The sequence below is a fragment of the Watersipora subatra genome, chromosome 4 (assembly GCF_963576615.1).
Source record: "Watersipora subatra chromosome 4, tzWatSuba1.1, whole genome shotgun sequence".
NCBI lineage: Eukaryota > Metazoa > Bryozoa > Gymnolaemata > Cheilostomatida > Watersiporidae > Watersipora > Watersipora subatra.
In genome coordinates, this window is record NC_088711.1 from 38,431,582 (window position 1) to 38,503,670 (window position 72,089).

The 72,089-nt window shown below is 32.7% G+C and overlaps 6 protein-coding genes across 7 annotated transcripts; 3 read left to right on the forward strand and 3 right to left on the reverse strand.

The window, feature by feature from the left end:
* The first annotated feature begins 2,443 nt into the window (after positions 1-2,443).
* Positions 2,444-4,456, forward strand: LOC137393675 (uncharacterized). The gene is made up of 4 exons (XM_068080316.1): positions 2,444-2,460; positions 3,054-3,187; positions 3,461-3,816; positions 4,262-4,456. Exons 2-4 carry the CDS (start codon positions 3,093-3,095, stop codon positions 4,264-4,266), a joined length of 456 nt encoding a protein of 151 aa, XP_067936417.1. The 5' UTR covers positions 2,444-2,460; positions 3,054-3,092; the 3' UTR covers positions 4,267-4,456.
* A 5,634-nt stretch (positions 4,457-10,090) lies between these two features.
* Positions 10,091-12,129, reverse strand: LOC137393672 (uncharacterized protein DDB_G0282077-like). The gene is made up of 4 exons (XM_068080311.1): positions 12,113-12,129; positions 11,732-11,865; positions 10,805-11,502; positions 10,091-10,284 (listed from the first exon to the last, which is right to left on the reverse strand). Exons 2-4 carry the CDS (start codon positions 11,827-11,829, stop codon positions 10,280-10,282), a joined length of 801 nt encoding a protein of 266 aa, XP_067936412.1. The 5' UTR covers positions 11,830-11,865; positions 12,113-12,129; the 3' UTR covers positions 10,091-10,279.
* Positions 12,130-19,569: 7,440 nt separating this feature from the next.
* On the reverse strand, positions 19,570-53,168 carry LOC137393673 (uncharacterized protein DDB_G0282077-like). Of its 2 annotated transcripts, none has more exons than XM_068080314.1 (4): positions 53,152-53,168; positions 52,767-52,900; positions 51,935-52,536; positions 19,570-19,650 (listed from the first exon to the last, which is right to left on the reverse strand). In XM_068080314.1, exons 2-4 carry the CDS (start codon positions 52,862-52,864, stop codon positions 19,646-19,648), a joined length of 705 nt encoding a protein of 234 aa, XP_067936415.1. In that variant the 5' UTR covers positions 52,865-52,900; positions 53,152-53,168; the 3' UTR covers positions 19,570-19,645. The 2 variants fall into 2 exon arrangements, with proteins under 2 accessions (XP_067936415.1, XP_067936414.1); XM_068080313.1 differs by lacking the exon at positions 19,570-19,650 and adding an exon at positions 51,219-51,407.
* LOC137393677 (uncharacterized) lies at positions 27,745-29,768 on the forward strand. The gene is made up of 4 exons (XM_068080319.1): positions 27,745-27,754; positions 28,348-28,481; positions 28,751-29,076; positions 29,573-29,768. Exons 2-4 carry the CDS (start codon positions 28,387-28,389, stop codon positions 29,575-29,577), a joined length of 426 nt encoding a protein of 141 aa, XP_067936420.1. The 5' UTR covers positions 27,745-27,754; positions 28,348-28,386; the 3' UTR covers positions 29,578-29,768.
* LOC137392985 (uncharacterized) lies at positions 42,157-44,270 on the forward strand. The gene is made up of 4 exons (XM_068079363.1): positions 42,157-42,300; positions 42,948-43,026; positions 43,309-43,640; positions 44,076-44,270. Exons 1-4 carry the CDS (start codon positions 42,157-42,159, stop codon positions 44,133-44,135), a joined length of 615 nt encoding a protein of 204 aa, XP_067935464.1. The 3' UTR covers positions 44,136-44,270.
* A 9,664-nt stretch (positions 53,169-62,832) lies between the features above and the next one.
* On the reverse strand, positions 62,833-65,087 carry LOC137394919 (uncharacterized). The gene is made up of 4 exons (XM_068081699.1): positions 65,067-65,087; positions 64,594-64,727; positions 64,044-64,354; positions 62,833-63,028 (listed from the first exon to the last, which is right to left on the reverse strand). Exons 3-4 carry the CDS (start codon positions 64,287-64,289, stop codon positions 62,954-62,956), a joined length of 321 nt encoding a protein of 106 aa, XP_067937800.1. The 5' UTR covers positions 64,290-64,354; positions 64,594-64,727; positions 65,067-65,087; the 3' UTR covers positions 62,833-62,953.
* Between the last annotated feature and the right edge of the window lie 7,002 nt (positions 65,088-72,089).

Sequence of the window (72,089 nt, forward strand, 5' to 3'; positions counted from 1 at the left end):
GTTAACATTAGCACTTGCTAAAGCTAGAAGTTGTTAACACAAGCCCTATTTGTTATACCCTAACTTAAGTTTTCGCAACTTTTTATTTATACCATGGTACTCTTCAGTTAACATTTACATATGGCTAAAAATAAGTTTGAACATTATATAGATATTGATGCCTTTAATAAACTTATTTGTTTCAAAAATCTACTTGGTACTTTACCTGATCAAATTGAAATACTTACAAAGCTTTCAAAGATGTACAATTGTTTTGTAACTAGTAGATTGATAGTTGGTTTAGTCAAAAGGAACATTTTGTGATCTGGTAAGGCTTACCCAGGGTCCTCATAGAACAGTCATTGACATTCCGAGTCAAAGTGTAGTTGCACAGAGGAATGTATTATATTCATTCTATTCACAGTTTACTCCTTAAACTTATAGTGAAAAAGTAACATAGCCTTGCAATTAGGCCAAGTTGGATTGCAACATAGGTTATCACTCTAGTCATAAAAGGACATCTCCATAAAAACCATCCAGATTCAATCTAAGGTTGTTCTTAAATCCATGTTATTTATACCAACAACAAGGCATTATCAGGCTATATTACGTTGTCCATTTACCAGTGTTCACGACAATTAGCTTTTAAATCTTAAATTTCAAATGTTGCAGAAGAATTCAGAATTTTTCCAAAGAATGAATTATATAGATGGACCTGCTGAGCTGGAGATCCTTGACTGTCAACTACAGCTCGATTCTCATTGGCCCACTTAAATATAGATCCCTCCAAATTGTACTTCAGCCTCTGAAGATTCCCTGTAACAATATATTAATACTGTAATCCGTAATTATTGTGAGACTACAATAAGCAATTCAAGATGTCAAATAGATGTACAACGGGTACATTGCAATACAAAAGGCATAGCCTAATTTCCTATAAAACAGTAGTAAGATGCTTTTTAGGCAAGTATAACAGATAAATAGACAACCTCTAGAGTATCACTGATCTGTATCTGGTGAATATCAAGAGGAATACTATAAACTATTGTGAAAATGGCAGACTGTAAAGTTCAGTTGTCTAGCAAACAAGTTATATTCTAACAAAATATTTGTTAGTAAACAAGGAAAGTAACTCCAAAACTCCTTTAACGCTGTGCAGTTCAGCCTATCAGATTAGAGAGTACAAACGCACAGAGGATTTACTTCATACATGTATAATAGTAGATATATTCAATTGTATGCTTATGAGGAAACAATGGTACTTTAAAGAATGCGTAAGTAATCTGAAGGAAGGTGCTCTAGGAAAGATTGGAAGTTGGTGGCTGTAGACTACTACCAAATCCAGATTTCTGACTAAAGCCATGAAGACATAGTGATTAGCTTAAATAGTCAGTAGTGGCTGAGACATACTATCACATTGTAAATTAACAGCTAGCAAGATCCATGTAATGGATTCTATTTTTCTTGAATCTTTGGGAGTCTTTATTTATTGAGTGACTTTTATTCTGTATATCCATTATAACATTTATGCATACTAGGAATTTATGCGATATAAATATACATTTGTACAATTAAAATCATATTTCTCATGATATTTTTACAACAAATTGCTAATTCATATCTTATAGAAGTCTTCACTCGGCTCACCTGTTCAATCATGTCGACTTTGGTTGCCTTACTTCTTGTCACCTTTTATTTAACTTACAATTTTGAACATCCATTTTACTTTCTATGTCATTTTTTAAACAGCTCACCTGTTTAGTCTTGTCTATACTGGTTGTCTTACTTTTCGTCATCTATTATCTAGCACACCTGCTCGGTCATGTCTCAACCATCTACTACACTTTCTGTCATTGTTCACTGCAGAAAGGGTGGCTGATCTGTAGCTGACGCTTACTATTGACTGTGATTGACCCAGACAAAGGAAAGCTTCATGTTTATGGTTGTAGTGCTGACAGAAGCCTTTTTATCCCCAGTGTCCTATAACAATACCATAATACTAAATGAAATGTGATTAAACGATTACATGTATATACGTCATTCTTGCTGAAAGCGAGGTACTGACTTTCAAAAGAATTTTTGAGAATCGTCTCGTGTAGTTCTACAGGAGGTGTTAACAGAATGGACCCAAAGTAAACATAGAGCTAACATGTAGTTGACTTACAATAAACGTAGATTGAACACGGGAGTCAGCATAGATTGAACATCCAGTAAACATAGAGTGAGCATAATTGAGAACGACCGGCAATTTGCCAGAATGTGGAGATACAAATTTACATAGTCATTTTATTTAGCAGCGCTGAGAATTAGGAAGTCCCAATCAGTCTTTATCAAAATATGGTATTAAAAGAAAATAAACTGCTTAGAAATGCCAAGTCATGTTCTCACTTCCAAGTGTTGATGATTGATGAGTATAGAAAACTATATAAGGCTAACTACTTTACTCAGACATCAGATCAAGTGCAAGCACAGAGGAAACAGGTAAATGTTTACTATTTACTCATATATAATAATAATGCTGATTTCTTTAAGCTAGTAAAATAGAAGATAGTTTAATAGTAAGTTAGAGTAACACTCTTGGGATTATAGACCAGCTGTTATGTACATCATTTTATTAGTTAGCATCTAAAAAATTAGCAATCAACATACAGTCAGCACCTTAGTAAATGCTAGCCTAACAATAAAGTAGAAGATGAACTACAAAAAGTTCTGGGTAACTTCTTAACTTTTAAATGTTGACCCTTAATAAAGATTGAAACATGCGAAAGACCAGTTATTCGAGGTAGGCATTAGTTCACCTGCAAATACTGAGAAAACAGGTATATGTTTAGTATCAAGTCATATATATATAATAGTAATGCGAGAGATTTCACTAAGTGAGAAATACACAAATTAGTTTGTTAGTGAGTTCAGTATACATCGCTGAGGTGGCAGGATAACATCTGTTTAATATATCCTTTTGTTTGTTGAAATTCATAAGAGATAGCAGCTAAAATATCAGCCTATAAATCTCTACTCTTCTAGTGCTATTACACTGGTTAATTGTATCCATAATACATCCCTGTATCTTGTAGATTTACAGATTCTCTTAGGTATACACATTTTCTACAATAATGAAGTTTATGGTAGTATTCATGGCTGTCTGCCTTGCTTTCCATCAAATCAGTGCAAGCGGCTATCAGAGCAGCAACAGTTTCGGCAACTTTAGGTATGTGTGCTTGTTGTTCTTTTTTTCGGTGTCTTATTTTCTGTTTTTTTTTGCTGATGAGAGAATATTATTCTTATTTTAAACAACGTAAAGGAGATTTTGTTAGTCACTTAAAATTAACAACTGTATACAACCCTGTCAACTATTAAAATATGAACGTATTTGTGTACTTTGAATCCTACACTTACGCTCATATCTGTTGAAATTTTCAACTAGTCTTATACTTCCCACAATGCAACATAAATATTTCATATTTTATATATTATGCTTCAGAGTTGGAGGAGCAAGATCTGGAGGATTACAGAGTGGGTTTGGAAGAGGGCTTGGACAAGGATTTAGTGGTGGATCCAGAGGAGGCTTTGGTGGATCGAGCAGAGGTTTTGGAGATGGATCCAGCAGAGGCTTTGGAGGTGGATCCAGCAGAGGCTTTGGAGGTGGATCCAGCAGAGGATTTGGAGGAGGATCTAGCAGAGGTTTTAGAGGAGGGTCTAGTCAAGACTTCGGCGGATCTAGACAAGGGTTTGGAGGCGGATCTAGCCGAGGATTTGGAGGCGGAGCTGGCCGTGGTGGTTTCAGCAGCGGAGGCAGAGGTGGATTTAGTGGAGGTTCTGGAAGATCATATGGAAGATGTAAGTAATAATATTTCTAACAGTATTTTACTTTCAGTTAGTGTACTAATGTATTTATATTTTGTCACAGAAAGATATGTACTCATTATAGCTTGTGAATATAAATATCTATTAAACCTTTTAATATTCTCATGAAAACCTGATGTAGTATTTACAAAAATTGCAGAGAAAAACCAAGATTGTAGCAAATGTCAACAAGAATTATTTTGGCGTCTTTTTCAATAATTTAATAATTTTTTAATTTAACTTTTCAAAATTAACAGAATTTTTTAATATTTTCTAAAGCTGGCTAAATCTGAACTTTTATTTCTGACGACCATCGCACAACATCTATGTCGATGCTTCTAATAAATGTTCATTTTTGTACAGCCTCTATGTTTATGGTTCTAAAGAGTGTTTGTTATTTGTTTCATTATTAACTGTCAATTTGATAATACTTTTACAGACTAAATCTATGGACACCATAGACAACCTGTCTACACTGACTTCCTGCTGTCATATCTGATTGATAGGATGAAGGTCACTTCATTTATATGTTAATGTAACATGTGAATACTAAATTATACCATTTTTAATGTTTGTAATCTGTTTTTACAATTTCTACCACTTGTTGATTTCAAAATAAATGTATTTGTTTTATAATCTTACTTTATTATAAGTTTACAACATTTAAAAACTAAAGTAATGCATCACAAGCAAATAATTAAAGTTTTTAACATAAACCACGAAATGAAATAAGTAACAGGTTGGCAGGTGAGCAATGCTTAGATAATAACAGTTACAGATATTAGTTAAGATGTTATTTAGTTGCTGTATTGGATAAAATCTTAGTAAACCTGATTTAAGATATTGTTTAAGATAACTGTTCTGAAATTGGATTAGATGGCATGAAAATGTATTTACAATATCAAAAGTGGGTATCAGGTTGGAAAATTTACACTTTAAAAGGCAGATTACGCCTCAAACACTAAAGTTGTGTGATTGCCTGTCAAACTTCAGACTGGTCTGCTTTGTCAGTTTGATTAGGAGAGTGCTTATAGGTTAGTGGCTGTTTTTGACATCCCTGTAGGGCGTAGGCCTTTATGAGAGCTGTACTATCACTCTATTGTCTACATGTTATGATATGAGGTTATGGCTGCTCATGAAATTATACCCACAAGTTAAGAATGTCTGATTTACTCATCTGTTTCACTGTTATAATTTCTTTCGTACAGACAAGAAGCACCATTAGTATTATATCTTAAATATAATGAGTGTCTATGCTTTCTATGGGGCTTCTTTAGAGGGATCCAAAGCAAATATATTGTCCACTCTAAATACATGTATCTGTACAGAAACAATTAATATTTGGCAAATCATGAGCTAATCTTTTATGTTGTGGTTGGGATAAAAGAACGAGAAAGTCATTCAATTATACATGCAATTGGATATCATATCAATTGTCTAGGGCCACATTATTATTATTTATTGAAGCTGTTTGCTTTAGAAAACATTATAAAGAAGAAGAAGATGAATCAATTGAATACTGTTTATTATATTTTTCCTGAGATGCTATCAGTAGCTAAAGTCAGTGCTGGTTTACTACTTACGGTTTTGCTACTACTATTTAAGTCAGCGAATAATTTAGAAATACTACATGAATGTTTATACGTTGATGGCTTGAAATAGATTAGACTTTGTTAGAACATTAAAATTAAACTGAGATACAAAACTACTGGCACGTACACAGGATAGATGGTTCTTTCAGACAAAATACACTCAACTTATTAGTCTAAAAAGTAATAGTAACCAATCCATTCAAACTATACTACTACAAAACAATTCTTTTTAAAAATGATTACAATATTGTTGCTGTAAATAGAAAGATACAAAGGTAAAAAGCGTACTTGGCATACTTTATACTACATAGTAGTAACATTAATATCTTCCATGTATAATAATAGTACATTTAAAAATGAACTCACACCAATTTTTACATTAATTTGATTAGAAAGCATCGCTATTTACTTATCATTTGTGATTGTTTTTGATGTTTGAAGCAATCTGACTGCCAGGATGTTTCAAGATTTAAATCGATAAAACTTGATTACAGTTATAGCGCACAGACCGAGTAAAAGTGCAATAATGTCTATACAGTAGTGATACAAATTATGGAACCGCCTCTAATTTTCGTTACATAGCAATGAATTCTGAGTTGTGTTTGTTTTTTCTACAATCAAAATTCTACATAACTATACAAAATTATATATCATTTGATTCGTCACAATGTTGGCTTTTTGATAAACTTAAACTAAAATCACATATTTTATTGTATAAAAATATTATTAAAGGTTTGCTGAAAGCTGTCAGAGAGTTACTGCACAGTTATCATTTCTATTAAATAGCGTCTGACCAAAAGTCATAAAATAACATGTTTTTTTTCTTTAAAATGGCTTTTATTGTGAATTAACTCAAAGACAAAGTATAGTAGCTTTAAAAAAAGCTGTTTTGGTCCTTAAGGTGATCAATACTTGGTTGGCCAGCCTTTGTTGTCAATCACTGCTCGGCAACGCCTGGACATACTATCTGTCAGCGTCTGAAGCTCTTCAGGTGTCACTATTCGATGCCAGGATTGCACAATAAGCTCCATCAATCATCTTTTATTTGTGGGTTTATCTTTAGTTACGAGATTGCCTATTCTGCTATACAAATTTTCAATTGAGTTAAGGTCTGGTGACTGAGCAGGCCAAGTCAGAGTGTAAACATTATTGTCAGCAAACCACTTCTTTACTCTTCCGGCTGTGTGGCATGGGGCATTGTCTTGCTGGAACAGCCACTCTCTATCAAACAGACTTCTAGCAGATGGTATCATCACACTTTGCAGTACTCCACAATATTTTTCTGCATTCATCATACCATCAACAAAATTTAATCTACCAGGACCAGCAGCGGAGAAACAATCCCAAACCATTACTGAGGTGGGATGCTTTATCGTAGGTAAAATACATTCTGGTTTAAACTCTTCACCAGGTCTCCTTCTTACATAATTGTTGCCAGAGTAATTTTGCACAGTAAATGTGCTCTCATCGCTGAATAATACTGCTCTCCAGTCTTCTGGTGACCAATTCACATGTTTTTTTGCCCATTGTAGACGAGCCTTTCTTTGTCGAGATGATAACAACGGTTTTCTACGAGCTTTACAGCCTCGTAAGCCATTATCTCTCAATGATTTGCGAACAGTTGATGGTGCTAACTCTGTACCTGTTGATTCTTTCAACTCTCTGGCTAGTAGAGGACTGGTTAGATGTCTATCAATCAAAGAAAGTCTCACTAGGCGTCTGGTCACTCGATCTGTTGCTAGTTTTTTCCGTCCCCTATCAGCCCTTTCTTCAACTTGACCGGTTTCCTTCCATCTGTAGATTGTTGTAAATACACCTTTCTTAGAGCAATCTACCTCCCTTGCAATTTCCCTCTGTGATTTCTCTTGCTGATGAAGGTGAATTATTACAGCACGCTTTTCTTTTGTTAGATGTTGAGGCATGATGATGAAGTTATTAGAATGACTTTTATTGAGAGCAAAAGGACTTTTCAATACTACTTGGGTTACGTTGCGTAATGCACAACGTCTCACTCAATGCAATTGTTGTCGTAGATGATTGTTAAACTGAGCAGATCAAAGAATTTAGAAATCCTAGGCATCATTCACCAGACTACTGTTTTTGAAAAAAGTGACTTGTTATGAGACACCCTGACTAGTTACACCTACAACTTCGCTAGCAATGGAATTATGTTTGGATGCAGACAAAAATTAAACAATGTGACAGCAGATAAAATTCCCTTTCTAATGATATATAATTTTCCATATCTGGACTGAATATAACTAATATGAGAGCCATTATAGTGAATTATGTATTAAAACTCAAAGGTGGTTCCATAATTTGTATCACCACTGTAGTTTTAAAGAGATCGACAAAATAGAGACGCGTAATGCTGCGACTTAAACACAATAGCTGGTATCAACTATTGCAATGATGACAACTAGTAATGTAATTTTGGACATATTTCCTTCTGAACGTTTTAACTGCGATCAAGTTATGTCAATTTTAATCTTGAAACATCCTCCCAGTCAGATCACCTCAAGCATCAAAAACAATTGCAAATGATAGTAAAACACCAACAACTTTTGATAAAATCTATTAAAATTTTGCATAAGTGTATTAACTACCAAAATATTATAAGTAAATACTGTCTCAAAAACATACTCATTGTTTCAACAGAAATAATTAACTATGAAAAAAATACACATGTTTACTATCAAGTAAAGTAACAAATGCAACATTGTTAGTCACGGAGCTGTCACAATCCATAAACAATACAATAATGAATCAGAATTACTTATTTTTCTGTCAAAGAATGTAGATGTGTATTGAAATTTTTACCAAAGAACAGTTCATAACGGCTGACTGCGTGACTGAAAAACAAAAACAAAGGTTTGCTGCCCATCATAACCTACTTTTTATGCACCAAATTAAAAGTATTACAGAACACCAGGAAAAATAAGGTTAAATTTAATTTGAATAAATAATTTTTAATAACACTTTATTATTTATTTCTATTAAATATACTAATATTATTTTAAAGTATAATACACACTACTCATATCCAAAGTCCTATGACACTATAAACTGAATACTGTACATAGAAATTATTCTAAGATACACTAACAGAAATAACTAACTTAACATAACTTTAATACTTCATTTAACAAAAATATATTTGTTTATCTTTATTTAAATTTAGCAGATTTACATTCTTATTTAGTTTATGCACTTTTTTTCACTACTACTACGCTTTTGTTTATATCAGTGTTAACGTATGACAGCCAGCAGCGAAGCAGACTGTCACAAAGTAGAAAAGAGAGTTTACAAAGTTATTGTATTTATTCAAACTCAACAATGAAGATATCTTTATCTTTCTTCATTATAAAACTCTTATATTAAAGTAAAAGATGAGTCACTGAGAAATGCCTAAAAATTACTTTTGAAATTTCAAAAAAGCAATCAGATGATTGTGACCCCATGTATACTTACAAGATATTATGTACTCATGGATCACTAAATGAGGCAAGCTAATATAAACAACTTATTTAATGATTTAAAGCTTAGAAACTATGGTCATTCCAAGTTTATAGCTGTTCATACATTTAGAGTTGGCTGAAAGTTAGTTTCTCTATATCCCCAAGAACTGGTAGTACCTTTAATTATTCATACTAACTAATAACTGTGTCAATCACTATTTATATCAAACCACGTTTAGCAACGGTTCAGGGATATACAGTTGTTTCTAGCCTTTAACCTCTTCATCTTGTTGTTTATGAACTGACAGCAATGACTTCAAAGACCCTGTTGAAAACAAGAAAGTTGCAATCGAACAAATATAAAGTTTACTGTAAGCAGCAAATACAAAGACAATATACAAAATCTCAAACATAAAATCGAAAATGTAATTAAGTAAACTTTATTTGAAGTTTACTTAGGTTAATCCATACAAGCTGTACCTCCGTCATCAGCTCAACCTGCATTTCATATATCCACTATATCAGCAAGTATATCCATATACAGCTATCAGCAAGTATATCCATATACAGCTATCAGCAAGGATGCATTTGTAAGACTTTACCATAGAAACAACTTGAAAATAAAAAATTATTTCTATTGACCTATTTTTGATGCTTTAAAATTTAAACGGTTCTAAATGAATTTAAGTTAATGCTAATCTAAGTTCTGAATTTAAGTAACTATTGGCTTTCTAATCAAAAATAGTAATTTAAAGGTTTTTATAACTGCTACTTGATTTTATGATATTCAACTTACAGCTCATTTATAGGTTCAGTGGAAACTGTGAATGTCAATGTGTAGCTGTAAGTATTCTCTAACAGTTTCTATCCATTTTGATTGTAAGATAGCTGTCTAACATTGTAATGAAGTGTTATAACTTTGTCTAAGCTGTTTCTATCAACATTAAGCCATAGTAAATGGGTCGAGTAGATGCTGAGCTGAATTGAACAATTCATATAATTTACCAATACTTTATTAAGCAAAAAGCTTAGCAAATTCTTGCAGAGAAATATTTTGAAATATTTGATCTTGACCTTTTGGAGATCATCAGAGTGTTGTACATTTCACCTTGTCACTTGTAGCTGTGATTTGCATTAATTATACTGCTAAACATTAGTGTTCATTGTGTTCAACTTTGCTAGTTGTTTACCTTGCGGCTTTAGTTTGTAAATAAAAACTATTAATTTAATGAATTATATTTAAATCAATAAATAATAAAAATAACAAAACAGATAAAAAAGATTAACAGCTGAAGAAATTCAGTTTAACATGATGCAGTAGAATGTTTCCATAGTGTCTACCATCCATTCCATCGGATGAGCCAGTCAAATGAAATTGTCTGAAAGTGGTGGTAAGTATCCATATATTTAGTCTGCAAAATAAAAATTCACTGATAAGTTCATTTACTACATGTACAGTGAGTTCAGTAGTTGACTTAGAAGTAAAACAAACAAGACTCAGGAATTTTCTACATAAATCAAAGTAGTATTAGTATTGATACCAGGAATGTATTCAAATATTCTTATTGTCCCATATGTTAAGAGAAGTATAATTGTTAACATATTATTGCTAAGCATGACAAAGGAAAGGTGATATACATAATGTGTAATGCAAATGAAAGTTTATGTGTTCAATTTACCAAGATATATAGTAATGGAATAATGAAAGTGTAAATTCAGCAAATCAATGTCTCACCTCTAACATGTCAGATGTAGGCAAAAAAACCAATGAAGTTGATTGTATTCATGCCAATACATTCACAAAATACTTGCCAAAATTATGACAAGAAGAAACCATTAATCATTAAATACTGTTCATCAAGCTATGCGACAATGGAAGATCTTAAGTAATTTAATTGTAAGAAAAGAACTTCATAAAATATTTATACTTACATCTTGATGAACCCTTTTCAGACTTTACTCTAAACCCTTGGCCAGATCTCTGTCCAACTCTTTGACCGGACTGAGATCTAAACCCTCCACTAGCTGCCCCATCAAACCCTTGGCTAGCTCTTCCTTCATGACCGTGGCTAGATCCCTGCCCAACTCTTTGACCAGACTGAGATCCAAACCCTCCACTAGCTCCTTCTTCAAACTTGGGGCTGCCTCTTCCCAAATGCCCTTGGCCAGATCCTTGCCCAACTCTTTGACCAGTCTGAGATCCAAACCCTCCATTAGCTCCTCCTTCAAACCTGGGGTTGACTCTTTCTTCATGCCCTTGGCTAGATCCTTGCCCAACTCTTTGACCAGACTGAGATCTAAACCCTGCGCTAGCTCCTCCACTAAACCCTTGGCTAGCGCTTCCTCTATGGCCTCGGCTAGACCCCTTTCCAACTCTTTGACTAAACCGAGATCCAAACCCTCCAGTAGCTTCTCTTGCAAACCTGGAGCTAGCTCTTTTCTCATGCCCTAGACTAGATTCCTGTCCAAGTCGTTGACCTGATTGAGATCCAGATTGAGATTGGCTAGCTCTTACTTCTACACCTTGACCAGCTCCTCCAATGCTTTGGTCAGCTCTTCTCACATATCCTTTTTCACCTTCTCTCTGTGACCTTCCAAATGTTGCTCCCATAGAGTTACTACCTCTGACTCTGAAGTATCATAAACAGACTATTAGATGTCTATGTTGCATTAGGAATAGAAAATGAATAAATACATAGATTACTGGTTAAACAGAAATCCATGTACATGTGAATTTGAATAACATGAATCGTTTCAGAAGGTTGGTGATGTTGTATTTTTACAAACAATAGCTGCAATTTTTCATAAGTAAAATAATACATGGTCAATAAGTTTGAAATCTAAAATGAACAACCTTACCCAGAGTTACTAAAGCTGTCGCTGCCATGAAAGCCATTTGCAGTGATCTGAAGGAAAGCGAGGCAGAAAGACATAAGCGCTACCAAAAATTTCATCATAGCAGAAGGTATCTAGGCTTTAGAGAATCTGTAAATCTACAAGATACAGGGTTGAGCTGGTAAGACTATGTACTGTAGATATAATCAGTCAACACCACAACAAATAGACAGAAGCAACTACTGAAATGCTGACTATATGTTGATTGCTGCCTTCTTTTGATGTTCAACTAAAAGAATGATGTGTTTAAAGACCAGATGTATATAACATCTGGTCTTTAAACACAAGAGTATTCTACTAAACTTACTGTAGTGTATGTTTCACTTAACTGGGTTTTTTACTTACTGTTTCCTATGTGTTTGTAGATGAACTAACCTCTTTCTCAAATAAATGGCCTTTTATACTTTTCAATATTCATCAATTGCCAATTTTGGGACTTAGGAAGTGATTCAGTACTTTTTGTGGTGACTCTCTGACTTTATTATAGCATTCTTATGATGAGAAAAAATTGAGACATATCTATTCTTATTATTGCCATGAATTCTTAAAAATCCTGCTTCATATACACTCTATGACACTCAACACTTTTTACATTGTTGTACAGGACACCTAATCTCTCAGTTTCATTGCAATTTTGTATTCACCAAAGTCAATTAAAAATATGAATTGATCAAAATCATCATAATTCTAAATGAACCATTTATAAGATTAAATTTTTTCTCTGTACAACTCAATCAGAAAAAAATTCTCCTTATTAAAAGCAATGGTACGAGCTGTTGGCCTATCGGGATATATCGTCAATATTGCTTCTCACTGTAGATCTTTACATTTAACAGACCCTAATGACTAAACGTGGTAAATTGTATGTCTTTTATCTACTCTGGGTGATCAACAAGCAGTAAGGCAAAGTGGTCTATATGTATGTCTTTCTCTTTTTATCTTCATCTTAAGAGTATCCGTGAATTGATAGGCTACAATAATTTGGAATGTTAACCTCTATTACCTAACAACAAAACTAGTAAACTATCGGTCTTGAGAACCTATTAGAAAAGATGTTAGTTCATGGTCATCAGCTAGTTCATGATCTCTGAATAGCAATTGCCAGAAGCTAGGTTTAACAAATTTATAGTGACAGTGAGTTTTAATCAAATTTTAAATAAATTATGATGATAGAAAATGGATGCCACAGTATAAAATTTAGATGCTTTGATTTAAGTTTAATACTTTTTTAACTCTAGCGACTGCATCAAATCTTTTATACAAACAGGCAAGTTGTCAAAGTAAAAACATTAGTGACAATTACTCCTACCATATTCCACAATTTCTTTTTTTAAGAATACTTTGACTGCGACGCATTGTTGATCAGCTTTGAGCTTGTTTTCGATTAAATGTTGTACTAATTCATCAGTAATAGAAACCAATGATGGTGCTATTGAAGCCCATGCCAAAAGAGAGCAAATCTGCTTGTCATATAAATAAAGTCCAAGAAAGTTTTTTGCCAGTGTGAAATACGCACATTAGCAAAAGCCTTTGTTAAGTAAAGCACTTATCTGAAGTTTTATAATTTTCTATTTTATCCCACCATTAGTAACAGATGAAAGCCATAAGAGTTTTGACTAAAAGCCTTTAGGAAACCCTCTAGAACTGTTTAACAGACAACATTCTGGAGAAAACAGGTTTGTATTTTTAGAACATCAGCCTTCCTTTCCTAAGATTTCAGTCCGGCTTATATGAGCTTCTAACATTGATTTCAATAGAAAAAATTCCCATTAGCTATGCAACCTGCATAAAGTATAAAAATATGAATCATTTAAACTTGGCAAATAGAAATTGCATCATCATATATTTTGCAAAGTTCATCCTGACTTGGAACTCTCATTAGAATTCAATATCCATTTCCATTACCATCCCCTTTCATGACAATCAGTAGTACAATTATGATTGATTACATATTAGTTTATGATCTGTCAATCAACAACATTTGGTAGAGGTAGCAGTATCCAGCCATCTACTACTGCTTCTTGTTAATTAATAGGAAACAAGGTCGTATACTGGGACACTTTGTGAGTCTATGAATTCTGTACAAATAATGAAAAACCGGACTTTAAAATAAGCCTTGAAGTAAGAGTTGTTAGACCTGTTATCTATGTCTTTATTTAGCTACATTTTAGACACAACAAAGCTGATCTTCGTCACCATTACCTATATGCTACTTTAACTTATTATTGGTTGTGTGGTATTCAGTGGTGCAATATAGTTTTACAGTAGCCCTTTGCACATATATTTTGCACTGCCTGTAGCTAGAAACAAATAAATAAGTGCTAGTCATCCACTAATGTACACAGTAAGTATAGAGTAGACTTAGGGTAGGTAGCTTACAACTTTCTAAATGATAAGAACAGTTTCCTATGTATTCAAAAAAATATAATAGTTTGACTGATAATTCAACCACTTTGACAAATAGTATAGATTGACTTGAGTCTTGTACTTTTAATCTTTTGTATAAAATTGCTTCAAAGTGTGTACTTCTTTTTCACTAAAACCAGCATTGAGCTTTCATAACATTAAAAGAGTTCTAATCAGATACAAATTTGTGTGATGCTTCAATCCGACAACACTGCTCAATAAAGTACAAGCAATATTGTTTATAAACAGCTAGCAAGTTCTCTCTATATCTACTTGCAAGCTTCAAACATGTGAACATATCCGAAGGCATAAATAATAGAAGAGAATAGTGATATTCACAGTTTAGGTGTAAATAACTAGTTTGTCTATATAGGTATGCGATCTCCTGTAACAGTGGTACTAAGCAAGTTGTGTACATATTAGCCATTGTCAGACCAGTCTAAATGACAGTAGTGAGTACAACCACCTAACTAACAAAACTAATGTACAATAATAAATCATAATAGTAACATACACATTTGGTAGCAAGTTGTATTTGAACTGTACATAAAAGCGCAATGAAATCAAATTATATGACCTTGTGATGTTGTGATCACAGAGAGCATCTCAGCGACCAGCATTTATAACTTCTGTAAGTTGAGAGAAGCCATCCATGAAAACTTCATCGTGTGCTATGAATGGTTATTTATAGACGTGATTCGCATTTAAACTTTTTTTACAACCCTACATTTTTTTACAACCATTGTGTAGTCTACATTAAACGCCATAACAGCTCTTAACTAAGAAATTATAAACCTGTTTATAATCTGGTACAACCATATTACTGTCGTATCAATCAACTTATGGTGGCTAGACAGCAATTCCAGTAATAATTTAGTCAAAATCTGTATTCATTCTTTTATCTGAACAACACACGGGACTCTATCATTTTAAATTCAGAACTTTGTCTAAAATACAAAATACTTTGAAAAGTTGAAATGCCAAGAAAATAAGCTTAAGGAGTGTTGAATTCTTTTTTCTTGTTTTGTATAGAAGAGCAATTGTAGAAAAATTTTAAAACCTTGTATGTACGGTTTGAATCTAAGCGAGTCGTAGTAAGTTTAGCTACTTTCTTCCTGATAGCAGCTGTTATTATGAACTACATATTGTATTTAGAGACTGTCGAAAATCACTACTACAACTTATTATAGTTTTAAAATTAAAAATAACTTGGAAACATCGCGTTACCTTCAACCACTTAAAATTTAGTAATTTTTTTAACTAAATCTTTTGTAGAAGTACTGGCTAAAACCTTTTTACAGTTTTTTGAAAAATATAAAAGACAGATCCAAACTCACAACAAAAATATTGAGTGACATTAATGATAATAATAATAATAATAATGAAGATCTGTCATGATCATGTCTGTTTATGATCTGTCAATCGAGGTAGCAGTATCCAGCCATCTACTACTGCTTCTTGGTAATTAATAGTGAACAAGGTCATACACTGGGACAATTTGTAGAGTCTAGGATTTCCATAAAAATAATGAAATACTGGAGTTTAAATTAAGCCATGAGGTAAAAGCTTTAGATCTCCTTTTCATGCTATTGGAAAATTAATTGCTAAACACAACGATGTTGGTCTTCTTCATCAATATCTATACTCTACTTAAAGTTGTTCTGTTTATGTAGTATTTGATAGGACAGTAGTTTCATACCAGCTGACGCATGTCAGAAAACCTTTTATAGAATAAACCTTATGATTGTATCATTATGTGCGTTTTAAATACCTTTTCACAAGTGTGTGCAACATAAGCGTATAATAGTTTGTACTTTGTACTGTGTATAATAATTTGTACTGCATTTTTGGCGCTGATTTAAGTTGTGTTCTCTCTTTGTGTCATTATAATACACTAGAAATTCCCCTGTCATACAGCCCACGACCAAAGTTATAATGGAAAAAGTAAGGGTACTGCCGGTTGAGAAATGCAATATGAGCAGTCAAATGGCACTGCAGTGCAATAGGAGAACTGCAATGGTAGCTGCAATGGTAGCTGTAATGTATACTGGGTGTTATTATGTGCAACAAACAGCAATAATGAAAGGAAAATATTATATGTTTATATCTGTTCCCTGCAACAGGAGAAATGCAATATTAGAAGTAAAATGGCAAGCTGCTGTGTAATATACACAGGCTGGGGGGGGGGCTGTATATCATTAGTCATAGCAACCAATATTAAGAAGTTGAGGTATTTATCTAGATTTCTGTATTTATATCTAAAAAGTTATGCTGAATTTAAAAATCTAACAGATTTTAGCTGGTTGTCATAAAAATAGATGTACATCTAAAAAGAATGTAGGCCTATTACTTAATTTTGCAGATATTAAAAACGGCTTAGCAGTACCGCGATATTGGGTACCGCGATACTGGGCACAGCCGCAGTATTATCAACAAAATCTTTAGAAAAATAATTACAGTAACATATTGCAATGTCACTATATACTTTGATCTTGTAAATTCAAATGATTATTCTTATAACTAAATATTATAATAATCTCATGAAATCTAATAATTATTCTTACAATTAAATATTGTAATAATCTTATAAGAATCGTTAGAAAAATATCATCATCATTTCCTTTACTTTCACTGCTTTGAACATCAGTCGGAATACCAAAGTACTCATTATAAGTGTCCAAAATGTTAGAGCCAAGTAGAATCGGCAAAAAAAGAAACGATTACTTTTCAATACTTCCACGTTAATTACATAAAACCTTCGGCAATTGGACAATGTCATAGACTGGTGAAATGTGCACGCTTTTCCTCGTGAAATGCGCACGATTTCATGGTTCCACTCTCTGTCACACGGCCTTATCGAAATTTTGTTGGCCGGTCTTAATTTTAATTAAAACAGGCTTGCCAAGTTTTTATTTCGATTTTAGGCCAAATTAATCTGTCTATTTATGTATATAATCCGATCAGATGGGTTAGTTTTAGGATAATGCAGAAACTTTTCAAAGACTTGGTAACATATTTAAATAGGTTTATATGTGTTTTGTATCATTATTATACCTAAACGACCCTACACAAAAATGGTTAAATTTGTTGATGAGATTTCGGTTCAAGGGTTTGGTCCCAGCCGTTAATGGATAATTTTTTGGGAGTTGTGTGCGCATTTGCATTTATTATAAATCTCCCAACCAATCGCTTCGCTCGTGTTTGGTGGTGGGATAAGTCATTGCTAATATAACAGGAATTAAAGAAAATTTAAGCTTACATTGAAGAAAGAGCATATTACTAATCTCGTGAATTATTAAGAATTGTGTTTCTAATTTTGGCAGTTTTTGAAGAAAATAAAAAACAGATGAAAAACTGAAAACAAAAGACTGTTGAATTAAAATTACTCATGTATATTTTACTGCCCTCTTCTTTATAAGGATAGTCTCACCGTAAGGCAATGTTTATTAGCTTTGACTTTGTACTTTGTTGAATCTTGCTCCATCATAAATGGAAATAATTGATGAGGTCATTAAAATTTTACAAAACTATCGAGAAGAAACTGAATAAATTTGCTTGTCAACTTTGAAAAAATTACTAATTTTGTCTGAAAAGTCCAAAAAAGTATATTAGCACATACATATGTTAAACGATGCACTTAGCTGCAGACTTTTAACCTTTCAGTGTTTCCAATCAACAACATTAAATGACAGTGGTAGGAGTTTTCATTAAAGGCCTTTAGGAATCTTTGAGAACTGTCTACCACAGTCTACACTGAATGATAAAAGTATGTATACCTACAACAGCTAGTCTAAACATCTCATTCATGTCTACATGAGCTTTTTAACCTATATTTCAGTAATAAATACACTTACTTTAACCATCAAACTTACATCAACTTTGATATATGAATCATTTAAACAGGGCAAAGAGAAAGACAGATTGCATCAGCATGTATTTTGCAAAGTTCACCCAGACTCGGAACTCTCATTAGAATTCAACATTAGTTTCCACTACCATCCCTTTCATGACAATCAGTAGTACAATTATGATTGATTACGTATTAGTTTATGACCTGTCAATTAACAATGGTTGGTAGGGGTAGCATTATCCTGCCATCTATCTTTGCTTCTTGGTATTTAATAGTGAACAAGGTCATACACTGGGACATTCTGTTAAGTGTAGGATTTCCATAAAAATAATGAAATACTAGAGTTTAAATTAAGCCATGAGGTAAGAATTGCTAAACCTGATTTAAGAGTTGTTGGATACTATAAAGAGAAAGTGACTATGTTGTAAAAAAGAAACTACTTATAGTCCTGAGACATAGCCAGCAGGTCTCCTTATGTTCACTTGCAGGCTTCAAAAATTTAAACTTATAAGACAAAAAGCACAAATGAATGGAAGAAACTGACTAATGTCACAGTTCAAGTGCAAATAACTAATTTCATTTATGAGTACGCAATTTCCTGATGGAGTGGTCCTTAGCAAATTGTGTAACTATTAGCCATTATTAGATCAGTCTAAATGACAATTCTAAGTACATATATTTAAGGAACAAATAAAACAGCCATTGTAGAGTAATTAAATGTTTTATCCACCTAACTAACAAAACTACCAAAATTAATAGCAATACTCAGCTTTAAGCAAGTTGTATTTAAACAGTATATAAAAGGAAAAAGAAAGCTGACCACATGGTCTTGTGATCTTTGCTAGGGTCTCAATAGCTAGCGCTATAATTTATGCAAACTAACTTTATGTGCTTCAAGGAGCTATTTCTAGAATTGTCTTCTATAATACTATTAATAAAGTATCCTTGCATCGTTGACAGTTCGAGTGCATCCTATAGCTGTGTTTCAGATCACAAGTCAACAGGTAGAAAAGGTTTATTAAACTTTATTGATTGTACGGACTGTCATAAAAATTATTTCCTTGACATTTTTAAGTGAAACCGGAAAGTAGATTGCTGAGTTCGGTCAATACCTAATATTTGCAATAAAAGAGTTGGCCTTCTCAAAACTAAATTTATTTAGTTTTATAAATAATTGCACTTGGTTTAAAATATTGCAAACAAATAGGTAAACTAAAATATGTTTCAATACATTCTTTTTTATCGACGGCAAGGGTGGGTAACACTGACTGCCTTTTCACTCTTGTAATTTGCCCTCGACCTTTTTCAGATCAATAGAGTATTGCACATTTCACCCTGTTACTTTTAGCCTTGATTTGTGTCAATAATACTAAATATTAATGTTCATTGTGTTCACTTTTGTTAGTTGCTTTCATTGCACATTTTAGTTTATAAATAAAAATTATGAGTTGAATGAATTATATTTAAATCAACAAATAATAAAAATACAAAAAAAAATTAACAGTTGATAGATTTCAATTTTACACAATGCAGTAGAATGTTTCCATAGTGTTTACCATCCACTCCATCAGATGAGACAGTCAAATGTCAGTATTTGAAGGTTGTGGTAAGTGTCCATAGGTTTAGCCTGCAAAATATGAATCAACTGATAAGTTCATTTCTTACATGTACAGTGACTTTAGTAGTTGACTTAGAAGTACAACAAAGAAAACTCAGGAATTATCCACATAAATCAAAAAAGTGTTAATATTGATACCAGGAATGTATTGAGATATTCTTACTGTTCCATATGTTAAGAGAAGTATAATTGTTAACATATTATTGCTAAGCATGACAAAGGAAAGGTGATATACATAATGTGTAATGCAAATGTAAGTTTATGTGTTCAATTTACCAAGATATATTAGCATTACCACATGTACAGTGAGTTTAGTAGGTGAATTAGAAGTAAATAAACAAAATTGGGGAATTATCCACATAAACCAAAAAAATTTAATATTGATACCAGAAATATATTTAACTATTCTTATTGTTTCATATTTGAAACGATGTACAAGTATGATAGTTATTACATTATAACTTTTCTCAAGATGCAGGTACTGTGATGTATGATTTGTAATACAGGTTTAAAGTTATGAATTCAATGTATATTAAGAAAAGTTAAACAACTTACTGAAATATACAATTTTGGAATGATGAAATTGCGAATTCAGCCATTCTGTAACTAAACTTGAACAAGTGTTAGCTATAAGCAAAAACACCAATAACGTTACTCGCGCTCATGCCAAATGTATCCTCAAAATACTTGAGCTAGTTTTTACAAGGAGAAGCCACTAATCATTAAATACTGTTCATCAAGCTATGAGACAACAAAAGACCTTAAATAGTTTAATATTAAGGAAAGAATTTTATAAAATATTTATACCAACATCTTGTTGAACCTTTTACAGACTGCTCCAAGCCCTCGTCTAGGTCCCTGTCTAACTCTTTGACCTGACTGAGATCCAAACCACCCACTAGCTTCTCCTCCAAACCATTCGCTAAATCTTCCTCCCTGCCTCTGGTTAGGTCCCTTCTCATCCCTTTCATCTGAATGAGATCTGAGCTCTGGTCTAGCTCCTTCTTCAAATCCCTGGCTGGCTCTTCCTCCCATCTCTTGGCTGAACCTGTTTCCAACTCTTTGACTGGGCTGAGATCTAAATCCTTTGTTAGCTCCTTCTTTAAATTATTGGCTGGCTCTTCTCTCATATCGCTCTCCAACTGCTTTCTGTAATTCTCCAGATCTTATTCCCATAGACTTACTCTTTCTGATTCTGAAGTATCATAAACAAACTATGATATGTCTATGCTATATTATCAAAAAATAAGAAAAAATGCGAAGATTACCGCTTAAACAGGAATTCATGTGCATCTGAATATAAATAACTCTTCTGCTAAATAAATACTTCTGTTGACTCTACTTTCAGGTTCCGCGCCTTGATTAGCCTTGCTATTGCGCACAGGGACCTCATCATCACCTTCCCTGGAGTGACATTTTTTTTCTATTTCTCTTGTCTTTTTATACTGTTAGAAACACTCTTCATGTTATTTTTTGTGGTTATATTATAGATGAAAATAAACAAACAAACAAACAAACAAACAAACAAACAAACAAACAAACAAACAAACTCAAGGTGTTTCAGAAGGCTTTTGATATTAGTTGACTTACAAGCACTAGCCGCAATTTCTTATGATAGCCTACATGATCAATGCAAGTAATGAAGTTGAGATGTAAATTTGCCAACCTTACCCAAAGTTGCTAAAGCTGTTGCTACCATGAAAATCATTTGCTGTGATGTGAAGGAAAGCGAGGCAGAAAGCCATAAGTGCCACCAAAAACTTCATTGTAACAGAAAGTATCTAGAATTTAGAGATTCTGTAAACCTACAGCGATAAGGTGGTAAAACTATGTACTTTAGATATAATCAGTCAAAATTATAACAAATAGACAGAAGCAACTACTGAAATGCTGACTATATGTTGATTGCTATTTTCTTTAGATATTAAATTGGTATAATGATGTATATAAAAGCTTGTCTTTAATTACAAGAGTGTTACACTAAAGTTATTACCAAACTAATTTGTGTTTTTTTTGCTCAGTGGAATTCCTAGCATTAATAATATATATCACTAATTATTAAACATACATATTACTAGTGTTTCTTCAGTGCTTGTAGGTGAACTAATGTTTGCATCGAAGAACTGGCCTTTTATATTTTGTAATATTTATCAATTGCAAATATTTGAAGCATAGGAAGTTACTCAGTATTTTTACTAACGCTTCATCAACTTTAATATAACACCAACAGTAGTACAGGTATGATTGATTGCATACTAGTGTATAATCTGTCAATCAACAACCCTTCCTAGAGGTAGCAGTATCCTGCCATCTACCACTGCTTCTTGGTAATTAATAGTGAACAAGGTCATACACTGGGACATTTTGTCTAGGATTTCCATAAAATTAATGAAGTACTAGATTTTAAATTAAGTCATGAGGTAAGAGTTGTTAGATCTGTTGTAAGAGTAACTGTAGATACAAAAATGAGAAACTAACAATGTGATAAAAAAGAAACCATTTATAATACTGAGACAAAGCCAGCAGTCTTGTTTATTGTCAATCGTAGGTTTCGGTAATTTACACTTATAAGAACAAAACACAAATGAATAAAAGAGAATGACTAATATCACAGTTCAGGTGCGTATAACTAGTTTTATTTAGGAGTATACAATCTCCTGAAATCCGAAATATGAATCATTTTAAAGTGAAAAAAAGAGCAATTTCATCAGTGTATATTTTGCAAAGTTCACCCTGACTTGAAATTCTCACTAGAAATCCAAATCCATTTCCAGTAACATCACCTCTCATGACAAACAGTAGAACAGTTATAATTGATCACATGTTAGTTTATAATCTGCCTGTAATATTATTCTGCCATCTACCAGTGCTTCGTGGTAATTAATAGGGAACAAGGTCATACACTGGGACATTTTGTCGAGTTTAAGATTTCTACAAAAATAATGAAAAGCAAAAGCGTGAACTGAACAAAGAGTTAAGAGTTATTAGACGCGTTATACAAAGCTGTGTACCTGTTCTTACTGTAAAGCCTCTCCCTCTCCTATCAACCAGCCATGTTCAAGTTACTATCTTCAGTATTAACTTCATAGTTGTTTATCAGCCTAAATAAACCTTTTTCTGTAATAAGGAAATTCTAAATATTATGTTTTCTAGTGAAGTTATAGGTTGATTTGCTCTTTTAGCTATAAACTTTGTAAAATTTAATACAAAATAATTTTTTTTAACTGAAAGTACAATCAAAACATGCAGCAAAACTTATTTATTGTTTTACATGTTTAGTTTTGCTGTTTTTCCAACCTGAGACTTCACCAGTAAAAGAACATTGATGAATTTAGCTGAGGCTATGAACATCTTAACCAAATCTTATAAATACTAATTTCAAGAGGGGCTTTTGTGGAGTCTCACTAAAATAATATAATACTTTGAAAATTAAAGCTCAACTTCATCTAAGGTTTGATTAGAGCCTCTTAAGAACCTTCTAGAGCAGTTTATTTTTAAAGACAAAAGAGATGGTTACTCATAAAACTTAATGTATTCATTAAAATATCTCAACCAAGTCTATAAGCTGTTCAACACCTACTTTAGCAAAAAACTCAAATTTCAATTCAAACACCAACTTGCAATAATGATTCATTCGAAAGCGGCTTAAAAATTTCAACACCGTAAAGATTTTGTAAGTTCTTTTGGATGACGAAACCTAATTAGAATTCAGTATTCATTTTTAGCTTCATCACCTCTCGTGGCGCACGGTATCACAGTTTAGATTGATTGATATTTAATTGATGTATGGCCTGTAGTACTGATATAATTGAGTGATTATACAATAATTTATGATCTGTCAGCAACTTTGTTATTGGCGTCAGTCTCCGGCATTTAGTAATCTTAGGAGCCAGGGTCATCAGTTTTATGATACAGAAGAACAATAACATAGACATTTGACTATGTGCCTTAAGAGGATGCTTATAGATATGATCTACATTAGAACATTTTTAGAACTCGTACTTATAGAGGCGGCGGTTATAAATAACCAGATACAGATCGTATCCACAGATCACCACTAAAAACTGTTTTCATCCAGGTACCAAATCAAATATCATACGCTGCAATGTTTATTGTTACCTGAATATACAGTATATAAAATATGCATCTATTAATTTTAAATATTTATGAAAAAATGCACAAGATATTTTTGGTAATCTTTGTACACAAAAGTATCACATTCTGTTCCTGGCAGTTGGTGGTTGTTATAATTGTTTTTTAAATGGGAATAGCCACATGTTACTTATATGACTAAAAACACCAAGTTTTCTGACTTTATCAGCTGTTTTTCTCAGATATGCATGAAAGGCATTTCAGCAGTCATAAACAATATTCATTAAAACTAAATATTTGAAAAATTAAAACATTCAAATTGTTTTATTTTACAGTGATCAGTTTAGAAAACATAAACTGATGCAGTTAAAAAGCTCTCTACATCTCTGTTCATGAACTTAATGCCTTTAGTACAAATATCTCAGTCAAGTCTACATGAGCTGTTTAACGTCTACTTCAGCAAAGCAAATACTACAACTTTATAATTTTAATATTGATGAGCATAGAGCAAGGAGTTGGTGCAAAACTACTAAACCTTTTTAAAACAGGTAAAATTTACATTATAACAGTTTGAAGCAGTTTAAACCCACTTTTGTCAGCATTTAAGTAACATGCATCACCATTTTTACAAAAAACAAGCTGTTTATTTTTCAAGCTGATTTAGTGTTATAATAAACTGAGTGTATCATTTTATTTTAAATTCAAAGTTTTAACTAGGAAATCTGCCACTTTCTGGTATTTAAAGAAAAGAAGAGTTATAATAAAAACGAAGTATAGATATCAATTTTCAGCTAGTATATGTTAATTATAACATTTAGCATCCCATTATTGTAAGATTAAGTATAATCACAAGTGATTTAACATAGCTACATAAAGAGTGTCAAGAGATAATTAGATTACATTACAAAAATGACTTTTCACTGTATCTGCAATAGCTATCTATAGCTATAGCTATAACTATAACTTCAGCTATAGTTATAGCTACAGCTAGAGTTTTAAAAATAGCTATAGCTATAATTGTAGCTGAGTACAGGGTACCAAAAGATTACCAGATATTTCTTTTAAAAATAAAATTCAATGTTTTTAAATTGTGTTACTTATTGCTTTCCTCCCATATGTAACCACCTTATGAAGCGCTACATAGCTGGTAATACCCATTCACACAACTAAGCCAGAACAACAAAGGTTTCTTGAGAGTTAACTTTCATATTGTCAAATAATTCCAAATGTGCAGCTTTTATTGCAACTGTTGTGCTGCTCAGACTGCACACACACGCACACGCACACGCACACACACACGCACACGCAAACACACGCATACACGCAAACGCACATGCATATACACACGGACACGCACGCACGCACACACACACTTTGAGAGGGTATTTCACATCACTGCTGTCACTATTGGGTTCATTTTTGAAATTGATTTCAAGCATTTTAAGCACTATAATTTGTTAACCCAATGGTTTTTTAAAGTGGTCATTTGTTAATACCAATACTTGTTAACATTATCATTCATTAACATTAACAATTACTAACATTGATATTTGTTAACACAAGCCCTATTTGTTATGCCCTAACTTAGGTTTTAGTAACTTTTTATTCATACCATGGTACTCTTCAGTTAACATTTAAATACAGCTAACAATAAGTTTGAACATTATAAAGATATTGAATGCCTTTAATAAACTTATTTGTTTCAAAAGTTTACTTCTTACTTCACCTTGTCAAATGTAAATACTTACGCAGCTTTCAAAGATGTACAATTGTTTTTTAACTAGTAGAATGATATTTGGTTTGGTTAAAAGGAACATTTTGGGATCTGGTAAGGTTTACCCAGGTTCCTCAGAGAACAGTCATTCACATTCCTAATCAAAGTGTAGGTGTACAGAGGAATGTATTATATTCGTTCTTTTCACAGTTTATTCCTTAAACTTATGGTAAAAAAGTAACATATCCTTGTAATTAGGCTTAGTTTGATTGCAACATAGCTTATCACTCTGGTCATAACGAGACAACTGCATGAAAAATATACAGATTCAATCTGAGGTTGTTCTTGAATCCATGTTAATTATATCAATAACAAGATTTTATCTGGCTATGTTATGCTGTCCATTTACCAGGGTTTGCGAGAATTAGTTTTTAAATCTTAAATTTTAAATCTTCTAGAAGACTCTAGAAGTTTTCCAAAGAATGACTTATATGGATGGACCTGCAGAGCTGGAGATCCTTCACTTTCAACTATAGCTTGATTCTCATTGGCCCACTTAAATCCAAATTCCTCCAAGTTGTATATCGGCCTCTGAAGATTCCCTGTAGCAATAATATATTAATAATGTTCACGAGAATTAGTTTTGAAATCTTAAATTCTTAAATCTCCTGGAAGAATCTAGAATGTTTCCAAAGAATGATTTATATGGATGGACCTGCTGAGCTGGAGATCCTTCACTTTCAACTATAGCTCGATTCTCATTGGCCCACTTAAATATGGATTTTTCTAAGTGGTATACTGGCCTCTGAAGAACCCCTGATATATAATATATATATATATATATATATATATATATATATATATATATAATGATATGACTGTAAAGTTCAGCTTGTCTAGTAAACAAATTATATCCTTACAAATATTTGTCAGTAAACAAAGGAGGTAACTCCAAGACTCTTTTAATGCTGTGCAGTTCAGCCTATCAGATTAGAGAGTACAAACGCTCAGAGGATTTACTTCATACATGTATAGTAAATATATTCATTTGTATGCTTGTGAGGAAACAATGGTACTTTAGAGATCGCGTAAGTAATCAGAATGAAGGTGCTCTAGGAAAGATTGGAAGTTGGTGGCTGTAGACTTCTACTAGAGCCAGATTTCTGACTAAAGACTTTAAGATATAGTCATTAGTTTAATAGTTCAAATTGTCAGTAGTTGTTGAAATATACTATCACATTGTAAATTAACAACAAGCATGAGCCGTGGAATGGGTTCTAATTTTTTTTGAATATTTGCTAGTCTTCATTTATTGACTGACTTTTATTTTGTAAATCTAGAATAACATTTATGCATACTAAGATTTTGAGCAATCTAAATATACAATTAAATTCGTATTTGTCATGGTATTTTCACAAAATTTTGCTAATTCATACTTTATAAAGGTTTTCACTGAGCTCAACTGTTCAGTCATGTCGATTTTGGTTGCCTTATTTCTTGTCACCTTTCATTTAACTTATCTGTTGGGTCATATCTCAAACATCCATTTTACTTTCTATCTAATTTTTTACACAGCACACCTGTTTAGTCTTGTCTACGCTGGTTGCCTTACTTCTTGTCATCATTTATCTAGCACACCTGTTTGGTCGTGTCTCAACCATCCACTACACTTTCTGTCATTGTTCACTTCAGAGGTGGTGGCTGATCTGTAGATGACATTTAATATTGACTGTAATTGACCCAGACAAAAAAAGAGCTTCATGTTTACGGTTGTAGTGCAGACAGAAGCCTTTTTATCCCCAGCATGCTATAACAATACAATGATACTATATGAAATTTGATTATCAGATTACATGTATATACCTAATTCTGGCTGAAAGTGAGGTATTGAATTTCAGTAGAAATGTTGAGAATCGTCTCGTGTAGTTTTACAGGAGGTATAAACAGAATGGACAAAAGGTAAACATAGAGCTAACATGTGGTTAACTTACAATGAATGTAGATTGAACACAGGGTAAGCATAGATTGAACATCCAGTAAACATAGAGTAGGCATAATTGATAATGCCTGTCAATGTGCTAGAATGTGGAACTGAAAATTTACATAGTCATTATATTTAACAGCTCTGAGCATTAGGACGTCCCGATCAGTCCTAATCAAAAAATGACATTATGAGAAGATGAACTGCTTAGAAATGCCAAGTCATGTTCTCACTTCCGAGTTTTGATGATTGATGAGTATAGAAAACTATATAAGGCTAACTACTTTACTCAGACATTAGATCAACTGTAAGCACAGAGGAAACAGGTAAATGTTTACTATTTACTCATATATATTATTAATGCTGATTTCTTTAAGCTAGTAAAATAGAAGATTGTTCAATAGTAAGGTTAGAGTAGCACTCTTGGACTGAAGACCAGCTGTTATATACACCATTTTATAAGTTAACATCTGAAGAAAACCGAAATCAGCATATAGTCAGCATCTCAGTAGTTGCTAGTCTAACAATAATGTTAAAGATGAACTACTAAAAATTCTAGGTCTTTTCTTAACTTTTAAATGTTGACCATTAATCAATATTGAAAAATGCAAAAGACCAGTTAGTTGATATTGGCATTAGTTCACCTGTAAACACTGAGGAAACAGGCATATGTTTAGTATTGAGTCATATATATAATATTATTGCGAGAGATTTCACTAAGTGAGAAATGCACAAACTAGTTTGGTAGTGGGTTTAGTATAACATTGCTGAGGTAGCAGGGTAACATCCGTTTAATATATCATTCTATTAGTTTAAATTTGGAAGAGACAGCAACTAAAATACCAGCCTATAACTCTCTACACTTTTAGTGCTATTCTGTTGGTTCATTGTATCTATAGTACATCCCTGTATCTTGTAGATTTACAGATTCTCTCAGGTCTGCACATCTTCTACAATAATGAAGTTTTTGGTAGTATTCATGGCTGTCTGCCTTGCTTTCCATCAAATCAGTGCAAGCGGCTATCAGGGCAGCAACAGTTTTGGCAACTCTAGGTATGTGCCTGTTGTTCTTTTTGTTGGTTTCTTATTTTCTGTTTTTCTGTTGATGAGAGAATATTATTGTTATTCTAACCCACTTTAAGGAGATTTTGTTAGTCACTTAAAATTAACAACCGCCTGCAACCCGATCAACTATTAAAATATGAGCGTATTTGTGTACCTTGAATCCTACACCTATGCTCATATCTGTTGAAACTTTCAACTAGTCTTATTCTTCCCATAATGCAACATCAATATTTCATATTTTATATATTATGCTTCAGAGTTGGAGGAGCAAGGCTTGGAGGATCACAAAGTGGGTTTGGAGGAGGGCTTGGACAAGGATTTAGTAGTGGATCCAGCAGAGGTTTTGGAGGCGCATCTAGCAGAGGCTTTGAAAGTGGATCCAGCAGAGGTTTTGGAGGAGGATCTAGCAGAGGTTTTGGAGGTGGATCTAGCAGAGGTTTTGGAGGAGGATCTAGGCAAGGGTTTGGTGGATCTAGACAAGGGTTCGGCGGATCTAGCCAAGGATTTGAAAGTGGTCGAGGTGGTTTCAGCAGCGGAGGCAGAGGTGGATTTAGCGGAGGTTCTGGAAGAACATATGGAAGATGTAAGTGTTACTGTTTCTAGCAGTATTTTCCTTTCAAGTAACTAATAAATTTATATTTCCTCACAGAAAGATACATACTCGTTATTATAGCTTGTGAATATATGTATATCTATTAAAGCTTTTAATATTCTTATGAAAACCTGATGAAGTATTTACAGAAATTGCAGAGGAAAATCAAAACTGTAGCAAATGTCAACATGAATTATTTTGGTGCTTTTTTAATAATTCCATAGTTTTTTAATTCAATTTTTTAATGGTAACAGAATTTTTTAATATTAAATATTAAAAAATTCTGTTACCATTAAGATTTAGCCAGTTTTAACAAGTTTTGTTAAAACTGGCTAAATCTGAACTTTTATTTCTGATGACTATCGGAGAACATCTATGTTTATCCTTTTAATGAATGTTCAACTTTTGTACAGCCTCTGTTTATGGTTCTAAAGAGTGTTTGTTATTTATTTCATTGTTGACTGTCAATTTAATAAAACTTTTACAGACTAAATCTATGGAAACCCTGCAAAACCCACCTACACTGACTTCCTGCTGTCATATCTGATTGATAGGATGATGAACACTTCATTTATATGTTACTGCAACATGTGATTACTAAGTTATACCACTTTTAATGTTTGTTATCTGTTTTTACCTTTTTATCACTTGTTGATTTCAAAATAAATGTATTTGTTTTAAAATATTCTGTTTGTTCTTCTTTATAATAAGTTTACATTGTGTAACAACTAAAGTCATGCATCACAAGCAAATAATTAAATTTTTAGCGTGAACTAAGAAATGAAATAAGTGAAAGGTTAGCAGGCTAGCAATGGTTAGGTAATGACTGTTACAAATATTAGTTAAGATGTTATTTAATTGCTGTATTGGATAGGATCTTAGTAAACCTGATTTAAGATATGGTTTTACCATGTTTCTTGCGATGCAAACCAACACCTGAAAATTAATAAATAAGAAATGCCATATGTTCACCTTATTAGGCAGCCATCTTAGGATTAAATTAAGGCAACAGATGACCATTATGATAGTATAGTACCCTATATTTTTCACAGTTTATGCGGAGTCTATAAATAAATGGAAAGCTAGCGGACATTTATGTTACTTAGTTCATACATTAGTTCCTAGCAGTTGGAGAACAATTCCCACAAAACCTACTTGAAAACCAAATCCAAATCAAGCTTTTATAACAATTGCAAGGTCAACGACTGCAAATCATTTTTAAAAAGTTGTTTGTCTCTTTTCTCAAACTGTCTTGAAACTGGATCAAATAACATGAAAAATGTATTTACAATATCAAAAGTGAGGATTAGTTTGGAAAATTTACAATTTAAAAGGCAGATTATGTCTCAAACACTCAGGTTGTGCAATTTCCTGTCAAACTTCAGATTGGTCTGCTATGTCAGTTTGATTAAAAGAGTGCTTATAGGTACATGTCTGTTTCTGACATCGCCATAGGCCTTTTTGGGAATTGCACCCCCAGTCAATTGTCCACTTGTTAGGCACGCTAAACACTTCATCATGGCAGCTCATGAAAAGATACCCACAAACTAAGAATGTCTGACTTACTCTTCTGTTTCACTGTCATAATTCTTTCCAAACAGGCAAAAAGCACCCCTAGCATTATATTTTGAATATAATGAATCTCTATGCTTTCTATGGGGCTTCTTTAGAGGGTTCCAAAGCAAATATATTACACCAATTAAATATCTGTACCAGAATAATTAATATTTGGCAAATAATGAGCTAAGCCTTTATGTCGTGGTTGTGATGAAAGAACGAGAAAGTAATTTATATATACATGTAATTGGATATCATATCTCTTGTCTACGGCCACATTATTATTATCCATTGAAGTTGTTTGCTTTAAGAATTTTTAAGAAACTAATCCCACGACAAAACGAGCGGAGCGAAGTGTGGGAGTTTTTATGATAAATGCATGTGCACACAACTTACGAAAGTTATTCATCAACAATGAGACGAACCCTTGTCTAGAAATTTCATCAACAAATTTAAGCATCGTTTTGTAAAATCGCTAAAGTACTGTATAATAACGATACAAAACACATTTGAACCTATTTAAATATGTTACCAAGTCTTTGTAAACTGTCGGTATTATCTTAAAACTTACCCATCTGATCAGATTATAGACAAATAGACAGATTAATTTGGACGAAAATTGCCACAAAACGCTTGAAAAGCTTGGTTTAATAAAAGTTAAGACTGGAAATTGAAACGGCGGTCGACAGAGAATATAACGATCAAGTCGTGCGCATTTCGCGAAAAAATCACGTGCAAATTTCACCAGTCTATGGCATTGTTTACTTGTAAATGAATTTATTCGAAGGTTTCTGTAATAAACGTAGACCGTTTGAGGCGTTGACCGATTTATATGTACGAAATTGTGGTACACAGTTTATCAGCTTATGTTTTTGTCTAATCACTGAAGGCTTCATTGTTTAAAATGTTAGCCAAAATTCTTTACAACTTATGTACAAGCTAGGGCTGAACTACAACGCCCCTTTATGACGAGAACCTTTTCTTATTTTGCTCCAGCTTGCAGAAAACTTTTAGACGCATAAACGCTCATAGTTGCTTTCTGTTAAAGATCGCTGCAAAATTGTGCATTGGTTTTTTCTTATTACTGTATTACTATTACTAAGTTTAGATATTCTTTTTGATACTTCTTGATATTGTCAGCTATGACGTTTTTAAATGTAAACAAAATTGTTCATTGGTTTTCTATTATTACTGTATTACTATATTAATAATATTGGTTATTCTAATAATATCAGTGCATTTCACTTCTAATATTGCATTTCTCCTATTGCAGCGGGAGAGATATAAACATATAATCTTTTCCTTTCATTATTGCTGTTTGTCATGACCAAACACTTTTTTAAATAGATAAAAACTTATCACTTTATCACTTATCACTAACATTATCACTTTGGTCATGGGCTGTATGACAGTGGAATTTCTAGTATATATATACAATTTATTAAAAAATAAGAAGATGAATTAATTGAATACTGTTTATTACGTTTTTCCTGAAATGCTAGCAGTACTAATGTCAGTGTTGGATTAACGTTCAGCTCCTAAAATCTAGGCCAGCGAATAGTTTAGGAATACTACAAGGATGTTTATATGTTGATGGCTTAAAACTTGTTAAGCTTTGTCAGAACATTAACAAATTAAACTGAGATACAAAACTAATGGCCCGTACACAGGATAGGTGGTTCTTTCAGACAAATTACACTGAACTTATTAGCCTAAAAAGTAATAGTAGCCAATCCATTCCAACTATACTACGAAACAAGTTTTTTAAAAACTTATCAAAATATTGTTGTTGGTAATAGAAAAGTACTAAAGTAGAGAGCGTACTTGACAGACTTTATACTACATAGGAGTAACATTAATAGCTTCCATGTAGAATAATACATTTAAAAATGAACTTACACCAAATTTTAGTTGATTTTATCAAAAAGCATCGTTATTTTTTATCATTTAAGATTGTTTTTGATGTTTGAGGTGATCTGAATGCTAGGATATTTCAAGATTTAAATCAACAAAATATGATCACAGTTATAGCGCAAAGATCGAGCAAAAGTGCAATTATATCTATAATTGTAAAGAGACCTACAAAATAGAGACGTGTAACACTGCGACTTGAACGCATCAGCCGGTGTCAACTATCGCAACGATAACCAGTAATTTTGCTCAAATTTTCTTTTGAGCGTTTTAACTGCAATCAAGTTTTTCAATTTTAATCTTAAAACACCCTCGCAGTCAGATCATCTCAAACATCAAAATGATTGAAAATGATAATAAAACACCCACAACTTTTAATAAAATCTATTAAAATTTTGTGTAAGTGTATTAACTACCGAAATATAACTTAATACAGTCTCAACAACATACTCGTTGTTTCAAGAGAAATAATTAACTATGAAAGAAAATACACATGTTTACTATCAAGCAGAGTACCAAATGCAACATTGTTAGTCACGGAGCTGTTACAATCTATAAACAATACAATATTGAACCAGACTTACTTATTTTTCTGTTAAAGAATGTAGATGTGAAGGCTATTGAATTTTGAACAAAGAACAGTTCATAACAGCTGACTACATGACTGAAAAACAAAAACAAAGGTTCGCTGCCCATCATAACCTACTTTTTATGCATTTAAGTAAAAGTATTACAGAACATCAGGAAAAAAAGAGGTTAAATTTAATTTGAATAATTAATTTTTAATAACTTTTTATTATCAAAGTTATTTCTATTAAATATATTAATTTTATTTTAAGCTATAATACACACTACTCATATCCATAATCCTATGACACTATAAACTGAATACTGTACATAGAAATCATTCTAAGTTACACTAACAGAAATTACTAACTTAACATAACTTTAATACTTAATTTAACTAAAATGTATTTGTTTACCTTTATTTATTTAAGTTCGGCAGATTTATATTCTTTTTTAGTTAATGTACTTTTTTTCTCTACTACTACGCTTTTGTTCATATCAGTGTTAAAGTATGACAGCTAGCAGCGAAGTACACTGTCACAAAGTAGAAAAGAGAGTTTACATAATTATTGTATTTATTCAAACCCAAAGACCAAGATATCTTCATCTTTTTTCATTATAAAAATCCTATATTAAAGTGAAAGATGAGTCACTGATTAATGCACTGCCCTATATCCAAATATTGACAGTTAATACATAGTGAGGAGTTAAAAAATATAGTGATTTAATACAGACATTAGTTAAACAGATAACATATAGTAAACAGGTTTTGCCATTAGATTATCCAACTTTTATATAGTATAGTACAAGCATATAGACTTCAAGTAATACATAAGTAGATATGCAAATCATTTTAATTTAATGCAAGTTAAGTGCAACACTATTGTGACTAGAATTGTTTACTTTTGTAAACAGACTTTTGTTCGGTCATAAAATTATGATGATATATATGCCTAAAAATTACTTTCAAAGCTATAAAAATGCAATCAGATAATCGTGACCCAATGTATGCTTACAAAATATTATGTACTTACAGATCTTTAAAAGAGGCAGGCTAATATAAACCAGTTATCTGGCGATTAAAGCTTAGAAACTATGATTCTGAGTATATAGCTGTTCATCCATTTAGAGATGGTAGCCTCAGTGAGTGAGTATATATCCCCAGGAACATAGGTATTAAACGTACCTTTGATTATTTATATTAACTAATAATTGTATCATATCAATTACTCCTTATACCAAAGCATGTTTAGCAACTATTCAGGGATATACAGTTGTTTTTAGCCTTTTACCACTTTATTTTGTTGTTTATGAATTGACAGCAATGACTTCAATGACCCTGATGCAAACAAGAAAGTTGCAACTGAACAGAAGTAGAGTTACTGTATGCGACCACTTCAAAAACAATGTACGAAATGTCAAACATAAAAATCAAAAATATTATTAAATTAATTTATTTGAAGTTTACTTAGGTTAAGCCATACAAGCTATACCTCTATCATCACCTCAACTTGCATTTCATATATTCGTTATATCAGCAAGGAAATCTATAGAAACATATCACCAAAGATATTCATAGACAGCTATCATCCAGTATATCTATATACAGCTATCAGCAAGTATATCCATTAACAGTTAACAGAAAGGATAAACAACAAAAGTTCTTATGTAATATAATTATAAAGAACTTGATAAAATACAGTATTTTGTACTTACATCTTGTTGAGCCTTTTCCAGACTTTGCTTCAGACCCTCGGTTAAATCCCTGTCCAACTCTATGACCTGACTGACGTCCAAACCATCCACTAGCTTCTCCTCTGAGCCCTTGGCTAGCTCTTCCTTCATGCTCGCGGTAAACCCCTTCCCATCTCTTTGATCTGAATGAGATCTGAACCCTTGTCTAGCTCCTCCAAATCTTTGGCTGGATTTTCCTCCCATCTTTTGGTTAAACCCATTTCTAACTTTTCGACTGAGCTGAAATCTAAAACCTTCATTAGCTTTTCTTCTAAATTTTTGACGGGCTCTTCCTCCAACACTTTGATCTGCTCCTTCAACACCTTGGCCAGCTCTTCACTCATATCTCTCTCCAACTGCTCTCTGCAATCACCCAGATCTTACTCTCATAGACTTACTTTTTTTGACTCTGAAGTATCATAACCAAGCTATAACACGTCTCTGTTAAATTAGCAAAAAAAATAGGCAAAAATACAAGGAATAAAATATAAACAGGATATCATGTACATCTGATTATAATTACATGTAACTCCATTTGTTTTAGAAGATTTGTGATATTAGGTAACTTACAAACACTAGCTGCAAGTTCTCACAAGTAAAAATAGTACATAATCAATGCTAGCGATGAAGTTGAGATGTAACTGACCAATAGTAACAAATTACAGCTATAGGAGTTTTGAGTAAAAGCTTTTAGGAAGCCTTTTAGATCTGTCTAATAGACTAAGTTTTGGCAAAAAGAGGTTTTTGTTTTTGGAACATCATGCTTGTATTCTAAACATCTCAGTCCGATCCATAAGAGCTTTTAACATGTACTTCAGTAAAAAACCTAAGTCTCATTTTAACCCCAAACCTGCATTAATTATGAGATATGAATATTAATCTCTTTTCCTTTGTCACTTAAAAAGTGACAGAGAAAAAGAGAAATTTCATCAGCATAAATTTTGCAAAGTTCACCCTGACTTAGAACTCTCACTAGAAGTCAACATTTAATTCCAGTGCCATCAATTTTTATGACAAACAGTAGTACAGTTATGATTGATTACATGTTAGTTTATAATCCCCCTGTAACATTATTCTGCCATCTACCACTGCTTCTTGGTAATTAATAAGGAACAAGGTCATACACTGGGACATTTTGTCGAGTCTAAGCTTTCCATAAAAATAATGAAAAGCAAAAGTGTGAACTGAACTAAGAGTTAAGAGTTATTAGACGCGTTATACAAAGCTGTGTACCTGTTCTTACTGTAAAGCCTCTCCCTCTCCTATCAACCAGCCATGTTCAAGTTACTATCTTCAGTATTAACTTCATAGTTGTCTATCAGCCTAAATAAACCTTTTTCTGTAATCGGGCAGGCAATTCTAAATACTATGTTTTCTACTGAAGCTCTAGATTAATTTTGCTGTTTTAGCTCTAAACTTTGTAAAATGAAATATAAAAAATAATTTTTGTTAATTGAAAGTACAATCGAAATATGCAGCAAAACTTATTTATTGTTTTACATGTTTAGTTTTGCTGTTTTTCCAACCTGAGACTTCACTAGTATGAAGAACAATGATGATTTTAGCTGAGGCTATGAAAACTCTCACCAAATCTCATGGATTCTAAGTTCAAGACTGGCTTTTTTGAAGTCACACTAAAATAATATAATTTGAAAATTGAAGCTCAACTTTATCTAAGGTTTGATTAGAGCCTTTTAAAAACTTTCTAGACTTGTCTATTCTCAAGGAGAAAATGGATGGTTACTCGCAAAACTTAATGTATTCATTAAAAATATCTCAACCAAGTCTATACAAGCTGTTCAACACCTACTTTAGCAAAAAATGAAATTACAATTCAACTACCAACTTGCATTAATGATTCATTCCAAAGCGGCTCAAAAATTTCAACATCATAAAGATTTTGTAAGTTCTCTCGGATGACGAAACCTAATTAGAATTCAATTTCTATTTCCATCTTCATCACCTCTCGTGGTACAGGGTATCACAGTTTAGATTGATTGATATTTAATTAATGTATGGCCTGTAGTACTGATATAATTGAGAGATTATACAATAATTTATGATCTGTCAGCAACTTTGTTATTGGCGTCAGTCTCCGCCATCTAGTAATATTAGTAGTCAGGGTCATCAGTTTTATGATACAAAAGAACAATAGCATAGACATTTGAGTATGTGGATTGAGTGGATGCTTATAGATATCATCTTCATTAGAACATTTTTAGAACTCATACCTATAGAGGCGGCGGTTATAAATAACCAGATACAGATCGTATCCACAGATCACCACTAAAAACTATTTTCATCCATGTACCAAAACAGATATCATACACTGCAATGTTTATTGCTACTTGAATACACAGTACATAAAATATAGATGTATCAAATTTTAAATATTCCTGAGAAAAAAGCACCAGATTTTTTTGGTAATCTTTGTACACAAAAGTATCACATTCTGATCCTGGTAGCTGATGGTCATTATAATAGTTTTATTTAAATGGGAATAACTACACATGTTACTTATATGACTAAAAAACCAAGTTTGCTGACTTTATCAGCTGTGTTTCTCAGATATGCATGAAAGACATTTCAGCAGTAATAAACAAAATTCAGTAAAACTACATAGTTGAAAAATAAACAAATTGTTTTATCTTACAGCGATCAGTTTAGAAAACATAAACTGTTACTGTTAGCAAAAGTCTCTACTCATAAACTTGATGTCTCTATTACAAATATCTCAGTCAAGTCTACATGAGCTGCTTCACGTCTACTTCAGCAAAACAAATACTAAAACTTTATAATTTTAATATTGATGAGCACAGTGCATAGAGTTGGCACAAAACTACTAAACTTGTATAAAAGCAGGTAAACTTACATTATAACAGTTTGAAGCAGTTTGAACACACTTTTGTCAGTGTTTAAATAACTTACATCACCATTTTCACAAGAAGCAAGTTGTTTCTTTTTCAAGCCGATTTGTTTATAGTAAATTGAAAGTATCTTTTTATTTTAACATAGCTACGTGGAGAGTGCCAAGAGATAATTAGATTACATTAAAAAAAAACTTTTCACTTTACATGCAATAGCTATATATAGCTATAACTACAGCTATAGTTATAGCTACAGCTAAAGTTATAAAAATGACTATAGCTGTAATTGTTGCTATGCTGAGTATAACTTGTCAAGAGATAATCAGATATTACTTTCAGAAATAAAAAATCAATGCCTTCAAATCTTTTTACTTATTGCTTTCCTAACATAAATAACCACCTTATGAAACACTGGCTGCTAATACCCATATACACAAATAAGCCAGAACAACAAAGATTTCTTGAGAGTTATCTTTCATAATGTGAAATAACTCCAAATTTGCTGCTTCTATTGCAACTGTTGTGCTGCTCAAACTATGCATACACACACGCACGCACATACATGTCGATATATTTGGGAAAAACAATGCAAATCTATAAAGTTTCAGGCACAAACGCGTTAAAGGTATTGGAGTTGTCATATTATTGTAGAGACAACTGATAATTAAATTGACATTCTAGGCAAATTCAAGTTCTTGAATTATTGTTATTAAGTTCTTGTAGTATTGAACAATTTTGCATTATCTAAGACATTGTACCAAATATCCTGTTATTGCAACGCTGAGGCATCGGAAGTATTTATTGAATGCAGGCGTCGAAATTCTTAGAACAGTCGTAAGAATGCATCAATGGCATTGATAAACATGAACTATGCCCAAAATATTGGTATTTATCCTTCCACACTTATGACAAACATTGTTTTCTGCTTTGTGACACCAACAGACAGATTGATGTCGATTATCAATTTGGTTGATGCTAAACAGGTTTTGTATTAAAGGCTGTTCGACATTACATTGCCTGGCGGTATACAGCCAAAGCAGAAACAGTATTAGCAATCTGTATAACAAAACATAATGGCAAAATAATAGCCTTTTTATGAACTACGGTGGACAAAAATGCATGAAAATATATCAATGCTGAAAAATATGTGAGGAAATGCTTCATGTAGATAAGATCTAGGTAGAGCAGAACTTGAATACCATAACTTGACATGACAATAAATACCAGTTCACTATATTGCGTTATGTAAGAGTTGTCCTCTCAGTGTTTATTCATGGACTATATGCACCGCCGATCGATGAAATTGTCAAGGTAAGGTCAAGGTAAGGCATATACAATCAATAAACATTGCAGCTGTCAAACTTTCTTAATAGTTCTTAATGAGAATGTTATACCATGGACTGGTCACTGAAGTAAACGTGAATAGGTTTGTGGTAATGTGAACATTGTTATCACAGACGATCACTGAGGTATTGTGTGATTAACAGTGACATACTGCAATAGAGTGTGTACCAGCCTTTACGTATCGTTAACTCAACATCTTTGCAGGTCTAACTGTTGCTTTAGAAGTTTGGTCTCTTTTTCTATGAGAAGATGTCTATTCATGTGTTTTGGCATTAGGCTTTTTATGAGGTACTTTCTTTAAAATTACCAATTTTAGAAGTTCTTGGCAGGTCTAACTGCTGCTTTAGAAAAAGTAGTTTCTTTCTTTATGAGAAGATATCTATTTTTTTGACACTTGGCAGCTGGCTGCCGCCAGCTGCCTGCACTAACACAATTCTGAGATTCTCTCATTATCGGCACTGATCTTTTAAAACTTAATCAATGAGTGGAACTCAAGGTTCTACCTTGATACAAGTATTGAACCCTGACAACCTTCACACTATTAGTGATAGTATTTTGTTTCTCTTATATGAGCTACTTTTTATGACTTTAGCTCTTTGTATTTATGCCTGTAATATTAATACTTTGAGAGGGTATTTCACTTCACTGCTGTCACTATTGGGTTCATTTTCGAAATTGACTACAAGCATTTTCAACACTATAACTTGTTACCACAAGTGTTTGTTAACGCGGTTATTTGTTATTACCAATACTTGTTAACATTAGCACTTGCTAACACTGATATTTGTTAACACAATCCCTATTTGTTATACCCTAACTTAAGTTTTAGTAACTTTTTATTCATACCATGGTACTCTTCAGTTAACATTTACATACAGCTAACAATAAGTTTGAACATTATAGAGGTATTGAATGCTTTTAATAAATTTATTTGTTTCAAATACTTAGTTGTAACTTTATCTGATCAAATTGAAATACTTACAAAGCTTTCAAAGATGTACAATTGTTTTTTAACTAGTAGAATGATATTTGGTTTGGTCAAAAGGAAAATTTTGTGATCTGGTAAGGTTTACCCAGGTTCCTCATAGAGCAGTCATTGACATTCCTAATCAAAGTGTAGGTGTACAGAGGAATGTATTATATTTGTTCTATTCACAGTTAATTACTTAAACTTATAGTGGAAAAGTAACATAGCCTTGTAATTAGGCCAAGTTGGATTGCAACATAGATTATCACTCTAGTCATAAAGGGACAATTCCAAAAAAACTATCCAGATTCAATCTGAGGTTGTTCTTAAATCCATGTTAATTATACCAACAACAAGGCTTTATTAGGCTATATTACGTTGTTCATTTACCAGTGTTCACGACAATTAGCTTTTAAATCCTAAATTTTAAATGTTGCAGAAAAATTCAGAATTTTTCCAAAGAATGAATTATATAGATGGACCTGCTGAGCTGTAGATCTTCACTGTCAACTATAGCTCGATTTTCATTGGCCCACTTAAATATAGATCCCTCCAAATTGTACTTCAGCCTCTGAAGATTCCCTGTAACAATAATATATTAATAGTGTAATCCGTAATTATTGTGAGACTACAATAAGCTATTCAAGATGTCAAATAGATGTACAACAGGTACATTGCAATACAAAAGGCATAGCCTAATTTCCTATGAAACAGTAGCAAGATGCTCTTTAGGCAAGTATAACAGATAACTAGACAATCTCTAGAGTATCACTGATCTGTATCTGGTGAATATTAAGTAGAATACTATAAACTATTGTGAAGATGGCAGACTGTAAAGTTCAGTTGTCTAGCACACAAGTTATATTCTTACAAAATATTTGTTAGTAAACAAAGAAAGTAACTCCAAAACTCATTTAACGCTGGGCTGTTCAGCCTATCACATTAGAGAGTACAAATACACAGAGGATTTACTTCATACATGTATAGTAGATATATTCATCTGTATGCTTGTGAGGAAACAATGGTACTTTAGAGATCTAGTAAGTAATCAGAATGAAGGTGCTCTAGGAAAGATTGAAAACTTGTGGCTGTAGACTACTACTAGAGCCAGATTTCTGACTTAAGGTTTCAAGATATAGTCATTAGTGTAAATAGTCAGTAGTTGCTGAGAAATACTGTCACATTGTAAATTCACAACAAGCAAGAGCCATGTAATTGATTCTATTTTTTTGAACCTTTGGGAGTCTTCATTTAGTGACTGACTTTTATTCTGTAAATCTAAAATAGCATTTATGCATACTAAGAATTTATGCGATGTAAATATACATTTGTACAATTAAAATCATATTTGTCATGGTATTTTCACAACAAATTGCTAATTCATACTTTATAAAAGTCTTCACTTGGCTCACCTGTTCAATCATGTCGACTTTGGTTGCCTTACTTCTGGTCACCTTTTATTTAACTTACCTGTTGGGTCACATCTTGAACATCTACTTTACTTTCTACATGTTTGTCATTCTTTTCACAGCTCACCTGTTTAGTCTTGTCTATACTGGTTGCCTTACTTCTTGTCATCTATTATCTAGCACACATGCTCGGTCATGCCTCAACCATATGCTACACTTTCTGTTATTCTTCACTGCAAAAAGGGTGGCTAATCTGTAGCTGACGCTTACTTTTGACTGTGATTGACCAAGCCAAAGGAAAGCTTCATGTTTACGGTTGTAGTGCTGACAGAAGCCATTTTATCTCTAGCATGCTATAACAATACAATGATACTACATGTATATGAAATATGTTTATCAGATTACATGTATATACCTCATTCTGGCTGAAAGTGAGGTATTGAATTTCAGTAGAAATGTTGAGAATCGTCTCGTGTAGTTTTACAGGAGGTATAAACAGAACGGACAAAAGGTAAACAGAGAGCTAACATGTGGTTAGCTTACAATGAACGTAGATTGAACACAGGGTAAGCATAGATTGAACATCCAGTAAACATAGAGTAGGCATAATTGAGAATGCCTGTCAATGTACAATAATGTAGAACTGAAAATTTACATAGTCGTTATATTTAACAGCTCTGAGAATTAGGACGTCCCAATCAGTCCTAATCAAAATATGGCATTAAAAGAAAATAAACTGCTTAGAAATGCCAAGTCATGTTCTCACTTCCAAATTTTAACGATTGATGAGTATAGAAAACTATATAAGGCTAACTATTTTACTCAGACATCAGATCAACTGCAAGCACAGAGGAAACAGGTAAATGTTTCCTATTTACTCATATATTATTATTAAAGTTGATTTCTTTAAGCTAGTGACAATAGAGGATAGTTTAATAGTATGTTAGAGTAACACTCTTGGGATTATAAATCAGCTGTTATATACATCACTTTATTAGTTAACATCTAACAAAATCAGCAATCAACATACAGTCAGCACCTTAGTAAATGCTAGCCTAACAATAAAGTAAAAGATGAACTACTAAAAGTTCTGGGTCACTTCTTAACTTTTAAATATTGACCATTAATAAAGATTGAAAAATGCAAAAGACCAGTTAGTTGATGTAGGCATTAGTTCACCTGCAAACACTAAGAAAACAGGCATATGTTTAGTATCGAGTCATATATATAATATTAATGGGAGAGATTCCACTAAGTGAGAAATGCACAAATTAGTTTGGTAGTGAGTTTAGTATACATCACTGTGGTGGCAGGGTAACAACTGTTTAATATACCCTTTTTTGTTGAAAGTCAGAAGAAATAGCAACTGAAATATTAGCCTAAAATTCTCTACTCTTTTAGTGCTATTACATTAGTTAATTGTATCCATAGTACATCCCTATATCTTGTAGATTTACAGATTCTCTCACGTCTATACATTTTCTAAAATAATGAAGTTTCTTGTAGTATTCATGGCTGTCTGCCTTGCTTTCCATCAAATCAGTGCAAGTGGCTATCAGGGCAGCAACAGTTTCGGCAACTCTAGGTATGTGTGCTTGTTGTTCTTATTTTCGGTTTCTTGTTTTCTGTTTTTTTTTTGTTTTTTTGTTGATGAAAGAATATTATTCTTATTCTAAACAACCTAAAGGAGATTTTATTAGTCACTTAAGATTAACAACTGTATACAACCCTGTCAACTATTAAAGTATGCATGTACATGTGTACCCTCAAACATACACCCATGCTCATATCTGTTAAAACTTTCAACTAGTCTTATTCTTCCCATAATGCAACATCATTATTTCATATTTTATATATTATGCTTCAGAGTTGGAGGAGCAAGATCTGGAGGAACACAGAGTGAGTTTGGAGAAGGGCTTGGACAAGGATTTAGTGGTGGATCGAGCAGAGGCTTTGGTAGATCGAGCACAGGTTTTTGAGGTAGATCCAACAGAGGCTTTGGAGGTGGATCCAGCAGAGGATTTGGAGGAGGATCTAGCAGAAGTTTCTGAGGAGGATCTAGGCAAGGGTTTGGCGGATTTAGACAAGGATTTGGAAGTGGATCTAGCCAAGGATTTGGAGGCGGAGCTGGCCGTGATGGTTTCAGAAGCGGAGGCAGAGGTGGATTTAGTGGAGGTTCTGGAAAAACACATGGAGGATGTAAGTAATAATATTTCTAACAGTAGCTTGCTTTAGGTTAGTGAACTAATGAATTTATATTTTGTCACAGAAAGATACGTACTCGTTATAGCTTGTGAATAAATATATCTATTAAACCTTTTAATATTTTCATGAAAACCTGATGTAGTATTTACAAAAATTGCAGAGAAAAACCAAGATTGTAGCAAATGTCAACAGGAATTATTTTGGCGTCTTTTTTAATAATTTGATAATTTTTTAACTTAACTTTTCAATAATAACAGAATTTTTTAATATTTCCCAAAGCTGGCTAAATCTGAACTTTTATTTCTGATGACTACCTATGTCTATGCTTCTAACAAATGTTCATTTTTGTACAGCCTCTATGTTTATAGTTCTAAAAGGTGTTTGTTATTTATTTCATTATTAACTGTCAATTTGATAATACTTTTACAGAATAAATCTATGGAGACCCTAGACAACCTGCCTACACTGACTTCCTGCTGTCATATCTGATTGATAGGGTGTTGGACACTTCATTTATATGTTAATGTAACGTGTAAATACCAAGTTATACCAATTTTAATTTTTGTTATCTGTTTTTACCATTTCTATCACTTGTTGATTTCAAAATAAATGTATTTGTTTTATAATCTTACTTTATTATAAGTTTACAACATCTAAAAACTAAAGTCATCCGCCACAAGTATATAATTAAAATTTTTAATTTAAACCAAGAAATGAAATAAGCAAAAGGTTGGCAGGTTAGCAATGACTAGATAATAACAGTTACAAAAATTAGTTAAGATGTTATTTAGTTGCTGTATTAGATAAAATCTTAGTAAACTTGATTTAAGATATAGTTTCACCATGTTTCTTGTAATGCAAACCAACAACCAAAAACCAACAAATAAGTAATGGCATATTTTTACCTTATTACGCAACCATCTTAAATTAAAGGCAAGAGATGACCGTAACATTAGTATAGTAGACTATATTTTTCACAGTTTTTGCTGACTCTAAGCAGAAAACTGGCAAAAATTTAAAATACTTAATCTATATATTAGTTCCTAGCAGTTGGAGAACAATTCCCACAAAACCTGCTTGAAAAAAAAAACCAAACAGGCTTTTATAGCAAATGCAAAGCCAGCGGCTTCCATGCATTTTCAAAAAGTTATTTGTCTTCTCTCAAACTGTTCTGAAATTGGATTAGATGGCATGAAAATGTATTTACAGTATCAAAAGTGGGTATTAGGTTGGAAAACTTACAATTTAAAAGGCAGATTAAGTCTCAAACACTCAGGTTGTGCGATTGCCTGTCAAACTTCAGACTGGTCTGCTTTGTCAGTTTGATTAGGAGAGTGCTTATAGGTTAGTGGCTGTTTCTGACATCTCTGTAGGCCAGTGGTTCCCAACCTGGGAAAAATTCCCCCAGGGGAGAATTCGGCATTTTAAAGGGAGGAATTTTAATTTTTATAATTTCGCATTTTTTGAATGTGCTTTTAAGCCTTAATAAAATCCTAGATCTGTTTTCTGTTCTCATTCCTCTTCTATTACATGTGTATTCCGGCTGGGGTAGTAGACCAAGTACCTTTTATTGTACATTCATTGTAATACAGTCTGCATGTAGGTACTGTAAATGTTATAATCTCTACCAACAATTTGGAAAAATTCCAATAAGCCAACTTAACCTTAATTAATGACCTTAGTAACTAAGGTCAAACTAAGGCTTAGTTTGACATTGTGCTGCTCACAGCGCACATGTATTTGGCACAAGGACAAACTCACGTATCAACTACTGCATCACATGTAAAAGAAAAACAATCTGTAAGATTCTTTGTATAAGTATAATTACATAATATGTAGTTTTATTGTAAGCATATATTATATGCTCACATTATTGTTTCCTACTATCACTCATGTTATGTCTTACTCGCTTTTCTGCAAATAAGTCACATAATCATGCATCTATAGTAGTAGATCAAATAAAAAATATTAGTACAGTCACATATGATTATTATTGTACAAACAGATACTAGGTCGTTTGAATAATATTTTTCAGCCGCCGCTTTATTTTTACAACTATTAGTTAGCGCAAGATGTCAAAGGCAAAGAAACCAACCAACACTGAGAGTTACTTGGATTATGGGTTTTCGTATCTTATGAAAATCGGTCTTTGGCTTCTGCAATGTGTGATATGCCTGAAAACATTCTCAAATGACTTCATGAAACCCTTTTAGTCGCAGCAACACTCGCAAAAAATTCACCCCACACTAGCTGAGAATGACCAAGATTACTTTTAGTCCAAAGAGCGGCAAATAAAGAGAAGTAGACTTGATGCAAGTAGAAATCTCTATGCTCATAAGTAATGCACTTATTACAGCTTCATGCTCTGTTTCCTACCGTATTGCTCAGTGTAAAAAGCCACATACAATAGGAGAGACCCTGATCAAGCCATGTATGTTAGACTGCACATCAATAGTTCTTGGAAAACTAGCTGGGCAAAAATTTCAAGACCTCCCACCATCCAACATCACTGTGAAGCGATGCATTGATGATTTTGTAGCAAATGTTGAAAAGAAAGTAGTTGCTAAGATTAAAGCATCCCCATTTTGGGTCCCTACAACTTGCTGAGTCAACTGATGTTGTCAGTCTTTTCCAGCTATTGGTGTATGATAGATATGTGCATGACACATCCATTGAAGAAGAGTTTTTGTTTTGTCAGCCTTTGCTTAGAACAACTTCAGCAAGAGATGTGTTGAAAATAGTTGAAACTTTCTTTGAAAAGGCCAAGTTAGGTTGGGAGAAGTTAATAAGTGTAAGCACTGATGGAGCGCCTGCTATGTTAGGATGTAGATCAGACTTTGTAAGACAGATCAAGCAAAAGAACCCTGATATAGAAGGAGTGCATTACTTCATTCACCGTGAAGCATTAGCATCAAAAACTCTTCCAGAAGCGTTGAAATCAAACTTGGATGTGAACATAAAAGTTGTGAATTACATCAAAGCATCAGTACTAAATACCAAATTGTTCTCAGCACTATGTTATGAAAGTGCTGTCGTGTTTACAACTTTGTTATTTCATACTGAAGTGAGGTGGTTGCCCAAGGAAAACATGTTAGGCAGGCTCTTTGAGCTACGCCCGAGGTTATGAAGTTTCTTGAAAGTAGAGGCCTGCATGAACTTTTAGCAGCTATGAAAGCTAATAACTATATATTTGAGACCGCAAACCTGGTTGATACATTTGCCTCACTAAACAAGTTGAACTTAAAGTTACAAGGGAGCAATCATCATTCCCTTGCCTTTCATGACAGCATTGATGCTTTCAAAGCAAAGCTGGTACTGTGGCATACGCGAACCTGCACTGGGAACGCGATATCCTTTCCCACACTCTTATTGGAAGACAAAACCTGTTCCTGGTAGTCTAGTGGCAACCATTACTGAGCACCTGTCTGATCTCCTAACAGAATTTGGATGCTACTTCCCTGAGCTACCTTCAGAAATAAAGAAGATGCTCAACATCACACGAAATCCATTTTAACGCACTGTTGAAGAAATTCCAGAGGAGCTACAATAGGAGTTTGTTGAGTTGGTTATCATTTCTGAACTGAAAGATGATATCAGATCAATGTCTATTGACCAGTTTTGGCTCTCAGCAAAAAACATTTCTCCACTCATTGCTGAAAAGGCAATAAAGATTCTGATGCCATTTAGCTCTATCTACCGATACGAAATAGGATTTTCATCAATGCTGCACCTTAAAAATGAGAAAATAAATCGACTTGACCTAGAGAGTGACTTGAGATGTGCATTATAAAAAACAAAGCCTGATTTGTGTAAACTTGCACAGAGGCATCAGCAGGAGCGGTCTCATTAAAATTCATAATCTCACCCCACACCCATTAAGTGTACCAGAATAACAATAATGTTGACGTGATTTATTACTATATATGCTACTCTCAGTTATTTAACAAATAAATACATGTATATACGCTGCTGACCTACATATATGTACCTGTGTAGCCCTTTCAATGAATACAATATAGTATAGGTTCACACCCCACATTTTCCAGGAGGGGGAATTTGTATTTGAAAAATTTTCAAAGGGGTAAAAGCAGAGAAAAGGCTGGGAACCACTGCTGTAGGCCTTTATGAGAGTTGTACTATCAGTCTATTGTCCACATGTTATGATATGAGGTTATGGCTGCTCATGAAAATATACCCACCAGTTAAGAATGTCTGAATTACTCATCTGTTTCACTGTCATACTTCCTTCCAAACAGGCAAGAAGCACCATTAGTATTATATTTTAAATATAATGAGTGTCTATGCTTTCTATGGGGCTTCTTTAGAGGGTTTCGAAGCAAATATATTGCACCACTCTAAATACACGTATCTGTACCAAAATAATTAATATTTGGCAAATAATGAGCTAAGCTTTTATGTCGTGGTTGGGATAAAAGAACAAGAAAGTCATTCAATTATACATATAATTGGATATCATATCAATTGTCTAGGGCCACATTATTATTATTCGTTGAAGTTGTTTGCTTTAAAAAACATTATAAAATATGTATAAAATTTATAAAAAAAGAAAAGGATGAATTAATTGAATACTGTTTATTATATTTTTCCTGAAATGCTATCAGTAGCTAAAGTCAGCATTGGTTTACTACTTACGGTTTTGCTACTATTATTTAAGTCAGCGAATAATTTAGGAATGCTACATGGATGTTTATATGCTGATGGCTTGAAATAGATTAAACTTTGTTTGTAACAGTAACAAATAAAACTAAGATACAAAACTACTGGCACGTACATAGGGTAGACGGTTCTTTCAGACAAATTACACTGAACTTATTAGCCTAAAAAGTAATAGTAACCAATCCATTCAAACTAAATTACTATAAAACAATTTAAAAAAAAATGATCAAAATACTGTTGCTGTAAATAGAAAGATACAAAGGTAAAAAGCGTACTTGGCATACTTTATACTACATAGGAGTAACATTAACATCTTCCATGTATAATAATAGTACATTTAAAATGAACTCACACCAATTTTTAGATTAATTTGATCAGAAAGCATCGCTATTTACTTATCATTTGTGATTGTTTTTGATGTTTGAGGCAATCTGACTGCCAGGATGTTTCAAGATTAAAATTGACAGAACTTGATTGCAGTTATAGCGCACAGATCGAGTAAAAGTGCGATAATGTCTATAGTTATAAAAAAGATCGACAGAATAGAGACGCGTAATGCTGCAACTTGAATGCATTAGCCGATATCAACTATAGCAATGATAACAACTAGTAGTTGTAATTTTGCACGTATTTTCTTCTGAACGTTTTAACTGCGATCAAGTTTTGTCGATTTTAATCTTGAAACATCCTCCCAGTCAGATCACCTCAAACATCAAAAACAATTGCAAATGATAGTAAAACACCAACAACTTTTGATAAAATCTACTAAAATATTGTATAAGTTTATTAACTACCAAAATATTATAACAAAATACTGTCTCAAAAACATACTCGTTGTTTCAACAGAAATAACTAACTATGAAAATAAATACACATGTTTACTATCAAGCAGACTACCAAATGCAACATTGTTAGTCACTGAGCTGTTACAATCCATAAACAATACAATATTGAACCTGAATTACTTATTTCTCTGTTAAAGAATGTAGATATGTATTGAAATTTTTACTAAAGAACAGTTCATAACAGTTGACTGCGTGACTGAAAAAACAAAAAGAAATGGTTTGCTGCCGATCATAACCTACTTTTTATGCACCAAATTAAAAGTATTACAGAACATCGGGAAAAAGAGGTTAAATTTAATTTGAATAAATAATTTTTAATAACTCTTTATTACCAAAGTTATTTTTATTAAATATATTAATATTATTTTAAGCTATAATATGCACTACTCATATTCATAATCCCATGACACTATAAGCTGAATACTGTACATAGAAATTATTCTAAGTTACACTAACAGAAATAACTAACTTAACATAACTTTAATACTTGATTTAACAAAAATATATTTGTTTATCTTTATTTAAATTTAGCAGATTTATATTCTTATTTAGTTTATGCATTTTTTTTCACTACTACTACGCTTTTGTTGATATCAGTGTTAACGTATGACAGTCAGCAGCGAAGTAGACTGTCACAAAGTAGAAAAGAAAGTTTACAAAGTTATCATATCTATTCACTAAAAGATGAAGATATCTTCATCTTTTTTCATAATTAGAATCTTATATTAAAATGAAAGATGAGTCACTGAGAAATGCCTAAAAATTACTTTTGAAATTTTAAAAAAGCAATCAGATGATTGTGACCCGATGTATACTTACAAGATATTATGTACTCATGGATCACTAAATGAGGCAAGCTAAAATAAACAACTTATTTGATGATTTAAAGCTTAGAAACTATGGTCATTCTGAGTTTATAGCTGTTCATACATTTAGAGTTGGCAGCCTCAGAAAGTTAGTTTCTCTATATTCCCAAGAACTGGTAGTACCTTTGATTATTCATACTAACTACTAACTGTATCAATCACTCTTTATATCAAACCATGTTTAGCAACTATTCAGTGATATACAGTTGTTTCTAGCCTTTAACCTCTTCATCTTGTTGTTTATGAACTGACAGCAATGACTTCAAAGACCCTGATGAAAACAAGAAAGTTGCAACCGAACAGAAATAAAGTTTACTGTATGCAGCAAATTCAAAAAAAATATACAAAATCTCAAACATAAAATCAAAAATGTAATTAAATTAATTTTATTTGAAGTTTACTTAGATTAAGCCATACAATCTGTACCTCCATCATCACCTCAACCTGCATTTCATATATCCACTATATCAGCAAGTATATCCATATACAGCTATCAGCAGGTATATTCATATACAGCTATCAGCAAGGATGTATTTGTAAGACTTTAGCATAGAAACAACTTGAAAATAAAAAATTATTTCTATTGACCTATTTTTAATGCTTTAAAATTTAAACGGTTCTAAATGAATTTAAGTTAATGTTAATCTAAGTTCTGAATTTAAGTAACTATTGACTTTCTAATCGAAAATAGTAATTTAAAAGCTTTTATAATGTAACTGCTACTTGTTTTTTTTATGATATCCAACTTACAGCTCATTCATAGGTTCAGTGGAAACGGTGAATGTCAATGTGTAGCTGTGAGTATTCTCTAACAGTTTCTATCTATTTTGATTGTAAGATAGCTGTCTAACATTGTAATGAAGTGTTATAACTTTGTCTAAGCTGTTTCTATCAACATTAAGCCATAGTAAATGGGTGGAGTAGATGCTGAACTTTTTCACTTATCAATTGAACAATTCATATTTACCTATACTTTATTCAAGCAAAAAGCTTGGCAAATTCTTGCAGAGAAATCTTTTGAAATATTTGATCTTGACTTTTTGAAGATCATCAGAGTGTTGCACATTTCACCTTGTCCCTTTTAGCTTTGATTTGCTTTAATACTACTAAACATTAATGTTCATTGTGTTCAACTTTGCTAGTTGTTTACCTTGTAGCTTTAGTTTGTAAATAAAAACTAAAAATTTAATGAATTATATTTAAATCAACAAATAATAAAATAACAAAAACAGATAAAGAAAATTGACAGCGGAAAAAATTTCAGTTTAACACGATGCAGTAGAATGTTTCCATAGTGTCTACCATCCACTCTATCAGTTGAGCCAGTCAAATGACAGTGTCTGAAGGTGGTGGTCAGTGTCCATAGATTTAGTCTGCAAAATAATATTTCACTGATAAGTTCATTTACTACCTGTACAGTGACTTTAGTAGTTGACTTGGAAGTAAAACAAACGAAACTCAGAAATTATCAACATTCATCAAAATAGTGTTAATATTGATACCAGAAATGTATTTAAATATTCTTACTGTCCCCTATGCTATGAGAAGTACAATTGTTAACAGATTATTATTATTGCTAAGCATGACCAAGGAAAGGGGATATACATAATGTGTAATGCAGATGTAAGTTTATGTGTTCAATTTATCAAGATATATAGTAATGGAATAATGGAAGTGTAAATTCATCAAGTCAAGGTCTCACCTTTAAAATGTCAGATGTAGGCCAAACAACCAATAAAGTTAATTATATTCATGCCAATACATTCACCATAATACTTGGTAAAATTATGACAAGAAGAAACCATTAATTATTAAATACCGTTCATCAAGCTATGCGACAACGGAAGATCTTAAGTAATTTAATTGTAAGAAAAGAACTTCATAAAATATTTATACTTACATCTTGTTGAAACCTTTCCAGACTTTACTCCAAACCCTTGGCCAGATCCCTGCCCAAATCTTTGACTAGACTGAGATCCAAACCCTCCATTAGCTCCTTCTTCAAACCTGAAGCTGCCTCTTCCTTCATGCCCTTGGCCAGATCTCTGCCCAACTCTTTGACCAGACTGAGATCCAAACCCTCCATTAGCTCCTTCTTCAAACCTGGGGTTGGCTCTTCCTTCATGCCCTAGGCCAGATACTTGCCCAACTCTTTGACCAGACTGAGATCTAAACCCTGCGCTAGCTCCTCCACTAAACCCTTGGCTAGCGCTTCCTCCATGGCCTTGGCTAGACCCCTTTCCAACTCTTTGACCAGACCGAGATCCAAATCCTCCACTAACTTCTCTTTCAAACCTGGGGCTAGCTCTTTTCTCGTGCCCTAGGCTAGACTCCTGTTCAAGTCTTTGACCTGATTGAGATCCAAATTGAGATTGACTAGCTCTTACTTCTACACCTTGACCAGCTCCTCCAATGCTTTGGTCAGCTCTTCTTACATATCCCTCTTTACCTGCTCTCTGTGATCTTTCAGATGTTGCTCCCATAGAGTTACTACATTTGACTCTGAAGTATCATAAACAGATTATTATATGTCTATGCTACATTAGGAGAAGAAAAGGAATAAATACATAGATTACAGGTTAAGCAGAAATCCATGTACATGTGAATTTGAATAACTTAAATCATTTCAGAAGGTTGGTGATGTTGTATTTCTATAAACAATGGCTGCAATTTTTTGTAAGTAAAAATAATACATGGTCAACAAGTTTGAGAACTAAAATGAACAACCTTACCCAAAGTTACTAAAGCTGTTGCTGCCATGAAAGCCATTTGCGGTGATCTGAAGGAATGCGAGGCAGAAAGACATAAGTGCTACCAAAAACTTCATCATAACAGAAGGTATCTAGACTTTGGAGAATCTGTAGATCTACAAGATACAGGGATGAGCTGGTAAAGGTATGTACTGAAGATATAATCAGCCAACACCGCAGCAAATAAACAGAAGCAACTACTGAGATGCTGACTATAATTACGTTGATTGCTAACTTCTTTTAATGTTCAACTAATAAAATGATGTGTTTAAAGACCAGATGTATATAACATCTGGTCTTTAAACACAGGAGTATTCTACTACATTTACTGTAGTGTATGTTACACTTAACTGTATTTCTTACTTACTGTTTCCTATGTGTTTGTAGATGAACTAACATCTTTCTCAAATAAATGGCCTTTTATACTTTTCAATATTCATTAATTGCCAATATTTGGGACTTAGGAAGTGATTCAGTATTTTTCGTGGTGGCTTTTTGACTTGATTATAACACTCTTATGATGAGAAAGGATTGAGACATCTTTATTCTTAGTGTTGCCAGAAATTCTCAAACATCCTGTTTCATATACACGTCTATGACACTCAAAACTTTTTACATTTTTGTACAGGATACCTAATCTCTCAGATTCCTTGCCATTTTGTATTCACCAAAGTCAATTAAAAATATGAATTGATCAAAATCTTTTTAATTCTAAAGGAACGATTCATAAGATTGATTTTGCTGTCTGTACAACTCAATCAAAAATAACATTTTCTTTATTAAAAGTAATGTTCTGAGCTTTTGGTCTATCGAGTATTGCTATCGTCTATCGGGTCTATCAAATATTGCTTCTCACTGTAGATCTTTAAATTTAACAGACCCTAATGACTAAACATGGTAAATTGTATGTCTTTTATCTACTCTGGGTGATCAACAAGCAGTAAGGCAAAGTGGTCTATATGTATGTCTTTCTCTTTTTATCTTCATCTTAAGAGTATCCATGAATTGATAGGCTACAATAATTTGAAACTTTAACTTCTATTACCTAACAACAAAACTAGTAAACTTTCGGTCATGAGAACCTATTAGAAAAAATGTTAGTTCATGGCCATCAGCTAGTTCATGGTCTCTGAATAGCAAGTGCCACAAGCTAGGTTTAACAAATTTATAGTGACAGTGAGTTTTAATCAAATTTTAAATAAATTATGATGATAGAAAATGGATGCCGCAGTATAAAATTTGGATGCTTTGATTTAGGTTTAATAATTCTTTAACTCTAGCCACTGCATAAAATCTTTTAAACAAACATGCAAGTCCTCGAAGTGAAAACATTAGAGACAACTATTCCTACCATATTTCACAATTTCTTTTTTTAAGAATACTTTGACTGAGACGCATTGTTGATCAGCTTTGAGCTTGTTTTCGATTGAATGCTATACTAATTATTCAGTAATAGAAAAACCAATGATGGTACTATTGAAGCCCATGCCAAAAAAGAGCAAATCTGCTTGTCATATAAATAAAGTCCAAGAAAGTTTTTTGCCAGTGTGAAATAAGCACATTAGCAAAAGCCTTTGTTAAGTGAAGCACTTATCTGAAGTTTTACAATCTTCTGTTGTAACCCACCAATAGTAACAGATGAAAGCCATAAGAGTTTTGAATAAAAGCTTTTAGGAAAACCTCTAGAACTGTTTAACAGACAACATTTTGGAGAAAACAGATTTGTAGTTTTAGAACATCAGCCTTCTTTTCTAAACATTCTAGTCAGGCCTATATGAGCTTCTAACATTGATTTCAATAAAAAAACTTCCCTTTAGCTATGCAACCTGCATAAAGTATAAAATATGAATCATTTAAACTTGGCCAAGAGAAATTGCATCAGCATATATTTTGCAAAGTTCATCCTGACATGGAACTCCCATTAGAATTCAATATCCATTTCCATTACCATCCCTTTTTATGACAATCAGAAGTACAATTATGATTGATTACATATTAGTTTATGATCTGTCAATCAACAACATCTGGTAGAGGTAGCAGTATCCAGCCATCTACCACTGCTTCTTGTTAATTAATAGGAAACAAGGTCGTACACTGGGACACTTTGTGAGTCGATGAATTCTGTACAAATAATGAAAAACCGGACTATAAAATAAGCCTTGAAGTAAGAGTTGTTGAACCTGTTATCCATGTCTTTATTTAGCTACATTTTAGTGACAAAAAAGCTGATCTTTGTCACCATTACCTATACACTACTTTAACTTATTCTTGGTTGTGTGGTATTCGGTGGTGCAATATAGTTTTACACTAGCCCTTTGCACATATATTTTGCACTGCCTGTAGCTAGAAACAAATAAATAAGTGCTAGTCACCCACTAATGTACACATTAAGTATAGAGTAGACTTAGGGTAGGTAGCTTACAACTTTCTAAATGATAAGAACAGTTTCCTATGTATTCAAAAAAATATAATAATTTGACTGATTATTCAACCACTTTGACAAATAGTATAGATTGATTTGGATCTTGTACTTTTAATCTTTTGTATAAAATTGCTTCAAAGTGTGTGTACTTCTTTTTCACTAAAACCAGCATTGAGCTTACATAACATTTAAAGAGTTATAATCAGATACAAATTTGTTTGATACTTCAATCCGACAACACCGCTCAATAAAGTACAAGCAATATTGTTTATAAACAGCTAGCAAGTTCTCTCTATATCTACTTGCAAGCTTCAAATATGTGAACATACCCGAAGGCATAAATAATAGAAGAGAATAGTGATATTCACAGTTTAGGTGTAAATAACTAGTTTGTCTATATAGGTACGCGATCTCCTGTAACAGTGGTACTAAGCAAGTTGTGTACATATTAGCCATTGTCAGATCAGTCTAAATGACAGTAGTGAGTACAACTACCTAACTAACAAAACTAATGTACAATAATAAATCATAATAGTAACATTACACATTTAGTAGCAAGTTGTATTTGAACTGTATATAAAAGCGCAATGAAATCATATTATACGACCTTGTGACGTTGTGATCACTGATAGCACCTCAGCAACCAGCATTTATAATTTCTGTAAGTTAAGAGAGAACTTCCATAAAAATTTTATCATGTGCTTCGACAGGCTGTTCGTAGACACGATTCCCATTTTAAATCTTTTTTGCAACCGATGTGTAATCTACATTAAATTTCAAAACAGCTCTTAACATAGAAATTATAAACCTAATCTGTTTATAATCTGATACAATCCTATTACTGTTATATCCAACAACTTACAAACCTGTGTTAAAAAAGTTCCAAGTAGTTAAACAACAACTCTAGCAATAACTTTGCCAAAACTTCTATTCATTTGTATATCAATTGCGTTATTTTTTCTTGTGAACTGCTCTGAACAACACGAGTAGCTCTATCCTTCTCAATTCAAAGTTTTATTTAAAATACACGCTATTTACCAGCCTTTAAAATGTTGAACTAAAAGGTAAATAAACTTAGTGTTTTTTTGGCTTTGTATAAAATAACAACTATAGAAAAATGTTAAAGCCTTGTATGTAAAGTTTGAATCTAAGCGGGTCGTAGTAAGTTTAGCAGTTGCCGTTATAAAGCAAATATTATAAATAGAGTTTTGCTGAAAATGGTTCAAACAACTTATTATAATATTCAAATTTAAAATAACTTAAAAACAGCTAGTCACCTTTAACCACTTGAAATGTAGACCTTTTTCTACTTGAATTTTTTGTAGAAGTACTGACTACGAACTGCTTTTTGGTTTTTTGAAAAATGTAAAAGACAAATCAAAAACTCACAACAAAAAATAATGAGTGACACTTATAATAATAATAATAATAAGAATGATAATAATAATACTGATAATAATAATGATAATAAGTACCTACCACCACACGACTGTGAAGAAAACTTTTACAACAATAATGATAATAATAATAAAGATCTGTCATGATCATGTCTGTTCATGCTCTCTCAATTGAGGTAGCAGTATCCAGCCATCCACTACTGCTTCTAGGTAGCTAATAATGAACACGGTCATACACTGGGACATTCTGTCGAGTCTAGGATTTCCACAAGAATGAAACACTGGAGTTTGAACTGAGCCAAGAGGTGAGAGTTTTTAGACCTACATTTCATAGCTCTTGAAAGTTAGTTGCTAAACACAACGATGTTTGTCTCACTCATCAATATCTATACTCTTCTTAAAGTGGTTCTGTTTATGTGGTTATTTGATGGGACAGTGGTTTCATACCAGCTGACACATGTCAGATATCTTCTCTATGGAATCAACCTTTTGATCGTATTGCTATGTGCATTATAAATGCCTTTTAGCAAGTATGTGCTACATGAATGCATAATAGTTTGTACTGTGTATAATAATTTGTACTTTATTTTTAGCACTGTTCGGAGTTGTGTTTGTACTTTGTGCCATTATAATACGTAAGTCCTTGTTTATACTACAGGAAGCAGAGAAAGTTTAAACTTACATTGAGTAAAAAACATAATTATTACTAATCTCATGAACGACTAAGAAGTGTGCTTCTAATTTTGGCAGTTTTTTGAAGAAAATAAGACAGATGGAAAACTGAAAACAAAAGTCTGTTGACTTAAAACTACTTGATTATATTCTACAGCCTTCTGTCTGCCACTGCCTACCACACTCTACACTGAATGAGAAAAGTGTGTACACCTACAACAGCTATTCTAAACATCTCATTCAAATTTATATGAGCTTTTTCACCTATATTTCAGTAATAAATCAACTTACTTTAACCATCAAATTGCATCAGCTTCGATATATGAATCATTTAAACGTGGAAAAGAGAGATTGCATCAGCATATATTTTGCAAAGTTCACCCTGACTTGGAACTTTCATGAGAATTCAACATCAATTTCCGGTACCATCACTTTTCATGACACATAGTACTACAGTTATGATTGATTATGTATTAATTCATAATCTGTCAATCAGCATCCCTTGCTAAAGGTAGCAGTATCCTGCCATCTACCATTGCCTCTTGGTAATTAATAGTGAACAAGGTCATACACTGGGACATTCTGTCGAGCCTTGGGTTTCCATAAAAATAAGAAATACTAGATTTTAAATTAAGCCATAAGGTAAGAATTGCTAAACCTGATTTAAGAGTTGTTAGATGCTATAAAGAGAAGGTGAATATGTAGTAAAAAAGAAGCCACGTATAGTCCTGAGACAAAGCCAGCAGCTCTCCTTATTGTCGATTGCAGGCTTCAAAAATTTACCCTTCTAAGAAAAAAGCACAAATGAATAGAAGGGAATGACTAATATCACAGTTCAGGTGCAAAGGACTAATTTTATTTATGAGTACACAATCTTCTGATGGAGTGGTCCTTAGCAAGTTGTGTATGTTATTAGCCATTGTTAGATCAATCCAAATGACGATTTTAAGTACTTAAAAATGTGATTGCGTCAAATTTTAGTTGATTTCAAAAGAAAGCATTATTTTGTCTACCAATTGATATGTTGTTTGTTGTGTTAGGCGATCTCACTGTCAAATTATTTGAAGATTAAAATCGGAAAAAACTGAAAGCGGTAAAAATTCTCAAGCCAGCAAAACATGCCCAGATTTCCCCAAAATGATGTAGCGAGCGGTACAATCTGTCTATACCTCTTGTATTCACATAGGCTATTGATATAAAAATCTAGTCTGACGTGGCTCTACTGACATATGCATTTACTTTATTTTGTATTTACTCATGTTGGCTAGAATAAAATTGTAAATCCAGCTACAAATACATTATTATAAATGTCTCAAATGCCTCAAATAAGGGAAATTTAAATTTGTCATGTTAGCTTCCTTTAATTGCTGTGTAAACATCTGAGTACCAACTACGATTCTGCCGGTCTACGGTAAACAAAATGACCACGCCGCTATCTTTGAAAATAATATGTTCGAATATATGGCGAAGCCAACTGCGTCCCAAAGTGTCATGTATATTCAATGTTATCTAGTCATGACCAGTGATAGATGATTGTAACCCAGTGTATAAGTTGCAGGGTAGTATGCACTCAATGTACACATGCAGATGAGGCAGGCTATGGTTAATAAGTTATGCATATTCTTTTTCTTTTGACTTTTCCTGTTTAGGGGTCACCACCACCGATGGTATAACCATGCACAGAGTGTATCACAACAATTTGCACGCATGATTTGGTACAGGAACGATTATGACTGGATGCCCTTTGAAACATTACTGGTGGTCCTTCTGGGATTTGATCTACTGATCAACTGAGCAACTGATCAACTGGTTGTATGTCAGTGCACTAACCACTGAACCATGACTGCTTCATTGAACTATGTGATTTTAAAGCCTGGTTTCCATATGACAGCGCAAGGCGCACAACAAGGCGCACGACGTCCTGCATAGGCCAGTTGTGATATGGAAACGTCAACGCACGACGGTCGCGCTACGTGCGTACGCTGATCGCAAGTATCCAACAGAATAGATCCTTGCGATGTGTGCATGCGAATATGTATCCCACAATACACCGCTAGACCTTTTCAACCTATCCCACAATTCCAGCGAAGGGCTTTGTTCCGAAGAAATCGGTCTCGCGTACGAAAGAGTAAGCTTGATTTTTATATGACAGCGTAATTTCACAACGGAGGTCTGTTTTTCCGGAGAAATATGTCTCTCCTACGAAAAAAGTAAGGAAAATATACACCCTGTCCAATGCAAGCATGGAGCTTACGCGCGATATGGAAACACTGCCTCGCGGCCCAAGAAATGCATTGCGCACGATCACTGGGTCGCGCGCGATCATTGCGCTGTCATATGGAAACCAGGCTTAAGTGTAGAAACTATGGTGATGGTAAGTATATAGCTGTTCATCCATTTAGAGTTGGCAGCCTCAGTAACTGACTCTATATCCCCAAGAACTTTTAGCACCTTTGATTATTTATATGAACTAATAACTGTATCGTATCAATCACTCTTTATACCAAACCATGTTTAGCAACTATTCAATGATATACAGTTGTTTTTAGCCTGTTACCTCATCATCTTGTTGTTTATGAATTGACAGCAGCTGACTTCTATGACTCTGATGCAAACATGAAAGTTGAAACCAAATAAAAGTTAAGTTGCTGAATAGAAAAATTTACAAAATATCAAATACCAGAAATTTCCCTGTCATACAGCCCACGACCTGATAATGGAATAAGTGATAATGGAAAAAAGAAAGGGTAGTACTGTTTGTTGAAAAAGTAGTTGTCAGCAGGAATTGACAGAGCATAGTGTAAATGAGAGTTGTTCGCTATGATATAAAAAAAATTGAGGGAGCAAGCCTTCAAAAAGGAAATTCTAGTAATCTAGGAATTTGACAGGGGAACTTGTTGGCATGTATGACATAGTTGTATTTGAGCATTGTATGTAATGAAATGTTTCTCATTACATCCAGTACACGTGAGCTGTGATATGTTGTTGTCAAGTCTGCCTAGAAAGTTGTTACGCAGTTCTTGAAAATCAGGACAATCTAAAGATTGAAAATGAGGAATGTGATGAAGGGGGGGGGGGCAGCATTGGGAGGAGCAATATGGTTTTGTGCAATATTTTCATGGTCAATGGTGTCCATAAAATCATGATCATCATCTGGAAACAAAGCGGCCGCCAAGTCCATGTCATTTACAAATGAGTGGTTGTTATTAATTTGAGTAGCGTGTTGTTGAACATTAGCATTTGATGTTGATGGTTGCTGTGAGGACCTTCTGTTTATCCTTCTATTGAGCTATAATAATTGAGAGACACGTGAACGGCCACTGCGTCGGCGACGACCACGACGTGGTATTTTGGGAAGTTGTATGTCCATGGTAGTTGTCAAGTTGTTTTGAAACTAAATTCAAAGAGTCAATTATGCAAAACAAAAGGTTGTAAAAAATTCACACAAAATCTACTACTATCTCAAACCTATGTTTTACAACAATAAAATGAATATTAATTAAAGCTGTAGACCTAACCTACTGTAATGTATTTAATTTAACAACAGCAATAAGGAAATATGTTTCTTATATCTCTGAAATGTAATATTAGAAGTAAAATGGCAAGCTGCTGTGTAATATACACAGTTTGAAAGTTGGTTGTGTTAAATGTAGAATGGTTTTGATAGTGATCTAGCAGAAAGCAAGTATGAACGTTCACACGTCTGTAAGTTTTCTGCAACTGGAGCAAAATAAAAAAATGTTTCCATCATAAAGGGGCGTTGTAGTTCGGCTCTAGCTTGTACATAAGATGTAAAGAATTTTGGCTGATGTTTGGAATAATTAAATGAAATCTTTGGTAATTGGGAAAAAACATAGGCTGATAGACTGTGTACCACAATTTCGTACCTGTAAATCAGTCTACGCCTCAAACGGTCTACGTTTATTACAGAAGCCTTCGGACAAATAAATTCGAATAATTATTCTTATGATAATTTTATAAAATCAAATAATTATTCTTATAATTAAATATTGTTGCAAGATATTAAAAATCGAAAAATATTAGAAACCTTTGGCAATTAGACAATGCTATGGACTGGTGAAATGAGCACGTTTTTCTTGTGAAACGAGCTCTTATTAATAGTTCTACTATCTGTCACACGGCTTTATTGGTGTATCATTAGCCGGTCTTAATTTTGATTAAAAAACCTTGTCAAAGTTTTTAATTACGAACTTCAGCCAAATTAATCTGTCTATTTGTGTATAATCCAATCAGATGGGTGAGTTTTAGAATATTGTCGACAATTTTCAAAGAATTGATAACATATTTAAATAGGTTTATATGTGTTTTGTATCGTTATTATACCTAAACGACTCCATTGAAAAATGGTTAAATTTGGTGAGGAGATTTTGGTACAAGGGTTTGCGACGGTGTTGATGAATAATTTCCATGAGTGGTGTGCACATGCATTTATCATAAATCTCTCAAACAATCGCTCCACTCACGTTTGGTCATGGGATGAAAGCAAAAATAAAAATAAACATTATTTGAAAATTATGTAGACTAAGCTAACCTAGTTCTACTTCTATCACTACGTCAGCATACATTTCATATATCTACTATATTATTAATAATTTAACTTACCATTAACATGAAAGAAACATGTAAATCAAAGTTTTTTCTATAGACCTACTTTAAATGTTGTAAATGACTAAAAATGGATTTATAAATGCATTTATTGATGACTTTTTAAGCTAAGATAGTAATTTATGAATTTATGTAACCACTGTTGTATTCTTTATACCATAATTATTTTTTCTATAAATTTTATAGAAACTGAGAATTAAAGCTTCTAGCAGGAAACCTTTCCGTAACGTTTTTTTGATATTTTACTCACAAGATAGCAAACCTTTTATAGGATTGTACCAATTTTAAACAATGAGTATAGAAGATGTTACTGTTTTTAATACTTTTTTGTTCGACTTGTTTTTAATGCTTTACTTCTTTTTAACAAGCAAAATTAAGTAACCTTAGACTTTTTCTGCAAAATTCACTTATTTAATGCATAAATTGCATAATGCACTAATTTAATGCATAAATGCACTTATTTATGAATTTTCGTCACAGCTGCTTGTTTTTTTATATCAAATTTGAGTAACAGATTTATAGGTTCAGTAGAAGCTATGAATGTCCAGGTGCAATAGTGATTATTTGCTAATAATTTTCTCATTATTTTACTTTTACGATAGCTGGCTAACATTGTAAGGAAATATTATAACTTTGTTTACAGGTAAGCTATTTATTTCAACATTTAGCCATAGTAAATAATTTGAGGACATACTAAAGTTTTTTGCTTCTTATTAACCAATACTTTATTCTATCAAAAAATTTAGCAATTCTTTCCAAAACGCTTAACTACTTGTCGCTTAACCACCTTTTGCAGATCAGCAAAGTGTTGCGCATTTCACTTTGTTACTTTTAGCTTTGATTTGCATTAATACTCCTGACTATTAATTTTTATTGTGTTAAACTTTGTTAGTTGCTTTCTTAGTGCACTTCAATTCATAAATAAAAGCTATAAATTGCATGAATTATATTCAAATCAACAAACAAGAAAAATAGCAAAGATAGATATAAAAAATTAACATATGATGAAATTCAGTTTAGCACAATGTAATAGAATGTTTCTATAGGGCCTACTATCCACTCCAGCAGATGAGCCAGTCAAGTGACGGTGTAGGAAGGTGGTGGTAGTAAGTGTCCATAGATTTAGTCTGTAAAATATGAATAAACTGATAAGTTCATTTACTACACCTACACTACTTCAGAAATTGACATAAAAGAACAACAGCTAAGACTGAGAAATTATCCACATAAATCAAAATAGTGTTAATATTGATACCCGAAATGTATTTAATTATTCTTATTGTCTCATTTTTTCGAATAAGTATGATCATTAGCATACTATTATTATTAGCATATTGTTATTAATGATTATTTAATTATTATCATTATCATTATTATTATTATTATGGTGCAAGTAATATGATACACAGATACGTTTATTTGTTCAATGCATATTGGAAAAGGTTGAACGACTAACTTAAATATATAAGGTTCTATAGTTCACATTTATAACAATGTGTCGTGGACGCCGTGCCATGGCGTTACATTTCTTATTTTATTGTATGTGTTGTCGTTTTTATTTTATCGTTGTCTTACTCGTTGTGCTGTCGCTTGTCGTAACTCATGTTGCCTTATTTTATTGTATGTCCTTTTTTATTATATTGTTGTTTTACTCGTTATGCTATCACTTATCGTCACTTGTTGTCATACCAACGCACTAATGATCTTGTTTATTCACCTTGTTAGCCGGTATTCTTACCGTTTGCCGTTAGCCGGAACGGGTGATGCTATTATATATAAATGGGCGCGCTCACTAAGTTGAGCAGAGAAAATGGCCGTACACTCCTCGGCTAGTGGATTTCCTTCTCTGATAAAAAGTTGAACGAAACCATGCGCAATTTATTTCTGTATGAAATAGTCTAGATCGTCCCAAGTAAAGGCTGGCAAATTCCTTTACAAATGGAACAATGAAAGGGAAAGTTAAGCAAATCAATTACTTAACTTAATCAAGTTTCAGGTATGAGCAAAAACACCGATAAAATCATTCATGCTCATACCAAATATATACCTCATACCCCTTCAAATTACTTAATCAAATTATCACAAGATAACAAGTTCTTAATAATTGCAAAAAAAAGAACTTCATAAAAGTTTTACACTCACATCTTGTTGAGCCTTTTCTAGATTGGGCTCCAAACCCTTGGCTAGATCCTTGTTCAACTCTTGGACCCAATCGAGGTCCAAACCCTCTACTAGCTTCTCCTCCAAATCCTCGGCTACCTCTTCCTCTGAGCCTTTGGTTAGAACCGCTTCCAACTCTTTGACCTGACTGAGATCTAAACCCTTTACTAGCTGCTCCTCCAAACCCTTTTCTAACCCCTCCAACACTTTGGCCAGCTCCTTCTCCATATCTCCCTCCAACAGCTTTCTGTAATCCTCCAGATCTTACTCCCACAGAGTTACTACCTCTGACTCTAAAGCATTATAAACAGGCTATGATATGTCTATGCTACTTTAGGAGAAGAAAAGAAATGAATACAAATATTAAATCTTAAACAAGAATACATGTACATGTGAATTTAAACTACTCAAAGTATTTTAAAGACTTGTGATGTTAGGTAACTTACAAAAACTAAGTGCAATTTTTAAAAAGTAAAAATAGTACATGATCTATGCAAGCAATGAAATTGAGATGTGACTTAGTCAACCTTACCCAAAGTTATTAAAGCTGTTGCTGCCATGAAAGCCATTCGCTGTGATCTGAAGGAAAGCGAGACAGAAAGCCATAAGTGTTACCAAAAACTTCATCATAACGGAAGGTATCTAGACTTTAGAGATTCTGCAAATCTGCAAGATACAGGGTAAAACTAGATACTTGGGTTTCCAGAGATAAGAAGCCAGTAAAACTAGGTACTGGAGAACTTATCAAAATAAGTTAAAACTAAGTACTGGATATATAATTAGTAAACATTGTAACAAATAAACAGAAACAACTACTGAAATGCTGGCTATAAGTTGATTGGTATCTTCTTTAAATGTTAAATTGACATAATTATGTACATAACAGCTAGTCTTTAATTACAGGAGTGCAACACTAAAGATTTGACCAAACTGACTTGTTTATTTCTTATTAGGTAGAATCCTAGCATTAACATATATATGTATAACTAAATACTAAACATTTACCTGTTTCTTCAGTGTTTGTGGGTGAACTAATTTTTGCGTCGTATAATTGGTCTTTTATAGTTTTCAATATTCATCAATTAATGACATTTGGTAGTTAGGAAGTGACTCAGTATTTGTCTGTGCCGCCTTTTTGACTTTATTATAAGTCTTTTGTCATGAGGAAAGATTGAGACATCTTAATTCTCAGCATGGCCAGGGATTCTCAAACATCCTGTTTTATATGCACTTATCTGACACGTGACAGTTTCCACATTTTTGTACAGGCTACGTGATCTCTCAGCTTGCTTGCATTTTTGCATTCACCAAAATCAATCTGAAAAATGTGAATTATATAAAATCATTATAAATCTGAATAAATAATATATAAGAATAAATATGTTTTTGACTCCTAATTGAGCAGTTTCTGAAACTAGTATGGTAGAGCTGATTATTGTCATAGAACGTGATGTATGATAAAATTGCTACTTTGTTCCACAAAGACTGTAAAACTAAGTTACAACTGCTGAACTATCTACTTTAAAAAATTTGGTTGTGTTACGGCCTGTAATTCGTTAATATATGCTAGACTTCTTCAGCTATTAAAATTCGCTATAATCAGTCAAAGTAGAATAATAACTGCTAGTAAAGATATTAACAATCACTTGATCAAACATACTAGCATTTAAATTGAGAAAAAGTTTTTAATATTATCAATATACCCGAAGGACTTTTAGCAGTGAACTCATATTTATTGATATAACTATATTTTGAGATATCTTGAAAAGTGTACAGTGGATTTCACATTTCAAGTAACTATTAGTCATATGCTCTCTAGGCAGTTTTTAAAAGAATTCACTGCTGGTGCTTCTAGCTCAAATCTTAGGATGTTAAATGGAATCAACTAATTTTAAGTATTTTCCTCATGCTTTAATTTCTTATCACAAATATGTTATTAAACGTTTTTGTGATTTGGTCGATCTAAACAAGTTTTGTACATTTCCCTTAGTCTTGGTAATTACATGTAGGTACAACTCAATTATAAATAGTATGTTACTTATTAAGACTAACATTACGAGTTGTTAGTCTAAGACTAACATTAAGACTAACAGTACAAGTTGTTAGTCGATTACAGTATATTGTCAAGTAATGCTCCTCACTGTAGATCTTCAAATCTATCAAACCCTAATGACAAAATCTGGTAGCTTATGTATTTTATCTACTGTAGATGAGTAACAAGCAGCCAGGCAAAGTGTTCTATACATATGTCTTTTCTTTATGATCTTTAACTTCATTTATTTTAAGAAGATCCAGAAATCGGTTGACTGACTTAGAATCTGAACCACTATACAATCTATCAACAAAACTAGTAGACTGCTGGTGACAAGAACCTTTTAGATTCTCAACTCAACAGGTTCTCAACTCATTTTAACTTACGTGATATGAACAAATTGCATACAATCACTAACAATCATTTTGAAAATGTCATTGTCAGCTGCTTTAACAATCTTCTACCAAATATCCGTTCTCTTAGCAAAGAAAGGCATTTTAAACACTATTTATCAGACTATTTATTCAATTTTAATGGGTAACTGTTGCTTTTTTCCCCTTTTTTATTTTACTATTGTTGTATAGCCTAATTTGAAAAAACATTTCTATTTGTGAAATAAAATTATTGCCAATAAAGTACTATATAGATAAGATAGTTGATGGCCATCAGCTGGTTTATAACTCGCCAATAAAAACTGTATGATAGTGGGTCTGGAAAATTTAGTGTTATAAATTGATTCTCAATGTTTATGAGTTTTTCAATAGAATAAGCGCATGGAAGAATTCTGCCACGTTTTTGAATTGATCACAGTTTATAGAAGTTAGATGGCTGAATTTAAGTTTTATATTTACTCAGCCCATAAACAAAGACATAGCAAAAGTCTTTTGTATCCTGCATAAAATTTTTAAGACTAAGAGCTTAAAGCTTGAAAATGTTTTTTAACGAAAATTATTCACATCCTATTCCAAAATCTCTCTCCTTTTTAAGGATAATTTGACTGTGTGGCATTGTTGATGAGCTTTGAGCTTGTTTACTGTAAAATTTTGCGCCACATTTTTAGTAATAACAATCAATCATGATACAAATAAAGTTTTATGAAAAAACTATATCAAGAAAAAAGAGAAAATTTGTTTGTCAAATATAAAGTAAGTATATTTTTTAAATTAAGCAAAGCACTTAACTGCAGTCTTATAATCTTGTGTTGTATCCCAGAAATAGTGACAAATGACAGCTATATGAGTTCTGACGTAAAACCATCAGAAAATCTTCTATATCTGCTTAACAGACCAAATTTTGGAAAAAAGAGATTTGTGTTTATAGAAAACCAGGCTATTATTCTAAACATCTCAGTCAGGTCTATAAAAGATTATTAGCATTAATTTTTGCAAAAAGACATGTCTCACTTTAACCATCAAACCTGCATTAACTATGATATATGAATCATTTAAAAATGGACAAAGAAAAAAAGGAATTCCCTCAGCATATATTTTGCAAAGTTCACCCTGACTTGGAACTCTCATTAGAATTCAACATCCAATTCCACTACCATCACCTTTCATGACAAACAGTAGTACAGTTATAATTGATTACATATTAGTGTATAATCTGTCTACCAACAACCCTTGCTAGAGGTAGCAGTATCCAGCCATCTACCACTGCTTCTTGGTAATTAATAGTGAACAAGGTCATACACTGGGACATTTAGTAGAGTCTAGGATTTCCATGAAAATAATGAACTACGAGAGTTTAAATTAAGCCATGAGGTAAGAGTTGTTAGACAAGTTGTACAAAGCTGTGTACAGTTACTTACTGGACACAACAAAGCTTGTCTCCATTAGCATTATTTATACTCGCATTCCCCAAACACTACAAGGAAACAAAAGGTCTGACCAATATCAAAAACATTTTAAAATTTAGTAGTGTTGACTTTTACATATAAAAATTTGTAACGAGTTCAATTTTGTAGGTACTATAATAAGAAAGAGACTATGTAGTAAGACAAAAACCAATTATAGTCCTGAGACGCTGCGAGCAAGCTCTGTCTAAATTGAATCGCTGACTTGGCAACTTTGAACTTATAAAAGGCACAGATGAATGGAAGAAAACGATCAATATGCCAGTTCAGGCTCAGGCTATTAGTTTTATTTAGCACCCACTTTAACATGAACAATAACACTAAAACTAACATTACCATTAACATTTACACTAATCTTAACACTATCATTAACACTAACAATAACACTGACAGTGCCACAAGAACTAACACTAATAAAAACACAAACACAGACATAAAACAAACACTAACACTAACATTAACACTAACAATAACACTAAAATCAGCACCAATATTAACACTAACACTAATACTAATACTTACACTAAAGTTAAAACAGATGTTAACGCTAACATTAAAGTTTACAGTAATACTCACATTACCCCTAACACTAACATTCACACTAACATTAATGTGAAAACTAACACTAACATTAACACTAACTATTACTAGTACCACTATTACTACTTCTATCACTACTACTACTACTACTACTACTACTACTACTACTACTACTACTACTACTACTACTACTACTACTACTACTACTACTACTACTACTACTACTAATGCTGCTACTACTACTACTACTACTACTTCTTCTTCTACTATTATTACTACTACTAATACCATTACTTCTACTACTTTTACTACTAAAACTATTACAAATACTACCACTATTTCAACTACTACTGCTTCTATGTAAAGCCCATCAGTGTTTAAAAGACACACAGTATGTGCAGGTTCCCTGATTAATTCACTTATGATAATTACCATACCTTAAGCGTACTTATAATTACTTAATAAGAATATGTTTAAGTTATGATTTGTATGGGACATTTGATTACGTACAGTAAGTAAATAAGAAAACAAAAATTTAATGGAAGCTATTTATTGTGATCCAAATGTTTTCACCTATTGCATATTCTCACTCAAAAACTGTTAGCTTCCATTAAAAGGTGGTTTGATATACAAAGGCCTTCACAAATAAAAATAATATACAATGTTTTTACTTTTTGACGGTATGAATAATTTTTACTGGCTTGTATTTTTAACCAGCATATCAAAGAAAAATTTTTAATTTTAACAAAATATTACATCTTAGTAAGCAATATTTTATTATAATAATTTTTATTGTAACTTATTTTTGCAGTTGGCTTATATAATGATTATATGAAATAAATGTATTGTGCAGGTTCAAAAAAGTATATTTTTATTGAAGTTGACAACAAAAACAAATGAGAAAGGTAAACAGAACAAATGCTCAATTATTAAATATACAAATAGGTTTGCAATCCATTAAATAAAATTAAACATAAAAAGGCATATATCATCTACTTCTAAAGTCATTGAGAATGAACATTTAGTGTCTCATATAATATGTGAGCACCATATAACGTTGGAAACTTCTGTAGCGAGTAAATTGCTGGTCTCTCTAATCTGTAATAAAATGAGTATAATTATTTTTTGTATTAGAAGGTCACAGGCTAGGCCAAACTAACGTTATTACAAATACAAGGCTGATATACAAATAATAAAATTCCTTTTACCTTTATGATAGTACAAAGGTATAATGAATGTACTAAATTTTGTTTTTCTGGTAATATTCGCAACTCATTTGCAAATATAACTCTTTTTTATATTTTACTACACTTGGATATGCATTTAACGTAGTTTAGTCCTTATTGCTTGGAATAACATTTCAATGAGCCAATTATGTTTGTTTATACTTACAATAGCCTCCACCATATCCACCATAACCTCCACGTCCATATCCACCATAACCTCCTCGTCCATATCCACCATAACCTCCTCGTCCATATCCACCATAACCTCCTCGTCCATATCCACCATAACCTCCTCGTCCATATCCACCATATCCTCGTCCATACCCACCATATCCACCGTATCCGCCTCTGAAATATTATGAACAAACGATTCAATGAATACACAGTTATTTGAGGAACAAATGAGTACCAATTGAGTAACATTAAATATTAATAACCCTTTCAACTCATCGGTGATAAAAAAAGTGAATCAACTTACCCAAAACCATAACCAGATACAGTCTGGAGGAGGGCAAGGCAAAGAGCCACAAGTATTACTAAAACTTTCATATTAGTAGATATTCTTCTGACTTGTTGACAAGGATGTTCTAAAATATAGATATACTGAATCAGTGAAGTACCTTTTAAAACAACAATAAAACTAGCCATTTAAAACAAACTCAAAAACTAAATTTTAGACAGCATAAAAATCAGTTAATTCATGATGAGATAAAGTTAAGAACAATGTTATATTATCATTTTATTAAAACATTTTTCCTAGGCACAATAAATTATTAGCTCAATTGTAGTAAAAACCTTGACTACATTTGCATCAAATCATTATTAATATTTTTCAAAGATGAAGGGAATTATTTTATGCCGGCTTTTTTACAATCCAACTATAATTCTAGTAGGAAAAACAACAATATACTTACAGTAGCACAGTAAAAACATAATTTTCAAGCTTTAGAATTTAATATTAAACTAGGTACTGACGAATACCAGTAGTATATTAAATTATATACTTACAGATACTTCTGCTGAGAAGGATGAACTGAACTCTGGAACTGATGACCCTCTATTTATACCTGTATAGTCTCATCAATCATATCAACAAACATGAAACCATGATTTGTTTTCAAAGGCTATTTTGGGCACTGATCAGAATACTCATCAATCTAAAGCATATTTAAAAATATTTATAACTTGATTTAGAAAGGTATGCAAAAAATTTGGCGGTTTCATTGATAATGAAATTGGATAGCTGCAATTTTATAGATTGTACATTGCCAAATTGCAGCTGGCAATGTAGAATAAAAATTCCTAACTAATAAAATTTCATCAAAGGTATTGAGTTATTTTGTGTAGCCAACTATTTAATCAGGCCTTAGATATGTGGTTGTATGCCCGAGACCAAAAGCATTTATATAATCAAAAGTGAAACTTTTGAAACGGTATACTGAGTAAACAAACCGGTTTTTCAGCTTTTATGTATTCGAAATATACATATCAGTTCAATACTTCATAATAGCTAAAGAACAAACTACTCGAAAATATTGGAGACATTTTACAGAGCTTTTAATTAATACAATTTACTAATTGAATACCCAGCGTAAAACTGTAACAGGTAGACTAATGAATTTTAAAAAACTGGTGACAAACCTTTTCTAATCTAGTAAAAGCAAAGCCTATAGAAGAAAGCTGCAATGCAATCAAGTAAGCAAATCTACTTAAAACTGCCAAGAATAGAACCGAAACCAAGATTATAGATGAGAAATCTTCAATATTCAGAAGGAGTTTTGCTAATGGTAAATCAGACGGAACAATAAATTTTTGCATTAATGTTTTAAACTATGGACTCTTTCTAATCTCATCTTTAGTATACAAAGCTCCCGCTTCTGTACCTGAATTCAGATGTATTTCTATTATCCAGAATAACCTACATGTATGTTTAACTAAGCTTCTTCCGTACTCGTTTTTTGGATTTAGTTCAGGTATTTTAATATGGCTTTTGTTCTAAACCTATGCTAGTTAAGAATTATACATCTCATTTAGAAAAAAGTAATTTTTTGGACTTTGTAAGAAAAATTTCTTTACTAAAATAGAAGACCTTTAAGTTACTGCGCTAGCAGGTTCACTGATTTAAAAAATAAAGTGTTTGCAGGAAGTTTACTGATACTGTTATTTTGTTTACAGCTTTTGTTTAAATTGATAAAATGCTCAAAATAAGTGATTAAGATAGATGAGCTCAAATTAAACTATATAAAACATTTGAAAATTTAGCATTTTACATATAAACGAGATTCCAATCTTGCATAGATTACTATCTATCATAGATTATATATATCATATTAATAGACATCATATATATAATTAATCAAATCATATTACATCTA

Coding starts and splice junctions, on each gene's coding strand:
- LOC137393675 (XM_068080316.1), top strand. CDS start 3,093: ATGAAGTTTATGGTAGTATTCATGGCTGTCTGCCTTGCTTTCCATCAA. Junction 3,188..3,460: donor AACAGTTTCGGCAACTTTAG/GTATGTGTGCTT, acceptor ATTATGCTTCAG/AGTTGGAGGAGCAAGATCTG.
- LOC137393672 (XM_068080311.1), bottom strand. CDS start 11,829: ATGATGAAATTTTTGGTAGCGCTTATGTCTTTCTGCCTCGCTTTCCTT. Junction 11,503..11,731: donor GACAGCTTTAGTAACTCTGG/GTAAGGTTGTTC, acceptor ATGATACTTCAG/AGTCAGAGGTAGTAACTCTA.
- LOC137393677 (XM_068080319.1), top strand. CDS start 28,387: ATGAAGTTTTTGGTAGTATTCATGGCTGTCTGCCTTGCTTTCCATCAA. Junction 28,482..28,750: donor AACAGTTTTGGCAACTCTAG/GTATGTGCCTGT, acceptor ATTATGCTTCAG/AGTTGGAGGAGCAAGGCTTG.
- LOC137392985 (XM_068079363.1), top strand. CDS start 42,157: ATGGCATTAAAAGAAAATAAACTGCTTAGAAATGCCAAGTCATGTTCT. Junction 42,301..42,947: donor TGCAAGCACAGAGGAAACAG/GTAAATGTTTCC, acceptor AGTTTCTTGTAG/TATTCATGGCTGTCTGCCTT. Junction 43,027..43,308: donor AACAGTTTCGGCAACTCTAG/GTATGTGTGCTT, acceptor ATTATGCTTCAG/AGTTGGAGGAGCAAGATCTG.
- LOC137393673 (XM_068080314.1), bottom strand. CDS start 52,864: ATGATGAAGTTTTTGGTAGCACTTATGTCTTTCTGCCTCGCATTCCTT. Junction 52,537..52,766: donor AACAGCTTTAGTAACTTTGG/GTAAGGTTGTTC, acceptor ATGATACTTCAG/AGTCAAATGTAGTAACTCTA.
- LOC137394919 (XM_068081699.1), bottom strand. CDS start 64,289: ATGGAGAAGGAGCTGGCCAAAGTGTTGGAGGGGTTAGAAAAGGGTTTG. Junction 63,029..64,043: donor TAGAAAAGGCTCAACAAGAT/GTGAGTGTAAAA, acceptor CATATTTTACAG/ACTAAATCTATGGACACTTA.